This window comes from Eriocheir sinensis, unplaced genomic scaffold (assembly GCF_024679095.1).
Source record: "Eriocheir sinensis breed Jianghai 21 unplaced genomic scaffold, ASM2467909v1 Scaffold3, whole genome shotgun sequence".
Lineage (NCBI taxonomy): Eukaryota > Metazoa > Arthropoda > Malacostraca > Decapoda > Varunidae > Eriocheir > Eriocheir sinensis.
The window spans coordinates 2,149,481-2,211,957 of NW_026111609.1; the positions used below are offsets into that span (position 1 = coordinate 2,149,481).

At 47.3% G+C, this 62,477-nt stretch overlaps 1 protein-coding gene across 1 annotated transcript; it reads right to left on the reverse strand.

Moving 5' to 3' along the window:
- Window positions 1–25,016: 25,016 nt before the first annotated feature.
- On the reverse strand, window positions 25,017–50,620 carry LOC126991549 (proteoglycan 4-like). The gene is made up of 5 exons (XM_050850286.1): window positions 50,352–50,620; window positions 27,687–28,131; window positions 26,393–27,062; window positions 25,709–25,876; window positions 25,017–25,327 (listed from the first exon to the last, which is right to left on the reverse strand). Exons 1-5 carry the CDS (start codon window positions 50,618–50,620, stop codon window positions 25,017–25,019), a joined length of 1,863 nt encoding a protein of 620 aa, XP_050706243.1.
- Between the last annotated feature and the right edge of the window lie 11,857 nt (window positions 50,621–62,477).

Here is a 62,477-nt window from a genome sequence, read left to right on the forward strand (position 1 = left end):
AGAGGCGTGGATGCCCCTCCGTAATCACGAGTCCATGGAGACGCCCTTCTTATGAGGCGAGCTAGGGAAGACTTGCTCATCAGGCCGGCCGGTCAGCTGCAATACAAAGTAAAGCCAGCGCAGAGTAAATAATTATAAGAAATACTAAGCTTTGCAAATTCCTGTCCATTAAGGTATGTCCATAAGATACACCTCTACTTAGAGCAAGAGAATTTCGATAAACAAGTTTTGGATCACTTACTTAATTGACCGACGCGTCCTTGACATCTTAAGTATAAACGTGAACGGGCTCAGTCCGAATGCTTACTTGACCGACGCGTCCTTCCCAGCAAACAAGCACCGTTAGCAGAAGGGCGGCCACCGTCGGCAAAATTTGTGACGTCAATTCGACGGAGGGCCTCCGTACTCCCAGCAAATATAACCGTCGGCAGAAGGGCGGCCACCGTCATCAAAATTTCTGACGTCAAATCGACGGATGGCCTCCGTACTCCAACGACTTTAAGTATCATCTCCTGCAGTGACATGCTGTAAATGCGTATGTAAAAGACGTTGTTTATGAATGTGACTCAATGGTATGTATGTGATGGATAATGAATCGATCAGTCTTTCCAGAAACTGCAAACGACCATGGGCATATAGTATATACACTTATGTGCACACACACACACACACACAGACACACAAACACTCACGCGCATAACACAATTAACATTCACTAGTGACGTTAATCCTTCTTCGATTTTTTTTTTTTTTTTTTTTTTGTAATACAATCATTTTGTGAACATTATTAATAAATATAAATTAAAATTAATTTATATACTACCTGGAGTTCTATACCCATAATGTAATGCGAAAAAAAAGTCGGGCAATCATGATGTGTTCGCTGGCAAGGCGTACAACACAAGAGGTGGAACCGTTCACCCCCCCCTCTCCACCTACTGCGCATGTGACGTCACGATCTGGAAAAGAGAGAGAGGGGTAGGCAGGGGGTGAAAGAAAATGGTACGGTAATGGTATTCTAATGTAATTTAGAAGTCGCGCCTGATACGTACGTTGGTGACCCTCCCCATCCCATTACCAAATGTCTGTCACTTTATTTCAGGAACATACTATGTCTTACAGTCTACGTATCTGTTCAAAATTTCCACGCTGCTTGGTAACCATATAACCAGATAGGTGGGCTGACTAGCTGCTGGCAAATAGTCTCCCTTATATCTCATGCATGGGTGGTTGTCTGTTGGTCTGGGACATGACATAGGGAGCTTCCATGTAGGAGCAGGCGTTGGACTATGTGTGTGTGTGTGTGTGTGTGTGTGTGTGTCCTCTATGCATATCTGCATGCATCTTTACCAAACCTGCCATGTGTGTGTGTGTGTGTGTGTGTGTGTGTGTGTGTGTGTGTGTGTAAGTAAGTAAGTAAGTAAGTAAGTAAACATTTATTGCCATAAGAATATACAATGCCAAACACACACATATATATATATATATATATATATATATATATATATATATATATATATATATATATATATATATATATATATATATATATATATATTTCAACAGTGACATAACTCAAAATTGAAGATTTTGAGTTAGTTATACCACTAATTTGTCATTTTCTATATTTATTTGTGGTAAGAACGCCATAACTCTAGTATCAAAATTGCCCACTAGATGTCGCTCAAGGCATAGTGACTCATTTTCATTCAGACGAATCGTTTGGTTGTCATAGTGTTTTATTTCAGTTACGTCTTGACTCTTGTAGAGGAAGCATCGTTTTAGTTCCTGCTACAGTGACATATTTCTTGTTATGACAGTATTCTGACAAGGTTAGTAATTGTTTGTTATCGTAGCGTTTTGTTGAACAGTGAATTATTTAGACTTAATGCGATATTGAAACAATATGTATTCAATTTCTTGCCTACATATATTAAAATATGACATTGTTGAAACTAAATGGTGTATGGACAATCAAAATATTTTGTTTTGTGTCATTCTTACAACCAAACAAGCAGTCACTTGACTGTATGGAATTAGATCTAAGTAAAATTATGACATTATTGAAACAAAACTGTTCAGAATTGCATATTTCAGTCATGATACATCTTTTATTATGTCGTTCTTGCAACAAAGTATGTTACTAGGATATGTTTAAAGCTACATTTAAGACATTTACTCTGAGCATGATGTTTGAGTATTAGCCTTACAAATCAATACTATTGATCTTATTACAGGTAAATATGACTAGTCGAGGAAAACAACTCGTACAATTATCATTGAAATCGGTAGAAAACACAAAACAGGCATCATCCCAGGAGCCTGAAGTGACTGAAACTTTCTCTGAGTCAGGTAAGCTGGTGAAGGATTAAGATTTGTCTAATATTTCATATAATTAAATCAACGATGATAAAAATATTTATCTTCAAATTATCTCCTACGTAATGCATTATAGCCTAATTATAGCCTAATTGACATCATTACTGTAGAGAATACCAATGGTATTTTTTTTTCTAAGAAGTCTCCCCAAAAATATTTTATAAATTCATACATGTTGCATAATAATGTATCTTACATTGTTGCAGGAAAGAATGTCGAAGTCCTAGGAAACCAAAACGAGACACCACCAAGTTCTTCCCAGAACACCAAGAGTGTAGGCCTAGAGATGTCGACAATGCAGTGCAGAAATTCTACATCAAGCAATAGTTCTTCATCAAGCAATAGCTCTTCATCAAGCAGCAGCACCTCATCATCCTCGTCAAAGAGCAGTTCATCATCAACTCATGCAGCAACACCAGAAGATGTGCTAGACTCTGATGATTCAGTTGCAGATAAGACCTACGAACCAAATTATGATGAAGATTCAGAAGGAGTTGGTAGTAATGACGATGACTCTTCTCTGACTCCAAATGTTGATACTGCTACACTTGGAAATAAGGGCACCAAAGAATTAGAGAGCCCAGCTAAAAAAGGTTCGAAAAGGAAGAAACTACCTGAAAAGTGGGGCGAAATCTCCAGAAAAACTAAGAAATGAAGGAAAACGGTATGTAATGCACACCAAAGACAGGAAAGAAAGGGAAGAAAGAAAAGTAAAGCCGCCTTGCAGGGAAAAATGCAGGTTGAAGTGCTCAATGAAATTTACTGAGGAACAAAGAATGTCCATATTTGCATCGTACTGGGAATTGGGTGATATTGACAGACAAAGACAGTTTATTGCCAATTCAATTGATGAAATTGTACCAAGGTACAGATATGTTCGTGTAGGAGGTACAAGAAAACAAAGAAAACCAAACAATGCTTTTTATTTCAAATTGAATGAAGGAAGAGTTAGGGTGTGCAAATTGTTTTTTTTATAAACACATTAGATATTAATGACCGCCCTATCAGCACAGTCCTGGAAAAGAAGAACAAAGTTTGTGAAAACTTGATTGAAAATGATCTCAGAGGTAAGCACAGTAATCACCACACTGTTGATCAAAGTATCAAGGACGGAATGAGGGCTCATATTGATTCCATTCCAAAAATTGAGAGTCATTACCTCAGGGCTAATACATCAAGAGTTTTCATTGACGGAAGCAAGACTGTTGCTGATATCCATAGAGATTATGTTTCAAAATGCAAAGAGAATAATGCAGCGTTTGGGAACTACTCTATGTTCTACAAGGTGTTCACTGAAGATTACAATATTTCTTTTTCGCCTGAAAAAGATCAATGTGACACCTGCGCAACCTTTGAAAATGCAAGTGAAACTGAAAAAGATAATCTGCAACAGAAGTATGATCAGCACCAAGTTGAAAAAGAATTGTCAAGATCTGAAAAAGCTAGTGATAAAGTATCATCAAATGCTGCTGTAGCAGTTTATGATTTGCAGGCTGTATTCCAACTGCCCAAAGGAGATGTATCCCTGTTTTACTACAAATCCAAGTTAAATGTTTTGAATTTTACAATTTATGACTTGAAATCTAACACTTGTGAGTGTTATGTCTGGGATGAATCCAACGGGCATCGTGGAGTCAATGAACTTGGTTCTTGCGTTCTTGACTATATCCATAAAGTTTGTGAAACTGGTAAGAAGGATATTATCTTTTATTCAGACAATTGCGGTGGTCAGCAGAAAAACAGGTTTATGTTAGCTCTCTACTTATATGCTGTAAATATTCTGGACCTTGATTCCATTACTCACAAGTTTCTCATTAAAGGACATTCCCAGAATGAGGGCGATTCAGCTCACTCATTGATTGAAAGGCAAGTCAAGCGACTCCTTAAGAGTGGACCAATCTATGTTCCAGAAACATTTCTAACTGCTATTCGAATGGCAAAAAAGAAAGGAGAGCCTTTTAGGGTGAAAGAATGTGATCATGAATTCTTCATGAACATTAAAGTTTTGGCTAACGAGATTGGTCCAATGATGAACATGAAAGAGCTGAAAATTTCTGAAGTGAAAGTATTGAAAGTTACTAAAGAATCTCCAAATTCAGTATTCTACAAACATTCTTATAATGAAAATTTCAAGGAAGCAACTGTTCTCAAGAAAAGAATATCAAAAGGAACCTTCACAATTCCACCATGTTTTGGTCACAAACCAGGTATTACTTCCAAGAAGAAAGAAGATCTTCTTGATTTGTGCAAAAGAAGCCTCATTCCTAATCCTTATAAGAAGTTTTATGAGAATCTGTAATTTTCAGATAATCCTCAAGAGAACATGAATTTATCTTTTTATTTTGTTCATTTAGTAGAAATGGAATGCCTCAAATACAGGGGTACAAGCACTTTCTTATTTAATTTATTTTATTCACACAGTTTATAGTTTGTCATAAAAGAATGCCTTAGATGCAGGGGTACAACAGCTTTGTTATGTTTTATTTTCTTCAAAACAGTTTAAAATTGTTAAGTAAAAAAGGAACGCCTTAAATACAGGGCTACAACAGCTTTGTCATTTATTTATTTTGCTCAAAACTGTTTATATTTAATTAGAAAGGAATGCCTTAAATACAGGGGTACAAAAGCTTTGTCATTTATTTTATTTTGCTCAAAAGAGTTTATATTTAGTTAAAAAGGAATGCCTTAAATACAGGGGTACAACAGCTGTTATTTATTTTATTTTGTGCACACAGTTCGTGAATATGTGATCTGTTACTTGTGTAATAACAGTTGTTTATTTCCTTTGTTTCTTTCTCGTTTTGTTGTAATGTAGTCCTAACTTCAGTTACAACAGTGGAAATTGCATATATTTTTTGCAATATTGTCATAATTCAAATTTTATTTTTTCAAATTGCCACAAAGTATGTTTGTAATAAATGTATTTTTTTATATTTTGATGTCATGCACTACATTGAATCCTGAAATAAAACTTCATTGCTAAATACTTCTTTTAAAACTTCCATGGAAGACTGTATTACATATTAAAAGTTTATTTTGCTTCTCCTGGAAAGTAGCCTTTTTTGAGTTATGTCATTGTTGAAATAAATGAGCGTATATGTATATATATATGTGTATATATATATATATATATATATATATATATATAAACATATATATATATATATATATATATATATATATATATGTATTTCGCATATGGTCCGTCGAGCAGAAGCTTCATAACGGGCATATTTCAATCGAATATTAGACAATGAAGAAATTTATATTAAATCAATTATCAGTTGCCAAAATTCTATTGTACAGAGTAGGAAGACGAATTGTTGGCATTGCTCCAGGCTTGAATCGTAGTTGCTTCGCAGGTACAGGCAGCCCAAGCAGTTCATATTTAAGGTTCGATGCGAAAGCAGTAGTCTCAAAATGACGACTGCATACTTGCCCATATTTTATGTCCTTCGCATTACAGAGCGCAAGCCACTTTTTTCTAAGGTCTTCATCCTTTGGGAGCCTATGAAATGGAAGAGAAGTCCCTCTTGAGTACACTGACGTGCACCCATTCACCATACAACTTGCTGGCATAGCAAGGTTATGAAGCGCGCTCGACCTGCACTCCCTGGCCTCCCGACCAGCACTGCTGCTGCCTGCACTGGCGGACCTATCCTTCCACCACCAAGTGACGTCACGGGCAGGTGCGCCGTTCCTGCCAACTGTTGCCTTCCGCCCCCCCATGATGGTTTCACCTCTTAGTAAGTGTGTCCATCTTGTTCGCTGGAACGCCGGCGGGCGGCACACGACACAAGTCAGTGTGCACTGTGGAGCCGGCGGTGGGTGTGAGTCGTGTGGTACGTGAACGTCTGGTCTTCCGTGCTATATTTTGAAATGCTTTTCTGTGCAATGTATGTTTGCTGAAGTTCTTACGTATTTTATGAAGTACTGTGGTAGTTAGTTGTAATAAGTGCATACGATTAGCTGTAACTGATGAAATGACTCATTCAGAACCCGATAGCCTAGCTACGTACTTTATTTTGTTTTCTCGTGATCTTTTTTTTAATTTTTTGTTTACTTAAATTATCTCATTCTTTTCCTAATACTGTAATATTATATGTGGCAGTGGCAGATTCGTTGTCATAATATTTATTAATATAGTACTACTGCATAGTGTAAGTGCATAATGTTTTTTTATTAGTTTCCAGAATGTGTCCGTAGTCATATGAGAGCGCATAGCCTACTACCTAGTGTAAGTGCATATAGCTTTTTTTATTAATTTCCAGAACGTGTCCGTGGGCATATGAGTAGACATAGCCTATTGCATGGTGTAAATGCACAATGTTTTTTTTATGAGTAGGCATAGCCTACTGCATAGTGTAAATGCATAATGCTTTTTTATGAGTACACATAGCCTACTGCATAGTGTAAATGCATAATGCTGTTTCATGAGTAGGCATAGCCTACTGGATAGTGTAAATGCATAATGCTTTTTTTATGAGTAGGCATAGCCTACTGCATAGTGTAAATGCATAATGCTTTTGTTATTGTTAATTTTCAGAACGTGTCCGTGGGCATAGGAGTACGCATTGCCTACTGCATAATGTATGTACATAATGATTTTTGTATTTTTTATTTATTTTGTATTAACTACATGACTTCACAACATACTTATGCCAGTAATTTACAGGATGGTAGCAGCTAACAGCGATAACAACGTGACAATTTTATACGGACTAATTAAGAATTTAGATTTTTTTTTTTTTTTTTTTTTTTTACTTAACGTAGCCTACCTACATGTAGCCTACTGTCAATGACTAGGATTTCTGTGTTCAAATTATGGGCCGGAGGACAAAACAAGTTCAGGTAGTGGAATAATTACGAATGAGCAGCAATTACATAACGGTTGTTGTATAGTTCATGCATCATTTGTGGGAAAGTTAACATTAATAATAGGAAAGATAATTGAGCCAGAATAATAAGGATATGGTAAACTAGAACGGATCTATATAGCTGATGTATCATCATATTTGATATAGATTTAAATGGTTTGACATATATGTATATTGCACGATGAATATATGTATGGGAACAATTTTAGTTGAAGTTGTAATGACAACTACCTCAAACTATTACAGGTGTCTATATTTTTTGTTAAGACCATTATATTTTACTGTTGTAATTTAATCATTCATAAATTCAAAGTGGACAATGAAGTTTCATTATATTAGGTGACTAGCTATTATACTCTTCAAGATTCTTACTTACTTTGATTTACATGTGACATGCAAAAATTTTTTTTTTTTTTTCACATGGTATAATTTATCATGCAAATCTATTTTTTTTATTGGTTTAGTAAAGTAACTTTAGTATACTATATTTAGAATAATAGTTATAATTCCAGTCGTTGCAAAACATTTATTTCTTATGTCTTTATGGCAGTGTGGCTTGTGGTAAAAGTAATGGGCGATGTGGGTGAGTGGGGGCTGGTGTTAGCATATTATATATGATCGGCATATAGGAGGCAAAGATCGGCATATGAGAGACATATGACCGGCATGGTACGTCGGGCCTCCGTTAAAACGATGAGCAAAAAGGACATCGGGCCGACGGAGTTTTGCACCGTAGGGCCGCCGCAACAACACACGTGGGATGCGGGAGCGCGGCGGGACTGTTCGCACTGGGACGTGCGACCGTGGTGGGGAGCGGCCGATGGCGAAGGTGATTGCTGTCTGACCCGGTGGTGAGCTCCGGGTGGCGGGAGCCTCGGGTGCGTCTGTGTCCATCACAGGTGAGGGAGGGGGGTAACGGTCGGCTTGGGCTCGGTGGGAAGAGAGGCGGGGCTCCGTATTTCTTGAGGCGCAGCCGGTGTTGGAGCTGTGTTTGCAGTTGTCGGAAAGTGCTCCGCCACGGTCGCCTTTGCAATTACCTCTATCGCTGCCTTGTCCGGCGTCAGCTGTAGTAGATTGGTGAGGGCCAAGGCAAAGCTTATTAGCATGCGCGTCCTTGGTGACGAGCACTGACCCTAGGGGTGGATCCTGCGGACGTTGCGGGGACTGACAGTTGCGCCGTCGGTGTTTGCGCTGTGCCTTGGGCGGGGGGGGGGGGCGGTGTGGGAGCACGGTGTTGCCGCTGCGAGGGGCCCGAGGTGGAGGCAGGAGGGGGTTGTGAGGCAAGTGTTGAGGTGGAGGGTTTGATGGCGTCCGCACGAGGTTGCAGAGCAGGTGGTGCCGCTGTGGTTGGGGTTGTGGCTCGGGTGGCGAGTGGCGGAAGGAGGCTGGGGAAGTGTTCCTCGGAGGCGAGCGTTGCTGGAGCAGGAGGGGCTTGCACGTCGCGGGGGCGGGAGAGGGAGCGGGACTGTCAGGTCCAAGCAGGGCGAGACGGGTTGTGGGCGGCCTGCCATTCCACCTGCCTCTGGATGCCTAGCTCGACTATAGTCCTCCGTGTGGGGCAGCGGCGGCTCCAGGCGTGGTGGTGCAGCTTGCAGGTCGGACAAGCTGCCTGCACCTCCTCGCCGCCCTTGTATTTTTCCAAGCAAACCTCTGTCATGTGCGGCCCGGAGCACATGCCGCGCACAGCGGGGCGGTTGCATCGGGAGGGGTGGTGCCCGAATTGTTGGCAGCGGTAGCATCTCAGAGGCTTCTTGTTGAAGGGGCGGGTGTAGAATACCCCCCAGCTCCCCAGGTCGAAGGAGCCCGGGAGTGGCCCCTTCAGGGTGATCATCACCTGTCTGGTGGCGAGCCCGTCCCGCGTCAGGCACCTGTCTGTAGAGAGGACGTCTGGGTGGCGAAGGAGGGCTTTCAGGGGCATTGCCACGGGATAGGAGGTCACCACGCCCTTGGTGGTGGCCTCGCCAACCTGTCGCAGGGTGACAAGCTTGCCCTGAACCGAGGTAACGGCCAGGAGGGAGTGGAGCACGGCTTCCTTGCCAGAACAGCGGGTGGGGATGGGGACAGGGCGTTCGGTCCTGTATTGATTACGGGACGCCCTGCCCGCTGACGGTGGGTCCGGCGGCGCCTCGGCCGCTAGAGACAGCTCAGAACGCCGCCCTCCGCGTCATCGTTGGCGCCCCCATGTGGACGAAATGCGTGTGCCTCCGGGCGGAGGCACGCGTGTGCAGCGTCGCCGCGAGAGTCACCCAACTCTCAGTGGGGCATCTGGCGGCTCTGCTCAGATGCATGGGGGCGGAGCAGCTCCGCGCCTCCGTCGGGCAGGCCCTCCTGCAGGACCCTCTCCTGTTCCGCAAGAGAACGTGGGCGACTGTGGCGGCGGCCACGATTCGCAGTAGCGGACTCCCCCACGCCCTAGTGCCGGCTGTGGACGCCCCCCACCCCACCTACGTTGCCCGCCCCCGGTGGGAGCCGCCTGCATTAACAGCCACCATACGGCCGCTCGCCAAAAGGAAGGCCCTCCTCACCCCTCAGGAGCTGGCCAGAGAGGCAGACAGCAGAGAGCGGGAAGCAGCGCACCCTGAAGCCTCCGTATACTACACGGACGGCTCCGTCAACCACCAGACGGGGGCTGTCGGCGCTGCTTTTGTGTGCGGTGGGGTTACTGCTGTATTTCGTCTGCCAGACGGTTGTTCCTCCACCCAGGCTGAGCTGGCAGCCATTGGCGGGGCGCTGGATCATGCAGTGGAAGGGGGTCGGGGCCCTGTCTTGATCCACTGCGATTCAGTCCCTGCCATCCGCTCTCTGCTACATGACCCCCCGCGCGACAACGTGTCCCTCCTCACCTCCATCCTTGCGAGGCTGGCAGAGTTGAGAGGAGCGGGGCGCCCAGTAAAAGTTAACTGGTTGCTCAGCCACTCGGGCGTGGCGGGCAACGAGGCGGCGGACGGCGCTGCTGCTGAGGCAACGCTCCTGCCTGCTGTCACGCGGCCTGTTGTGGTGAGCCTTGCCCAAGTGAAGAGGGACATGGCCGCACGATTTGCTACTGGGGTCGTCAGGGAGCTGGAGGAGGCCCTGGCTGCGGGCTCGCCGTCCGCGTACTGGTACTCAGCGGCCACTAACACCGGCGCCCGCCAGCTACCGCCAAATCTGCCGAGACGGGAGGCATCCAACATCCGCCGCCTCCGTCTCGGCTACAAATGTGCGTCGGTCCTTCACCATGATGACCCTGCCCCTGTCGTGTGCCCTTACTGCGAGGAGGAGGTCCTCCAGCCGCTCCTCCACTACCTCCTCGAGTGCGGTGCGACGCGTAACCTGCTTCCCAACCGGAAGGGGCTCTCAGCGCCAGCCTTGGTGGGGGCCCTGGACGACAGGGCGCTTACTGCCCTAGTGCGGGCATATGAGCCGCCCAGGTAGGCTCTCTGTTCTGTATATGTGGGCGTGTTAGAGTGCGTGTATGTATGTGTGGGTGTTTGTGAGTATGTGCGTGATTGGATTTTTAAGTCTGCTACAGGACGCCTGGTGCGCCTGTGCCCCAACCCACTTAGTGGGAAGGGGTGTTAACTATCTATATATGTGCGTACATCGGCGTGTGTGTGCGCGTGTGTATGTATTTATGTACATGCACACGTGCGCGCGGCGTGCCGTGTATGCACATATATAGCCTCAGCCATGACTGCGACGGGCCGTCGTAGTCGACAAAGGCCCGTTCCCCTTCTTAGGGGTTAATCTTAAAAGGTAAGGTAAGGTTCATTCGCTCGCAGTCTGGGAACGAAGAAGCAGACATGCCCCCCAACGCATCAGGAAAGGCCGCCAAGAAGGCTGGCAAGGTCCAGAAGGCCATCGCCAAGGGTGACAAGAAGAAGAAGCGCAGGAAGGAGAGCTACTCCATCTACATCTACAAGGTGCTCAAGCAGGTCCACCCCGACACCGGCGTCTCCTCCAAGGCCATGTCCATCATGAACTCCTTCGTGAACGACATCTTCGAGCGCATCGCCGCCGAGGCCTCTCGCCTGGCCCATTACAACAAGCGCTCCACCATCACCAGTCGGGAGATCCAGACGGCCGTCCGTCTCCTCCTGCCCGGTGAGCTGGCCAAGCACGCCGTGTCCGAAGGCACCAAGGCCGTCACCAAGTACACCTCCTCCAAATAAGCAACCCACCAACTTGCTTGCACTGGAAAAGAACCGGCTCCATCGGAGCCACAAACTATTTCCCGAAAGAGAACGAAGACGGTTAGTCTCTCTCTCTCTCTCTCTCTCTCTCTCTCTCTCTCTCTCTCTCTCTCTCTCTCTCTCTCTCTCTCTCTCTCTCTCTCTCTCGCTCGCTCGCTCACTCACTCACTCACTCACTCACTGAGCTGACCCACCAAGGGATGCACGGCATCAATAAGCGGACCGAGTCCCGCCAGTGGTCGCCAAACAGCGACCAAGGCTTGAAATCGCCAATGCTTCTCTCGGTCGTTTGTTGTCAGCTGCAGGGGATCATGATGAGCGATATATGCCTACATAGCAGCCGTCATCAGCAGTTAGTGATTCCGCCCCTCCGTTTATATTTATTTACTTGTTCTGGTAATTCCTGTCTTCCTGCCTGCATGTAGTCCCCACATATTCCCTACTCGTGCACCCGCCAGTTGAAATAAGTTAAGAGAGAAATCAAACAAACAAACAAACTAAGTAACTAACTAACTAACTAACTAACTAACTAACTAACAAAGAATCTAGTTAGGGAGCTAGCTCGTTTGTGTTTGTTTGTTTGTTGCAAGCTAACTTGTTAGTTAGTTTTGCAGTGGGAGTTTTGATCTTAGTTTGTTGAGGTTTGTAATGCGTGTTGGCTTTCCTTTTTTTTTTTTTTTTGGGGGGGGGGGTTGCGTGGGCTGGTGTATTGCGATTTCTTTTTACATATTGTGGTGCTGGAAGTATCCCCCGGCGACCATAGGCCTCTGGAAGGCTCCCGGAGAAACGAGCAAGGGGGGGGGGAGCAAGGCGAGCCGTCCGCGCGGCCAGGCGCCAGGCGGGAAGTTTTGCCAACTCGCATATATTTTTGCTACATGTTCTTGTATGATCAAAAATATACTGTAACATTCTAGACTGTACTGTTCTGGATATATATAGGAGAAGAGGGCGAGAGAGTGCTAGTCCCAGTCATAGTAAGCTAGTGGTAAGTGAAGAGTCAGAGTGAAGTGTACTACTAAGGAAGAACATTAAACTACAGAAAATGTGCAAAGTGTTTACATATCTCCCTCCCACGGAGTCTCCTGACGGCGACACGGAACGCAAGTAACACGTCCGGCATAACATTGGCGTCAGGACTGTAGCCATTTGTTTTTTCGCCATGGAGACTCGTTCCCAAGCTGCCCAGATGGACGACATGTTGATTGAACTTTTGGAAGCCTTGAGACTACAGGGGGAGAAACAAGAAAGAGCACTCCAAGAACTCAAAGAACAACAAGAAAAAGCACACCAAGAACTCAAAGAACAACAAGAAAGAGCACAGCAACAACAAGAAGGAACACTCCAAGAACTCAAAGAACAACAAGAAAGAGCACAGCAACAACAAGAAGGAACACTCCAAGAACTTAAAGAACAGCTAGAAGATCGCTTCACGGGATTACAGATACAGCTAAAAGCAGTACAAGATGGAAGTGAATCAGTGGGAAGAGAAATGACTGATGTGACCACGAACTTGGGACAACGCCTGATAGAAGTGGAGAAAGAACACACGAATCTTCAACAAGAGATGGAGGTGGTACGGAGACGACACACAAAGAAATAATAGAAGTAAGTGACAGAGTGAAGGCTCTTGAAGACTGCTTGGCTGGACACGGACAGCCAGTGCCTGCAGGGGCTAGTTGTACCAAGATGCTTCTCCTACGCAAATCCGGGGTAGTTTGAGCCCTCTTACGCCTGATTTTACCCCCGCGAGAAGTTCCACCAGCCCCATGAGTCTGCTGGGACCACCTGTCAGAAGGAAGCCTCAGGAGTTTCATGGCAAGATCTCCTGGGAGGCTTACCGCGCTCAGTTTGAGCTGTTGGCAGCTCGGAACGGATGGGATGACCAAGAGTGCGCGGTACAGCTGGCCACTAGCCTCAAAGGGGCGGCGCTATAGGTCCTTGCTCAGCTCGACAATGCGACAAAGGGCAGCTACAGCGGGCTGGCACAGGCGCTGGAGCAACGATATGGGACCAAGCACCAGAACGAGCTCTTCAGGGTTAGGTTCAGAACCCGCAACAGGAGGCGCGGCGAGTCTCTTCAGGAACTCGCTCAGGACCTTGAGAGCATGGCGCACAAGGCATACCCAGGTACCACCCCTGACTTGCTGACGGTTTTGCTGCGTGATCAATTCATCGATGCCCTGGACAGCCCTCAGCTGAAGATACAAGTGAACCAAGCTAAGCCAACATCAATGCAGGAAGCTCTGGCACGTGCCATGGAGTTTGAGTCCTTTGTTAGGTCTAGCTTGTCAAGCTTCAGGGACGACTCGACTTCTGGCTTTAGGGCACGAAAGGGCGCTGTCAGCGACACAGACAGGTTCCAAGGAACGTGCTGGTACTGCGAGAAGGTTGGGCACAAGGAGAACGAATGCTATAAGAGGAAGAAGGAATATGAAGGTGGCGCTAAGAAGAAGCCCAGGGAAGGACCCAAGTGCTGGACCTGTGGAGAAAAGAGGCACTGGAAGAATGAGTGTCGGAAAAATGTGCCTCCGACGAGGGACCACCACTCGGGAAACTAAGAAGGACTGGTTCACGGCGTCAACGACCAGTCTGTCCTGTACATACCCCGAATATATTAGTGCGCAGGAGAACCACCATGACAAGCTGCCAAGTGGAGGGCAAGGTTGACGGAGTGTTGTGGCCTGTGGTCGTCGACACAGGCTCGGAACGCACATTGGTGCGGCCTGACGTGGTGAGTCATCGTCGGCTTCCTAAGACACCGCATCGACTGTGCGGAGTCACAGGACACTACGCAGAGCTCAGAGGCCCAGTGGACGTAAAGTTTGAGCTCGGAGGGAAGGAAGAGTTCCTCTCTGTGTACGTGGCCGACATGGATGACCCCTGCATCCTAGGTATGGATTATCTTGTCTCCCACAGGTGCGAGCTGGACTTCCGAGCTAAGCAGCTGACTGTAGGAGGAAGGAGGGTGCCACTGACGACTGTGAACAAGGAAGACCTGCCAGTGACGGTCAAGCGCACCACCATTATTCCTCCGAGGTCGGAGATGCTGTTACCCTGTCAAATTACGGGTGTCCCCCCGGCTAGCCTGTGTGTGGTAGAGAGTGGAAGTCGATGCCCGGTAGAAAACGGGATGATTGTAGGCAGTACTTTGGTAGACCCTGCTGCAGCGGAAGTGCCTGTCGTCGTGGCCAATGTCTCCTTCAGCCCAAAGAAAATAAAACAAGGGACCATGGTGGGGTTGTGCCAAGAGATCGACCAGAAACCAAGAACCTGTGTCTGCAGGAGAACCCTGACGAAGCCCCAGGAGGATCTGCCTGGGTACCTGCGCGACCTGTTTGACAGGAGCTCCAAGTGTCTAGAGGAACCCCAAGTGGAACAGCTCAGGGAGCTTCTCGTGAGGAATGCAGATGTGTTTTCCACAGGAGACCTGGACTTGGGGTGTACGGACCTGGTAGAGCACCACATCGAAACAGGTAGCCACCGCCCAGTGAAGCAAGCTCCTCGAAGGATGGCACCAGTCCGTCGCAAGGAGATGGATGAGGTGATGGATGATCTCCGGCAATAGGGGTTAATCGAGCGGTCCAGCAGCCCGTGGGCGTCTGCTGTAGTGCTCGTTAAGAAAAAGGACTGTTCCCTCAGGTGCTGTGTGGACTACCGAGCCCTCAACGATCTCACCATCAAGGATTCATACCCACTCCCACGGATCGACGACACGCTCGACGCCTTGGTGGGTTCCAAGTGGTTTTCAACACTGGATATGAAGTCTGGATATCACCAAGTCAAAATGGCGGAGCAGGACAAAGAGAAAACAGCCTTCTCCTACGGTCAAGGCCTGTGGCAGTTTAAGGTCATGCCCTTTGGCCTGTGCAACGCGCCGGCCACGTTCCAGCGGCTGATGGAGAGGGTGCTGGAGGGACTTCACTGGAAGACGGCACTCATCTACCTCGACGACGTGATTGTCTTTGGCCAGACCTTCGAGCAGGAGATGGAAAGGCTATCAGAGGTTTTCGCCCGGTTTAGAGCTGCACACCTTAAGCTCAGCCCGAAGAAATGTTGTCTGTTCCAAAAGGAGGTCCAATACTTGGGACACATCGAGAGCGAGGCTGGAGTACGCACTGATCCTGAGAAGGTGGCTGCGGTAAGGGACTGGCCGACACCCACCAACGTGAAGGAGCTGCGGAGCTTCCTCGGGTTGTGCTCATATTACCGCAGGTTTGTGAAAGGCTTCGCTACGATTGCTGCACCACTGCACCTCCTGACGAAGAAGGGGCGCAAGTTTGAGTGGACAGCGGAAACTCAGGCTGCCTTTGAGAAGCTCAAGGAGGCCCTCATCAGCTCGCCCGTACTCACCTACCCAGACCCCTCTAAGCCTTTTATACTGGATTGTGATGCCAGTGATGAGGGGATTGGTGGAGTGCTGTCCAAGGCATGTGCCGACATGGAACGGGTTGTGGCCTACTTCAGCAAGAAGCTCACCGCAGCCGAGAAAAATTATTGCGTGACCCGGAAAGAACTCCTGGCAGTAGTCAAGAGCCTTGACTTTTTCCATGCTTACCTGTACGGTGCAACTTTCACCATCCGCACGGATCACGCTGCATTGCGGTGGTTGAAGTCACTGAAAAACCCTGAGGGCCAGCTTGCTCGCTGGATAGGTAAACTAGAGCAACATCACTACACTATTGTGCATCGATCTGGGCTAACACACGGTAACGCGGACAGCTTGAGCCGGCGCCCCTGCCTATCTGAGTGTCAACATTGCCTTCAGAGGGAAAGCGTCCAGAATATGTGCCGCCGCACTACAGTGGAACAGACAGCGGAGGTACCATGGGAAGACTTGGGAAAACTGCAGCGGGAGGACCGAGATTTGAGACCAATTATGGAGTGGCTGAGTCAATCGTCAACGCGACCTGGGTGGGAAGTAATCTCGAGAGAAAGCCCTACCACCAAGAATTACTGGACTCAGTGGGACACTCTTCGGATGGACAACGGGGTGTTGCAGCGACGCTGGGTCTCTCATGATGGTCTTGACCACTACTGGTCCACGGTGCTACCTGTGAAGTCCCGGGAAGGCGTCTTGAAAGAAATGCACGACAGCATCACCAGCGGACACCTTGGGGTAAAGAAGACACTGAGTCGCCTGCGCCAAAGGTTCTATTGGGTTGGCATGAGGAAGGACGTGGAAGAATGGTGTCACGCGTGTGAGGTGTGCTGTGCAAAGAAGGGCCCCAAGAAGAGTCACCGTACCCCATTGCAACTATACCAGGTTGGAGCCCCCATGGAACGGATGGCAGTGGATATTGCAGGACCCTTGCCTCTGACGACGAACGGAAATAGGTACATCTGCGTCACAATGGATTACTTCACCAAGTGGCAGGAAGCCTACGTCATCCCTGACCAGGAAGCCACTACCATCGCCAAGGTTTAGGTGGAGGAGTTCTTCTGTCGCTTCGGTGTGCCTAACGAGCTCCATTCCGACCAGGGAAGGAATTTTGAGTCAACAGCCCTTGCTGAGTGCTGCAAGCTCCTGCGTATCAAGAAGACCCGGACCACCCCTCTACACCCACAGTCAGATGGAATGGTGGAGAGATTTAATTGAAGGTTGGGCCAGGAGTTGGCCAAGCAGTGCAACAATGATCAGTCTTTATGGGATTAGAAGCTGCCTGGGCTTCTCATGGCCTACAGGTCTGCCGCCCACGAGACTACGGGGTATTCACCGGCAAAGCTGATGTTTGAACGTGAGCTGCGATTGCCGGTGGACCTATTGACAGGAAGGCCTCCTGGGGAAAGCCTTCCAAGGGACGCCTCCAGTTTTGCCCGTCAACTAAAGGGACGGCTGGAAGAGGTGCACCATCAAGTCCGAGGTGCCTTGAAGTTCTCCAGGGAGGCCATGAAGCGCGGTTACAATATGAGGGCAAGCCACGTTGACTTCAAGGAAGGAGACCAAGTCTGGCTTTACAACCCGCAGAGGAAGAAAGGACAGTCTCCGAAGTTACAGAGCCCCTGGGAAGGCCCTTACACTGTGCTAGAACGCCTCTCCGACGTGACTTACCGAATCCGGAGAACGGAAAAGACCAAGCTGAAAGTTGTCCACGTCAACCGCCTATGGAGGTACCACGGTCCGGGAAACTACACCTGGAACAACTACAGACACCCAGCAGCCGATGAAAACGCAAGGGACGTCCAGAACCGAGAGGAGGTCGACGACGACATAAGCCTTGTGGTGCTTTCAGCCGAGGGAGATAAACCACCGGCTTCGGCAGTTGTTCCTGGGACACCCCATGAAGCGGACGACGACGAGGCGCACCAGGAGACAGACGTGCAGGAGGCACCGAGCAGAAGACAGAGACGACGCAGGCGTCCACAGCGATACGACAATTATTATGTTTTTGATTAATTCTCTTACGTTTGTATATAGCTAAGTGTGATCGGGACGATCACAATTAAGAGGGGGATAGTGTTGTGCTGGAAGTTTCCCTGGCGACCATAGGCCTCTAGAAGGCTCCCGGAGAAACGAGCAAGGGGCGGGGAGGAAGGCGAGCCGTCCGCTTAAGGGCGCGGCCAGGCGCCAGGCGGGATGTGTTGCCCACTCGCATATATTTTTGCTACATGTTCTTGAATGATAAAAAATATACTGTAACATTCTAGACTGTACTGTTCTGGATATATATAGGAGAAGAGGGCGAGAGAGTGCTAGTCCCAGTCATAGTAAGCTAGTGGTAAGTGAAGAGTCAGAGTGAAGTGTACTACTAAGGAAGAACATTAAACTACAGAAACTGTGCAAAGTGTTTACATATCTCCCTCCCACGGAGTCTCCTGACGGCGACACGGAACGCAAGTAACACGTCCGGCATAACAATATGTTAGATGACTTTCTCTTTTTAGTGAATCTGAAAGTCCTTTAGCGAAAATAATCACTTGGATTATAGTGTCTTTCCTGCAATATTTGCCTGTGCAATGGAATAAGTATTATTCCATCTATCACTGAAATAGCTGGATGTTAATACAAAAATATTGCCATACTCAAATCCTAATACCTCCCCATTTTTATTTATTATTTTTTTTTTTAATGCAAGACCATAGGTAATAGTAGCTGTATCTACAAAACGATTGGTAATAGGATTATCTGTTACTCAAGCAAATGGTACAAATAAATAATTCTCCTTGAACAAGTTTGTTTTTACATCCTGTGCATATGGAATAAAAAATGAAATCTAATAGCCCTTTTATCAACCCTTTCATAGTTACTGAAATATTATAATACCTACAAACAGAACATATATATTTTCATTATTGTATGTGAGAGGTATAGAGGGAATTAATTGCTTGTGAAGGCTTTTATTCTAAGAATTTACCTCAAAAAAGTCAAAAAATTTCAGAGTTAAAAGCGTAATGATTACCGAAGTAGAAAAATCATATAAGATTTAAATTCATAACTCCCGTAACACCTATGTGTGAATATACCGCTCCTGTATGGTTTATGGTAGCAAAAGACTTCAAAGATATAATCAAGAGAGAATCATACAATGTAATAAACTCTACCCACATACTGGCCAAAGAATATGCTAAAGATATTTCTCAAGGAAAAAAAAAATCACTCCTTGGCAATGGCTTTTAGTTACAGCAGAAGAGCAACTACTATGTGTTTCAGGCGCTATGAAACACAGTTTTTCGAATATAACATTTTAACAAAGCGTCGGACAAGGATGGTATTTTGAAAGACGATGATTAAGACCCCAACCTAATTGGCAAAAATAGGCTTAGGTGCCAAATGTGAATGATTACGGTACTTGTAAGAGTAACTTCAAGGTAAACTTCACTAAAATATACAGGCACAGGTAGCGAGGCTACGTGCCGTCATCATGTACGCACCGCCTCTCGTTGAAGGCGTGACGTCAATGTGACGTTTTACTATGAAGTAGCAGTAATCACTGACTCAACTGGTAGTTCTCTCTGTCATCTCTCTCTCTCTCTCTCTCTCTCTCTCTCTCTCTCTCTCTCTCTCTACTCAACAAGAGTAGAAATTCAATGTTTTGGAGCCTTCTGATTAATGTAAAATCACTTAGGTTTAAGAATCTATGTAAATCTCTCTCTCTCTCTCTCTCTCTCTCTCTCTCTCTCTCACACACACACACACACACACACACACACATACACACACACACACACACTAGTTCAGCCCTATACATAGGGATGATGCTCATTTGAAATTATTATATATTTGCGAAAAAGTTTTACTCGCAGGAAATTACTTATCCTTTTGCATGGAAAATACGGTCTTTGGTACAACATGCTGTAAGTATATAACATAGTGCAGTGGCTGAACTATTTTTACTGTGTGTGTGTGTGTGTGTGTGTGTGAGAGAGAGAGAGAGAATTGCCGGTTGAGATGATGACTACTACGTCATAGTTACACGTCACATGGACGTCACGAACGAGAGGCACCTAGCCTCGCTACCCGTGCCTGTATAATTTAGTGCAGTTTACCTTAAAGTTTCTCCTACAAGTGCCGTAATGATCCACATTTGGCACCTAAGCCTATTTTTGCCAATTCGGTCAGGGTCTTAATCATCGTCTTCCAAAATACCATCCTTGTCCGATGCTTTGTTAAAATGTTATATTCGAAAAACTGTTTCATAGCGCCTGAAACACATAGTAGTGGGGTTCCCCGTCCGCTAGGGGAACCTATGGCGTAGCTATTTGCGTGGGTCTCCTTAAACTTTTTTTTTTTTTTTGTTGTTGTTGTTGTTGTGTGTGTGTGTGTGTGTGTGTGTGTGTGTGTGTGTGTGTGTGTGTGTGTTATTCTAATTATAATTATAATTCTAATTCTTATTAGCTAGAGCGAGGTGAGACTCCTGTATCGCAGTGTCTGTGCTGGCTGGCCCTGGTGCTTTTGCGCTTAGTTTAGCTTACCCTCCCAAACGTTTTCTTCTCCTCAGGGTCTACCTCGCCACCTAGCACCTGCGTGTGAGACAGGATGTTTAGGTTGGGTTAAACTATACCGTGATGATGGCTGTGTGTGCATGTGAAGGTGAAGGTGAAATTACAAACCGATGCATGCTTTCTCGGGTGAGGCAGGGGATCATACATCACGTCAGTGCCTGACTGACTGACGGATTCATTTTAATCATTCCGGACCTACTCCACAGGCCACAGCAGTGATGACGACGGGCGGGTCGGAGCCCACCCAGCTACTACCTACCTACTTCATATCGGCGGGGGCAGCGAAGCATCTGATCTGCACGACGGCCATCATCGTCTCAACGACCTGCAGCACCTACCTCCCGGCTCTGTTTTGCGTTTTTATTTATTTGTTATGTTATGTTTTGTGGGTTGTTGTTGTCGTTGTCAACAGAGGAGTCCCTTACCTGCCTTGAAGAAAACAAACAAACAAACAAACAAACAAACAAACAAACTAACTGTGTGAAGCCTGCCAGACTCGGGGGTTATTAATTGTTGTTGTCATGACTGAGGGTCTCCTTCCTAGTAATATCAGCAGGAATTGACCTAGGAATGGCAGTATGTACCTACGGGGGTGTCCAGAACTCTCTTTTTGGAAAAGGGTGTGGCTCCCAAGGGGAGCCGGATTAAACGGTACTGTTGTTGTCCCTGAAAGGCCGAGGGCGATTACTTCTTCTCGGTCTTCTGGGGCATGAGCACCGCCTGGATGTTAGGCAGCACACCTCCCTGGGCAATGGTGACGCCGGAGAGGAGCTTTTTCAGCTCCTCGTCGTTGCGGATGGCCAGCTGCAGGTGGCGGGGGATGATGCGGGTCTTCTTGTTGTCGCGGGCCGCGTTGCCGGCCAGCTCGAGCACCTCGGCGGCCAGGTACTCCATGACGGCCGCCAGGTACACGGGGGCGCAGGCGCCCACGCGCTCGGCATAGTTGCCCTTCCCCAGGAGACGGTGGATCCTGCCCACGGGGAACTGCAGGCCGGCACGGCCGGAGCGGGACTTTGACTTCCCCTTCACCTTTCCTCCCTTGCCGCGCCACTTTTTCGCCCAATATAGTTCAGCGCAGGATCGGAGGGCGGGGACGGTCGGGCGAGCCTGCCAATGGGAGCGCATGCCGCCTCGCGTCCATTACAACAAGCGCTCCACCATCTCCAGTCGGGAGATCCAGACGGCCGTCCGTCTCCTCCTGCCCGGTGAGCTGGCCAAGCACTCTGAGTCCGAAGGCACCAAGGCCGTCACCAAGTACACCTCCTCCAAAAAAGAAACCCACCAACTTGCTTGCACTGGAAAAGAACCGGCTCCATCGGAGCCACAAACTATTTCCCGAAAGAGAACGAAGACGGTTAGTCCCCCCCGCGCTCTCTCTCTCTCTCTCTCTCTCTCGCTCACTCACTCACTGAGCTGACACACCAAGGGATGCATGGTATCAATAAGCGGACCGAGTCCCGCCAGTGCTCGCCAAACAGCGACCAAGGCTTGAAATCGCCAATGCTTCTCTCGGTCGTTTGTTGTCAGCTGCAGGGGATCATGATGAGCGATATATGCCTACATAGCAGCCGTCATCAGCAGTTAGTGATTCCGCCCCTCCGTTTATATTTATTTACTTGTTCTGGTAATTCCTGTCCTCCTGCCTGCATGTAGTCCCCACATATTCCCTACTCATGCACCCGCCAGTTGAAATAAGTTAAGAGATAAATCAAAGCAAGCCCCCCCAATCAATTTATATGAGATTATGAAGAACAAGGATATGGGGGAAAGGAAACAACCAAGTTATCCTCATCCTCCCCCCCCCCCCCTGCCCGCCCCAGTGTCTGTCTAAACTCTCTCCCGGAAAGTGACTTTGGCCCTGAAAAGGGCCTAGATATAGTGTGAGCAGATTGTAGTATTCAGACGGGCAACGCCCGCCTAGGCACGCTCGCCGCGAATGCGACGGGCCAGCTGGATGTCCTTTGGCATGATGGTGACACGCTTGGCGTGGATGGCTCAGAGGTTGGTGTCCTCGAAGATCCCGACGAGGTAGGCCTCGGAGGCTTCCTGCAGAGCCATGATGGCAGAGGACTGGAAGCGGAGATCGGTCTTGAAATCCTGGGCGATCTCGCGCACCAGACGCTGGAAGGGCAGCTTCCTGATGAGGAGCTCGGTGCTCTTCTGGTAGCGGCGGATCTCACGGAGGGCCACGGTCCCGGGCCTGTAGCGGTTAGGCTTCTTGACTCCTCCGGTGGCCGGGGCCGACTTGCGAGCGGCCTTGGTGGCCAGCTGCTTGCGGGGCGCCTTGCCACCGGTGGATTTCCTGGCAGTCTGTGCTTGGTACGGTCCATGGCTACGGACGAACAGAACAGTTGAGTCTTTCTTCTTCTTCTTCTTTGATATTTACCATTTCGGTAACTGGATGGGCTGTGTTTAGAGCCCTGCAGAGGTGTGGGTCGCTGAGCTGTGCTCGCCGCCCTGAGCCATGTGGAGTCAACATGTCCGCATTTACGGAGTGTTGAATGCATCCCATAGCTGTGCGGGCGTGAGCTCAGGTCTTATCTGGGGGGTGGCGTATCTTCGCAGAGCTGAAGGAGTACGACGTCCGGGGTGCGTGCTATTATAGCTGCAGCTGCATTTTGCCTGGAGTGTTGGTCCCTCTCTGGTGCTATGCCATCTCTTAGGATGTTTGTGTCTTGGCAGTCGAGCAGGTAGTGCAACAGGGGTGTTGGTGATGGCGAATTGCAGTGCGGGCAAGGGTCGGGAGGGCTGTCTCGTACCATGTTTGGGGTGACTGGAATCCTAGCCTGAGGCGGTGAAGGTTCAGCCGTGCCAGCAGAGGAGTTTTCGACGGTATGTTGGGTGGGCGGAGTCCAGTCGCTCGGGCATACCACGTTGCGGAGGGTGACCCCGCGGCCAGTTCGTTTGCTAAATCACCGCGCCAAAGGTTGTTTGTGACGGCCCTGATTTTGAGGGTGGTGCTAGAGAGGCTGGGATGCACTTTTTTGTCGGTGTTTGCCTTGAGGGCTGCCTCCCGGGCGACAGCGTCGGCCCTTTCATTTCCTTGGATCCCGACATGGCTGAGGATCCAGTGTAAGGTGATTTTCCTCCCCTCGAACGCATAGAGGTTGCCAGGCTGTGGATTTCCGTGATCAGTTTGACGTTGTCTTGGGGTTCGGGGTTGCGGAGCGTCTGGAGCGCCGCAAGCGAGTCTGAGAGGATCAGGGTGCTTGGGGTGTGTATGTGCTGGCAGTGCTGAAGGGCCTCAAGGATGGCGACAAGCTCTGCCTGGAGGGATGAGGCTCCATCCGTTATCCTCGTCTGTGTTCTGTGTTCACCGATGACGTGCGCAGCTCCCGCCCTTCCTGTCTCGGGGTCGACGGAACCATCCGTGTAGACTGTTGTGGCATGGTCAGAGGAGAGGGGCCGGATGCGTTGAAGGGCCTCCTGCCTGAGGACAGACGGGTTTAGAATGGCCTTCGCGAGTGGAAGCCAGGAGCCAGTGATGGCGGGGAGTGGAGGGTCCCACGCGGGAGGGCGCTGGTGTCCTTGGTGCGGGAGGTCTCTGCCCTTCGTGCGGATAAGGTCGTGTATCCCTATTGTGAGGAGTGTTTCTCCGGCAGCCTGGACCCAGCTGGGACGGAGGTGGAGGCGTCGGTCCATGGCTGCGGCAGCAAGGACTCTTCGAGGGGCGGAGTATTCTTTCTCTGAGTGTGCCATTTTTGCGATTGACGAGGCGGTGAATTGGGTCACCCTGTGTCTGAGTGCTGGGGTGCGGAGCTCCGCTCGCAGGGTCACCGTCTTTGTCCAAGGGGGGGCGCCCAGAATAGCACGGAGGGCTGTGTTCTGCTTCGCTTCAAGCCTCGCCATCAGCTTCTCTGGAAGGGCTGCGAGGCATGGTGCGCAGTGGTCCAAGAGAGATCGTACTCCATGTGTGAAGAATAGTTTTCTGACCTTTGGGCTGGCCCCTCCTTTCAGGCCGCCAATGCTGCAGAGGACGGCTAGTCTGGTGTCCAGTCTCTCTCTTAGGTACTGGACCTGAGGGGCAAAGGTCAGTCTGGAATCTATCCAGACTCCGAGATATTGATAAGAGTTGGCCCACTCAATGGTCGTGCCTTCAATGATGAGGGGGTAGTCAGGTGGCGCAGCACCGAAGGCTATTGCTTTTGTTTTGTTTAGGTTTACCTTGAGGCCAAGCTCTTGGCATTTCCTGTATAGTTTTTTCTAGGTCCGCCCCCAAGCTGCGCCTGTTGCTGTTTAGGAGGGTGATTTCGTCAGCGTAGAGAAGTAGCTTGGATCCTCTGGATAGTTCAGTGGTGGTGAGTGCTTCAACTAGGATGTTAAAAAGGAAGGGGCTGAGCACGCTGCCCTGAGGGGTGCATCGCTCGTGCTGATGGTAAGGCGAGCGATGTCCTTGGAAAAGGACCCTCCCTTTTCTTTCCGTGAGGAAGTCTTGTGTCCATTGGAGGAGTTTCCCCCCAACCCCTTTGCCTGCGAGGAGAGCCAGTATGACCTGTTTGTCCGCTAGCTCGAAGGCTTTCTCCAGGTCTATGAAGACCGCCGATGTTTTGTGGGAGCTGGCCTGAGTGAGGAGGGTGATGAGGCATTGGGCGGTGCCTGATCCCTTTGTGTAAGCGGATATTGCCGGGTGTAGAGGGCCTATGACCCACTAGAGGCGGGAGAGGATGATCCGCTCCATAGTTTTTCCTATGCAGCTGAGTAGGGAGATTGGCCGGAAGCTGCCCGGGTCCTTAGGCTTGGGGATTGGGATAATGTCCGCCTCCTTCCATGAGTGGGGGAGTCGCTCTACGTCCAGTGAAGCGCTGAAGAGAGACAGGAGGGCAGCGTGCCCTGACAGGCCAGCTTGGCGTATCATGGTGTGCGTGATGCCGTCGGAGCCGGGGGATGTGTCGGCACCCGTCCGAAGCGCATTTTGGACTTCGTGCGCGCTCAGCGGTGTGTCAGTGGTGGCATTTCTGGCTGTTGCAGTATTGATGGCCGTTGTTCGCCTATCTCTTTCGGCCTCGAGTTTTCGGCGGGTCGCCCGAGGGAGGTTCGTTGTGCAAAGGATGCCGCAATTCGATCGGCCTCTGCCGCAGGGGTCGGGTGTGACGGGGTCTGGGATAGGGACTTCCCTTGACACGGCGGATATTTTCCCAGATCTTTTTGAGGGAAGTGTGGGCGTCAATGGAACTGCACCATTCCGTACACTTTTGTTCTCTTACCTCGAGCTTCACAGTACGGGTGTGGGTGATAACATCGATGAGGATGTTTTTGTTGGGTAGTGTAGGGTGTCTTCTGTCGATTTTTCTGGCCCTGTTGATGGTTTGATTTGCTTCCGCCACCCGGTCGTCCCAGAACCAGTAATCGCGGGCATTGAAGCGTCAGCTGCTGCCCGGAAAGCCGCGGTGACATGCGCTGCGTGGAGGTCGAGGTCAGGAGTGTCATGGTGTGCGGTGGTTTGTAGTGCCTCACGGAATATGGTCCAATCAGCTTTCTTTACATTCCAGCGTGCGGGTAGAGGTGGGGCTGGCGGTATGGGTGGAAGATGGAGGGTGCAGGTGGTGGCAAAGTGGTCACTGGCGAGCGTGGGGTGCACGGTGAAGTTAGCATTTGGCGTTAGGGGAGTGGAGATGAACATGAGATCAAGGATTCCGCCGTGGGTGTGTGTGGGTTCGGGGTCGTTGAGGAGGGTGACTCCTGGGTGGAGCGGGAGAATGGTGCCAAGATGTCGCCCTGCAGGGTTAGTAGGTGAGGTTGAGCCGAGTATGGGTTGGTGGCAGTTGAAGTCACCCGCTATGAGGGTGGGCTGTAATTCCGCTGAAGTGAGTAATTCACCCAGGTAGAGGTGTGATTGTGGTGGATTGAAGGTTGGAATAGAGGTCGAGAGGTGTGTCGCGGAGGAGGATTTGGACTGCCATTATATCGACCCGTTCTCCGCATTGGGCTGGGTCCTCGATTCGCTGGGAGGGGATGGCGTGTCTGACGAGGACGCAGGAGCCGCGGGATCCTCCTCTGACTCGCGGGTTATTGTACGCTGTGTACCCTCTGAGTTGGACAGATTTTGTGGCTGGAGTGAGGGTTTCTTGGAGGAGGAAGACGTCGACGCCTTCCCCTCGAGCTGCCTCCTGAAGGAGGTAGATTTTTCCTCGGGCGCCTTGCATGTTCCATTGGACGAGTCTGATGGCTTCTGGTGGGGGGGTGATGGGCGTGTTGACACCTGGGGTTCGTCGGTTGTGGTGGCCTGTGGGGGAGTTGTCACGGTTGGGGTGGGGGCTACGGCCGGTGTGGTCGGATCGTTCGTTGTAGCTGGTTCGGGTCGAGGGGTGGGAGGGGCCATTTCCCGGGTGAGGGACGTGTTGGGGTCGGCCGGTGTTGGGGGTTGCTGGAACGACTTTGTTACGAGCGTATCGATGATGGGGTCCAGCGTTGTCTCCGGTACGTCTCGCTCGAGGAGCTGGACGATCGTCACGACCAGGCCCTTGAGAAGGCCTTTCAGTGCTGACTCCGTGATGGTGAGGGTCCCTTCTGGCAGTGGAGGCGTAGGGATCTGGGGCTGGGTGGCTGGCGGGTGGTGTTCCGGACGGTGGCGCTGTTGCATGTGTGGCGTGGGTTGTGGGGGCGGTGGGGCGTGCGGGGGGTGGGGGGTTGAGGGGCCGTGGAGTGCAGGGAAGTCCTCCTTACTCGGGGGTGTTTGCTGAGAAGGCTGTTTTCGCTGTTTCCCCCAGGCGAAGGTACCTGGAGGGGCATCGGAGTGCTTTTCCACCCAGGCGGCTTGGTGCTGGATGCCCTTTTGGACTAGACGGCGGCGCTCCGGGCACCTCTTGTTCCATGCATGGTGGGTGCCCTGGCAGTTGGGACATTTCGAAGAAATAGCTTCTTTCCTCTTGAACTTCTGGAGGCACTCGTCCGTGGGATGAAGGGCACTGCATATTCCGCACACTTGGTTCTTGAAGCATTTTCCCTGTGTGTGGCCAAATGAGTGGCATCTGTAGCATCTCGTTGGCTCTGGCGTGTATGGGCGCAGGAAGTACAGGCCCACTAGGCCCAAGTGGAGGCTGCTTGGTAGGGGGCCGTCGACCTCGATGAGGACCTGGGAGGTTCTCTGTCTGTCGTTGCGAGTGCAGCGTTCTGCAGTAACCACGTCGGGGTGATTGAGGAGGAAGGACAGGTCGTTCAGGTAGTATTTGAGGACTATCCCCTTCGTGTATCATGTGGGGGGGAGTACTTTTTGAAGGGACACAGGGATGCCCTTCACCTGTGTGATGGCAGCTAGGGAGTTCAGAGTGGCTGTGTCTTCCGGGTGTAGGTAAAAATCCCCTCTCGGACTCTGCCTCACTTTGCTGCAGCGAAGGGTGGGGTGCTCCGCTTGGATGTCCTGCAGGAGTCGGAAGGTACTGGAGAAGCCTGGGGTGGGTGATAGTTTGATGTAGGGTGAGGGCTGCGCGGGGGTCGAGTGGCTTGGCCGATGGTCGATCGGTGCAGGTGCAGGTGCAGGTGGTGTCGGAGGCTGGGCCGGCTGAGTGGGCGGGGTGCGGGTCCCGGGGGTAGGTCTCGCAGGGGGGGCAGGGGCGGCGGCGGCGGTCCGCTCCTTCCATCGGTCCTTCTTTTCAGTCCCCGGGTCCGGGTATGCGGTCCAGTCTTCGTCTCGCTGGGTTTCCGTGTCTATGGGGTCGACTTCGATCGCGTCAGTCAAATCTTCATCTGGTCTTTTGCTGGGGGGTGCCAAGGGGTCAAACTCGCTGTCGTCGAAGGTTCTCTTTCTGGGCTCGGCGCTAAGAGAACTTTGGATTCTCTGGAGTCTAGGGACCGGATTCTAGGTGAACGGAATTTTCCTGTTAGGGGCGGTACCCCCAGCATTGTCCCGGGCCATGTGGTGTGGAGTGAAGGTGCCCACCCAGCACCGAGAAGTCAGGCCGGCCTCAACGGCTCGACAGCCTGCCCCTGGTGCGACGCAAGAACAACCCTCCCGTGAAACCCTACCTGTGGCCCAAGGAGCTCCTAGGGACGCCCCCCACACCTCTTACCGGTGTGGAGTCGGGACGTCAGTCCTTGTCCGGGTCAAAGTCCTAAAGATGTCAGTTTATGGAGACTGACAGGTAGCTAAGGTGTTGCCTAAACCTGAACCCGCACCTGATGCTGGACCCGCACGCTCACGGGCTGCAACAGGGCATCGCAGGCTGTCCCTGCTTCAGGACTCCTGGGGGCTTCTTAGGTCCCCCAGGTCCCTCACCCAAGGACGGAAGAAAAGGAAGGAGTTAGAGTGGTAGGGAAAGCCTGTCTGAACCCTCGCCTTCAACAAGACGACAAGTAAACGTTCCGCAGGTCTAGGGGGTAGATTCCAAGAATCGGGACCAGTGGGGGAACGCTAATTGCCGCTTGAAGGGGCAAATCGAGACAGATGTGGAGGGTGAAAAGAACTCCGTAATAGGGAAGTCTCCCTAAGATGAAGTCAAATTCAAAGTCAGCTTGCGGTGTGGTGTGCAAGGCAGAGTCCAACGTGGAGTCAAGCGCTGCTGGCAGGCAGAGCGAAGTCTTGGGCTGGAGCTGGAGCTGGAGAGAGAAGGAGAAGAGAGGAGGAGGTCCTTCCGCGGCGGCTGCTGGCTGGCGAGTCGAGAGTCTGCCAGCTTCTTCTTCTTCTTCTTCTTCTTAGGATTTACCCCCTAAAAAGGGGGAACGGGCCTTTGTCCGTGGACGGCCCGTCGCAGAGGGGAACCCGCCGCTGGCGTGCGGCGGGTGTGGGGACCCCTCCGCCGCCGCTACAGCCACGGGTAGAAGCTGGCGAGCAGCGACGGAGTAACAGGCCCTCCGAGCAGGCGCTCAGGAGCAGCCCGTTGTGGTGGGCGAGCAATGCAAGCTCGTTGCGGGACGCCTCCGCCGCCGCCACAGCCACGGGTAACAGCCGGCGAGCAGCGACGGAGGCACGGGCTCTCTGGGCAGGCGCCCAGTAGACACCCGTAGCGTTGCACGGGCGAGCAGCCGACCGGTCGACTTGACTGCCGCGGTGGGGCCCTAAGCGAGGATAACCAGGCGGGTCAACCACGCCGCAGCAGAAGGACCCCCCAGCTGCTCGCCCGAGGAGTGCTGGCGTTCCACTGTGTCTGCCAGCCGTTTCTCGTTTTTATAGTTTTGGCGGCCGGGGGAGGAGCGGTGGTCTGCGTCCTGCGCGTGCGCCGTCTCCTAGTCCCGCGCTTGCCCGCCCCCGTCAGGCAGTGCATCTATCTAGCCCTATTGGAGGAATTTAGGGGTCTCTTGGAGCTGTCTGCATATGCTAGAGCCTAGTACAGTGTGAAGGCTCACCCAACGTCACTAGGCCGTCCGGAACTAGACGGCAGGAACCAGCCTATCACCCAAAGATCCACCACCGCAGCCGCTGGCTCTACATATATAGAGCGAACACTGCACCAACCCAACACTCACTCCACTGTTGAGCTACCCATTTGAACCATGACTGGCCGCGGCAAGGGAGGCAAGGGACTCGGAAAGGGAGGCGCCAAGCGTCACCGCAAGGTTCTTTGGGACAACATCCAGGGCATCACCAAGCCGGCCATCCGTCGTCTGGCGCGCCGTGGTCGGTGTGAAGCGCATCTAAGGTCTCATCTACGAAGAGACCCGTGGTGTGCTCAAGGTGTTCCTGGAGAGCGTCATCAGGGATGCCGTCACCTACACTGAGCACGCCAAGCGCAAGACCGTCACCGCCATGGACGTGGTGTACGCCCTCAAACGCCAGGGCCGCACCCTGTACGGCTTCGGTGGTTAATACCGCTGCCTGAGCGAGCCCGACCTAACCCCCCCACCCCGGACCTCTTTGAGGTCCACATTCTTATTCACTAAGAGAATAGTAGCACACTTTTTACTTCAGTTATATTTCCTTTCTTTCTCTCTTTCTTTCTTTCTGTTTCCTCCCTCCCTCCTGCCTAATGATGATGGTTCGCACCTCCACCCTCTGCTCCCCATCCACCTCATTTGACACTAGTAAGCTCCAGTTTGTCTCCTCCCTCCCATCTTTTCCCTCCCTCCTGCCTAATGATGGCTCAAACTCCGCCCACTGCTCCCCACCCACCTCATTTGACACTAGTAAGCTCCAGTATGTTTCCTCCCCCCCATCTTTTCCCTCCCTCCTGCCTAATGATGGTTCACACCTCCGCCCACTGCTCCCCATCCACCTCATTTGACACTAGTAAGCTCCAATTTGTTTGTTTCAGTTCTTACAGAAACATCATTTTGCCATAATTTCCCCTGTTCCTGTCAATTCTTTGTAAAAACAGTAACAGGATATCTATGAAAAGAGAGAGAGAGAGAGAGAGAGAGAGAGAGAGAGAGAGAGAGAGAGAGAGAGAGAGAGAGAACTATATTGGAAAATATATAGACAAAACAAAGAGACGTCTTGACGGGAAGAGGAAAAGAAAGAGAGGAAGGATGACATAGAATGGTTAAAAAGGAAAACAATAATGAGAAAGACGGCAAATATATAGACAGAGAGAAAAAGAAGCCTCCCCTTCTTGATCCATTCCTACTATTGTCTCTTGGAATGTTCAGGAGTGTATAGGAAAGCAAGGGTAGGGTTAGAGGGGGAGGGACAGGCTCAGAGCGAACTTGAAGGGACAGGCTGAGGAATCTCCTCCTCCTCCTCCTCCTCCTCCTCCTTCTTCTTCTTCTTCTTTTTCTTCTTCTTCTTCTTCTTCTTCTTGTTTTTCGTTGTCGTCCTCCTCATAACGTTGCGCCCTCTCTTACTGGACCCGCTTTTCAGATACGCTGAACCAGCCCCACCGCCGAGTAGCCCGCCGGAACCCTGGGCAAGCGTCTAGATGCCCAACAGTAGACAGGTGGATGACTAAAAAGCTGCAAATACGTTTCTATGAAAGTAGGTGTGCAGGCATATAAATAGGTGTGCCTGCATGCATGCCTGCCTGCCTGCCAGCCAAAACAAGCAAACTGGCTAGCTAACAGACAAACACAAAACTAGCTAGATACCAAACTAAAAGACAAACTAGCTAGCGAGCAAGCAAGCAAGCAAACAAACAAACAAACAAACTAACTCAGTTGAACGAACGAGATAGAAAAGGAAGAAACCGACCAACCAACAAACAAACAATCAAGCTAGCTGGCAACACACAAACAAGCTAGCTAGCAACAAACAAACAAACTTGTTAGGAAACAAACAAGCTAGCTAGCTAGCTAACTAATACACAAACAAACTAACTAGCTAGCTAGCAATCAAACAAACAAACTAGCTAGCTAGCAAACAAACAAGGTAGCTAGCTATCAAACAAACAAACAAGCTAGCTAGTAAACAAACAAACTCACTAGCTAGCTAGCAAACAAATCAACTAGCTAGCTAGCAAGCAAACAAATAAACAAACTAGCCAGCTAGCTAGCAAACAAACAAACAAACAAACAAACAAGCTAGCTAGCAAACAAACAAACAAACAAACAAGGTAGCTAGCTAGCAAGCAAGCAAACAAACAAACAAACAAACAAACAAGCTAGCAAGTAAACAAACAAATTCACTAGCTAGCAAGCAAACAAACAAACAAGGTAACTAGCTAGCAAATAAACAAACAAACAAACAAACAAAATAGCAAACCAACTAGCTAGCTAGCAAGCAAACAAATAAACAAACAAGCTAGCTAGGTAGCTAGCAAGCAAACAAAATAACTAGCTAGATAGCAAACAAACAAACTCACTAGCTATTTAGCTAGGTAGCTAACACACAAACAAACTCACTGGCAAGCAAACAAACAAACTAGCTAGCTAGCTAGCCTGCTAGCAAACAAACAAACAAACTAGCTAGCTAGCTAGCTAGCTAGCAAACAAACAAACAAGGTAGCTAGCTAGCAAACAAACAAACAAATAAGCTAGCTAGCAAACAAACTAACTAGCTAGGTAACTAGCAAGCAAACAAACAAACAAACAAACTCACTAGCTAGCTAGCAAGCAAACAAGCTAGCTAGCAAACAAACAAACTAACTAACTAACTAACTAACTAACTAACTAACTAACTAGCAAGCAAGCAAGCAAGCAAACAAACAAAATAACAAGCTAACTAGCAAACAAACAAACAAACAATCAAACAAACTAACTAACTAACTAACTAGCAACAAAGCTAGTTAGGGAGCTAGCTCGTTTGTGTTTGTTTGTTTGTTGCAAGCTAACTTTTTTAGTTAGTTTTGTTGTGGGAGTTTTGTTCTTAGTTTGTTGAGGTTTGTAATGCGTGTTGGCTTTTTTTTTTTTTTTGGGGGGGGGGTGGTTGTGATGGAGTATTGCGATTTCTTTTTACATAATTATGTTAGATGACTGTCTCTTTTTAGTGAATCTGAAAGTCCTTTAGCGAAAATAATCACTTGGATTATAGTGTCTTTCATGCAATATTTGCCTGTGCAATGGAATAAGTATTATTCCATCTATCACTAAAATAACTGGATGTTAATACAAAAATATTGCCATACTCAAATTCTAATACCTCCCAATTTTTTTAAATGTTTTTTTTAACGCAAGACCATAGGTAATAGTAGCTGTATCTACAAAACGATTGGTAATAGGATTATCTGTTACTCAAGCAAATGGTACAAATAAATAATTCTCCTTGAACAAGTTTGTTTTTACATCCTGTGCATATGGGAGGAAAAATGAAATCTAATAGCACTTTTATCAACTCTTTCATAGTTACTGAAATATTCTAATACCTACAAACAGAACATATATATTTTCATTATTGTATGTGAGAGGTATAGAGGGAGTTAATTGCTTGTTAAGGCTTTTATTCAAAGAATTTACCTCAAAAAAGTCTAAAAAGTTCAGAGTTAAAAGCGTAATGGTTACCGAAGTAGAAAAATCATATAAGATCTCTATTCATAACTCCCGTAACACCTATGTGTGAATATACTGCTCCTGTATGGTTTATGGTAGCAAAAAACCTTAAAGATATAATCAAGAGAGAATCATACAATGTAATAAACTCTACCCACATACTGGCCAAAGAATATGCTAAAGATATTTCTCAAGGAAAAAAAAAAATAACTCCTTAGCAATGGCTTTTAGTTACAGCAGAAGAGCAACTAGTGTGGTTCCCCGTCCGCTAGGGGAACCTACGGCGGACCTATGTGCGTGGGTCTCCTTAAACTCTTTTTTTTTTTTTTTTTTTTTGTGTGTGTGTGTGTGTGTGTGTGTGTGTGTGTGTGTGTGTGTGTGTGTGTGTGTGTGTGTGTTATTCTAAATCTAAATCTAATTATTATTATATAGCGCGAGGTGAGACTCCTGTATCTCAGTGTCTGTGCTGTCTGGCCCTGGTGGTTTTTCGCTGAGTTTAGCTTACCATCCCAAACGTTTTATTCTTCTCCTCAGGGTCTACCTCGCCACCTAGCACCTGCGTGTGAGACAGGATGTTTAGGTTGGGTTAAACTATACCGTGATGATGGCTGTGTGTGCATGTGAAGGTGAAGGTGAAGGTACAAACCGATGCATGCTTTCTCGGGTGAGGCAGGGGATCATACATCACGTCAGTGCCTGACTGACTGACGGATTCATTTTACTCATTCCGGACCTACTCCACAGGCCACAGCAGTGATGACGACGGGCGGGTCGGAGCCCACCCAGTTACTACCTACCTACATCATCTCGGCGGGGGCAGCGCCGCATCTGATCTGCACGGCCATCATCATCTCAATGACCTGCAGCACCTACCTCCTGGCTCTGTTTTGCGTTTTTTTTTTATTTGTTATGTTATGTTTTGTGGGTTGTTGTTGTCGTTGTCAACAGAGGAGTCTCTTACCTGCCATGAAAAAACAAACAAACAAACAAACAAACAACCAAACAAGCTAACTCTGGGAAGCCTGCCAGACTCAGGGGTTCTTAATTGTTGTTGTCATGACTGAGGGTCTTCTTCCTAATAATATCAGCAGGAATTGACCTAGGAATGGCACTATGTACTTGAGGGGGTGTCCAGAACTCTCTTTTTGGAAAAGGGTGTGGCTCCCAAAGGGAGCCGGATTAAACGGTACTGTTGTCGTCCCTGAAAGGCCGAGGGCGATTACTTCTTCTCGGTCTTCTTGGGCAGGAGCACCGCCTGGATGTTAGGCAGCACACCTCCCTGGGCAATGGTGACGCCGGAGAGGAGCTTGTTCAGCTCCTCGTCGTTGCGGATGGCCAGCTGCAGGTGGCGGGGGATGATGCGGGTCTTCTTGTTGTCGCGGGCCGCGTTGCCGGCCAGCTCGAGCACCTCGGCGGCCAGGTACTCCATGACGGCCGCCAGGTACACGGGGGCGCCGGCGCCCACGCGCTCGGCATAGTTGCCGTTCCTTAGGAGACGGTGGATCCTGCCCACGGGGAACTGCAGGCCGGCACGGCTGGAGCGGGACTTTGACTTCCCCTTCACCTTTTCTCCCTTGCCGCCTCCAGACATGTCGACAGTGAGTGGTGGGGGCGTGGACTTGCGCTTCTGCTGTGGGCTCGGAGCGAATACCCGCTCGTTCGTTCGTTCGTTAGGGATTAACCACATAAATAGGGGTAACGGGCCTTTGTCCATTGACGGCCCGTCGCAGGGGGAAACCCGCCGCTGGCGTGCGGCGGGTGTGGGGAAGCCTCCGCCGCCGCCACAGCCACGGGTAGAAGCCGGCGAGCAGCGACGGAGGCACGGGCCCTCCGATCAGGCACTCAGGAGCAGCCCGTAGCTGAGCCGTGCGAGCAACTCAGCAGTCTATAGGTTTCCCAGAGGCCGGGAGATTTGCTCGCTCGACGAGTGTTGGCGGTCCACTGATTTGGCGAAGGCTTATCGGGGGGCTTATCTCGGGGGCTCACATGTTGTGACGAGTCTCACAAGAGCCTCGTCACTGAGGGCAAAAATAAGCTGTGGTGCAGGCAGCCCTTCCGGGTTGCGGAGGAACACAAAGGAACACAAAGGAAGAACAAACAACAGCAGACCTGCTGGTCCTTACGAGGTTGTTTGTGACAAGCTACACTAACTATCTAATCAAAGGTGGAAGATGAAGGACAGCAAAGGCGAAGGCTCCTCCCCACCCCCCCATCCCTCCAGCCAAAGCTGGCAGGAAAGGAAAAAGAATCATGCGGCATGGAAAAACTGCATGGAATTTATGTAGGAAAGAGGAAAGAACTACCATTACTGCTACCACTAACCGGGCAATAAAAGCGGACAAGGACACCAGTATTCGAAAGAACTTAACGTTATTACGACAATGAGTAATATCTTAGTTGCTGGTTGGATTCAAAACACTGGTCTAATCTATTCTTGAAGGCCGTAACTGTTGTACTATCAACGACATCACAAGGTAGAGAGTTCCAAACATTAACAACTCGATTGAAGAAGAAGTGTTTAGCTTCGTGCGACGAGAATCTTTACCACTTATCTTCAAATTGTGATTTCTTCTTGTTCTATTTGATCGATCAATTGTAAAGTAATCTTCCGCATTAATATCACTGAATCCTTTGAACATTTTAAACACTTCTATTAGATCGCCTCGCATTCTTCGTTTTGATAGGCTGAATAAATTTACTTCTTTAAGCCTTTGTTCATATGACAAATTTCTCAACCTAGGAATAATCTTTGTTACTCTTCGTTGGACCCATTCCAACTTTTCTATGTCGTTTATGTAGTAGGGAGAACAAAACTGTACACAGTACTCTAGACGGGGTCGAACCAACGAATTATACAGTTTAATATTACTTTTTCCGATTTATTATTAAAGACTCGTCCGATGAAGCCAACCAATTTGTTTGCAGTTTTAACTACCTCTGAACAATGCTGACCGGGCTTTAAATCGCTTGATATAGTGATTCCAAGATCCTTTTCTTTACTTACTGCAGAAAGTTGTTGGCCATTCATTACGTACCGAACGCGATTGTTATTTTTTCCGATGTGCAACACTTTACATTTCTCAACGTTAAATTTCATTTGCCATTGATTGGCCCAACGTGCAAGTCGATCTATATCTGATTGTAAAGCTTCTTCGTCGAGTATCGCAGTTACTTTACTAGCAATTTTTGTGTCATCAGCAAATTTTGATACTTTGCAAATGAGCCCATCATCGATATCATTAACATAAATAATTAAGAAGAACATGGGGCCAAGCACTGATCCTTGAGGTACGCCGCTTTTGACATCGAGCCAGTTAGATGTAACACCGTTTAGAACTACTCTCTGTTTCCGCTCAGAGAGCCAGTCCGCAAGCCAATTGTGAATGTTACCCGAGATACCGTGCGCCAGTAGTTTGATGAGCAATCGTTGGTGGGGGACCTTATCAAATGCCTTTTGAAAATCCAGATATATGATATCTACTGATCTGCTTTCATCGAACACCTCAAAAATATAGTGAAAAAAATCAAGTAAGTTAGTCAAACACGAACGTTTACTACGGAAGCCATGTTGCAAATTATTTATTATATTATTTTCTTCGAAGAATTTCACCATATTGTCGCGAATGATAGTCTCCAATAACTTACAAACAATAGATGTCAGGCTAATTGGTCGATAGTTTCCTGGATGAGACTTATCCCCCTTTTTGAAAATTGGTGTGACATTTGCAAGTTTCCAATCCGACGGAACTTTTCCAGCTGTCAAAGATTTATTGAATATGATGGAGAGCGGTTTACAAATTTGATGTTTGATTTCTTTTAAGACCCTAGGGTAGTTTTGTCTGGACCAGGAGCTTTGCTTACTTTAATCTTTTCAATTGTGCGTAAAATGTCACTTTCTACGATGAGCACGCCACTTAACATCTTTTCGGTCCTTCTAACCTCCGGCGGTTGAGGTGATAAACAATCTTCGTCGGTAAATACGGATGCGAAAAAGTTATTTAGGATTGTAGCCATTTCATTTTCATCGTTCGTGTGGTTACCATTTTCATTAGCAAGCGGTCCGATACCACAAGTGAGTGACTTTTTATTATTTACATAGATGATAAATTCTTTAGGATTAGATTTACTTGTTTCCACTATATATTCTTCAAGATTTTTCTTGCTTCGTTTTATTAATTTCTTGGTTTCGCGGCGAATTCTGTCCAACTCTAGTTTGTCAGCCTCGCTCTGAGATGATATGTACCTACTGTATACGCGTTTTTTAAGAGATAGGCTATTTTGAATTTCGTTATTCCACCATTTGGGTTTCTTCTTAGAAGCTGAACGTCTGTTACGATAGGGTACGCATATGCTTATGGCATTGTTCAATATTGTGGTGAAGGCCCCCCAAGATTTATCAATATCTGTTTCCGCCGTGATTTCAGTCCAGTCAGAATTATTTAGAATTGATCGGAGTCTTACGAAATTCGCTCTCTGATAATCAGGCACCTTTTCTTTACTAGATGTTACTTTACTTTCTTTCATATTGATGCTGAATGTGATTGTTCGGTGATCGCTAGAACTAAAAACTGGACCAACATTTACTTCGTTAACTAGATCAGCTGTCGTTGAAAAGATAAGGTCAAGTATATTATTTTCCCGAGTCGGTTCTTGAACGTGTTGATGTCAATCACTTTCTAGTAAATTTGTGTACAGGTCGAGCCCTATATGACAGTTCAACGGTTCACCCCATCTTTTCACTGGCAAGTTAAAGTCCCCAACAATTTCTGCCTCACAACTGCTACTTGTTTCTAATAATAATTCACTTAATGCGTGGTCGATATCAAGAGTCTGCCTTGGCGGTCTGTAGATAAGTCCAATTACTATTTTACGAGATTTATTTTTAATTTCAATGAAGACCGTGTCTACATTGGTTATAATATATGTTTTGACGGATACTGGATGGAGAGAGTTGTGGATATAAAAGATAACACCTGCACCCTGTCTGTTCTCTCTTTCATGACTAAAAATGGTATAACCCGGTAATCTATATTCCGCAATGAAATCTCTATTTGAAGTGTCTATCCAAGATTCTGTGACTCCGATGATGTGGTAATGATTTGTAGCTGCGAGGACTTCTAAGTCTTCAAATTTGTTACGTAGGCTACGACCGTTTACATAACAAGCTTTAATGTGATTCGAGTCGGGTGTTTTGCGGGTTGAGTGCACCCTTACGGTGGAGCTGCTGGTGTTCTCGCCTCCGCGTTTTTTGGCTTTCGAAGAGCCACTTGGTCACAGAGCAGCCTCCCGAAACGGGCTCCTCCAACAGGGTTTAATTGAATGCCATCAGAAAGGAACAAGTCTGAGTCGTAGTAAAAATTGTTCCACAAGTTAGCGAACTGGACGTTTTCTTGTGAGCAAAGGGACTGAAGTCTGTTGTTTGTGCTGAAGGCCTTACTGTAAAAGCTAGATTCGGCACCGACCCTCGGGAGGATTCCTGAAATTATGATGTTACCGGCATCCGTTTTACGTTTATACTGCTTGATCATGCGGCGGTATTTCTCAAGCAGTTCCTCAGAGCGGGTTGTCTTTACGTCATTTGTCCCCGCGTGAATGACAAAGAGGGTGTTTCGGTCGGCATTTCTTGTGACATCATCGCACGCTGCGGTGATGTCGTCCAGTCTGGCACCTGGATAGCAGTAACGTTTTCTGCGGCCGTTTGATGAACGACCACAGAACTCAACCAGCTGGCCACGCACCATGAAGTCACCAACTAGGCGAGTCTCGAACTCATCCTCCATGGTGTCTGCCAGCACCTGGAACCTATTGAAGGTAGTGGGGGTCAGTAAATCCTTGGTTGCCTGCTTCGGTTTGGCTCCATTCCTTACAGGTTGGAACCCGACATCCTGTGAAGCAGGAAGAGAAGCGTTAAGTGGGGCAGGCTGGAAGTTGTCCTGTGAGGCAGGTTGGGAGTTAGCCTGTGAAGCAGGCTGGTGGTTAGCCTGTGAGGCAGGCTGGTGGTCAGCCTGTGAGGCAGGCTGGCGGTTGTTCTGTGAGGCTGGCCGGTGGTTAGCCTGTGAGGCAGGCTGGGGTTAGCCTGTGAGGCAGGCTGGGGTTAGCCTGTGAGGCAGGCTGGGGTTATCCTGTGGGGCAGGCTGGGAGTCAACCTGTGAGACATGTAACACGTCCTCCCGTGAAGCACGAGGGTCGTCTGGAGAGGGCACAATCTCAGTGGAGGGCCTTTCCACCATCGATGGTGGAGTCACTGCCACATTAGTTAAAACAAATTCCTGAAGGGCTACAAATTTCTTTTCAAGATCATTGTGCTTGACTTTCCATTCACTCACAGCCTTCTGAAGATGTAATCTTTGAACGCAGAGGCGGCAAGTTTTACTCAGCTGGAAGAACTGAGCTGCAAAACGTCCGGGACAGACGTCACACTTAAGGTTCGAAGGCATTGTTAGAAATTTAAGCGAGTTAACAGTTTGGACAAATATTAAAAGCGCTTTCGAAATAACTTTAATTGTGACCATAAATTGAATTGTATAAAAATTGTGCATGGAAAATAGATACTGCTGTGTTAGATGCCTCCAACACTGGGAGTTCGCTCCCACAGGGTCTTGAAAACGCCTCAAAGACCAATCGCTCGTCCTGAGCCTCGGTCACGAGATCGACTTTCACAACCCGGCGCTTTTCAGCTATTGTCCTCGACGTTTTGGCTCAAAGAACGGGGCCGGCGTAGTCACACAGAGCAGAGCTGGCAAAGGAGGAGAGGAACCAGCAATTCGTTCCCACTTTCCGAAACGTCTAACCCAACTCTGCGACCCTTTCGAGGCCTGGCCAGTGGCACCTGTCACCAGGTGTTCTCCACCAACTCTAGAGAGTATCAGACGCACTTCCTGAGAGACCAAAAGACTGAAATATTCCTTGAGTATAAGAAAAACCCTCAGAAACTCCACCTAGAAGCCGGGAGGTACAACCTCAAATGGCCCACGGAAGATATCTCTTTCAGGAGAAAACAAGAACCAGCTGTTATGCAGAATAGAGATGGGAGTACCGTCGATAGAGGGGAGGGACGGGGAGCTCACACCGACAACTGGTTTCCAGGGAGGCTTTTTAGTGTAGAGGTCGCCACACTCCTCTACACCGCAGGCCTAAATAATTAGGCACGGTCCAGCTGACTAGGACCCTGGAACTCCAGCCATTGTCTCATAAAGAGATCCTCTGCCTGCAGTCCAATCCACCACTGCTGCTGCCCAGAGGCTTCACCGTGACCCTGGCAATGGAGACAGATCAGGTATTACACCTTGTCCAAGGGTGACCTGAGACTATGCAGGGCAGGGACAAAACAAAGAGACGTCTTGACGGGAAGAGGAAAAGAAAGAGAGGAAGGATGACATAGAATGGTTAAAAAGGAAAACAATAATGAGAAAGACGGCAAATATATAGACAGAGAGAAAAAGAAGCCTCCCCTTCTTGATCCATTCCTACTATTGTCTCTTGGAATGTTCAGGAGTGTATAGGAAAGCAAGGGTAGGGTTAGAGGGGGAGGGACAGGCTCAGAGCGAACTTGAAGGGACAGGCTGAGGAAGTGGGAATCTCCCTCTTCCTCCTCCTCCTCCTCCTCCTCCTCCTCCTCCCTCTTCTTCTTCTTCTTTTTCTTCTTCTTCTTCTTCTTCTTCTTCTTGTTTTTCGTTGTCGTCCTCCTCATAACGTTGCGCCCTCTCTTACTGGACCCGCTTTTCAGATACGCTGAACCAGCCCCACCGCCGAGTAGCCCGCCGGAACCCTGGGCAAGCGTCTAGATGCCCAACAGTAGACAGGTGGATGACTAAAAAGCTGCAAATACGTTTCTATGAAAGTAGGTGTGCAGGCATATAAATAGGTGTGCCTGCATGCATGCCTGCCTGCCTGCCAGCCAAAACAAGCAAACTGGCTAGCTAACAGACAAACACAAAACTAGCTAGATACCAAACTAAAAGACAAACTAGCTAGCGAGCAAGCAAGCAAGCAAACAAACAAACAAACAAACTAACTCAGTTGAACGAACGAGATAGAAAAGGAAGAAACCGACCAACCAACAAACAAACAATCAAGCTAGCTGGCAACACACAAACAAGCTAGCTAGCAACAAACAAACAAACTTGTTAGGAAACAAACAAGCTAGCTAGCTAGCTAACTAATACACAAACAAACTAACTAGCTAGCTAGCAATCAAACAAACAAACTAGCTAGCTAGCAAACAAACAAGGTAGCTAGCTATCAAACAAACAAACAAGCTAGCTAGTAAACAAACAAACTCACTAGCTAGCTAGCAAACAAATCAACTAGCTAGCTAGCAAGCAAACAAATAAACAAACTAGCCAGCTAGCTAGCAAACAAACAAACAAACAAACAAACAAGCTAGCTAGCAAACAAACAAACAAACAAACAAACAAACAAGGTAGCTAGCTAGCAAGCAAGCAAACAAACAAACAAACAAACAAACAAGCTAGCAAGTAAACAAACAAATTCACTAGCTAGCAAGCAAACAAACAAACAAGGTAACTAGCTAGCAAATAAACAAACAAACAAACAAACAAAATAGCAAACCAACTAGCTAGCTAGCAAGCAAACAAATAAACAAACAAGCTAGCTAGGTAGCTAGCAAGCAAACAAAATTACTAGCTAGATAGCAAACAAACAAACTCACTAGCTATTTAGCTAGGTAGCTAACACACAAACAAACTCACTGGCAAGCAAACAAACAAACTAGCTAGCTAGCTAGCCTGCTAGCAAACAAACAAACAAACTAGCTAGCTAGCTAGCTAGCTAGCAAACAAACAAACAAGGTAGCTAGCTAGCAAGCAAACAAACAAACAAACAAGCTAGCTAGCAAACAAACTAACTAGCTAGGTAACTAGCAAGCAAACAAACAAACAAACAAACTCACTAGCTAGCTAGCAAGCAAACAAGCTAGCTAGCAAACAAACAAACTAACTAACTAACTAACTAACTAACTAACTAACTAGCAAGCAAGCAAGCAAGCAAACAAACAAAATAACAAGCTAACTAGCAAACAAACAAACAAACAATCAAACAAACTAACTAACTAACTAACTAGCAACAAAGCTAGTTAGGGAGCTAGCTCGTTTGTGTTTGTTTGTTTGTTGCAAGCTAACTTTTTTAGTTAGTTTTGTTGTGGGAGTTTTGTTCTTAGTTTGTTGAGGTTTGTAATGCGTGTTGGCTTTTTTTTTTTTTGGGGGGGGGGGTGCTTGGGATGGAGTATTGCGATTTCTTTTTACATAATTATGTTAGATGACTGTCTCTTTTTAGTGAATCTGAAAGTCCTTTAGCGAAAATAATCACTTGGATTATAGTGTCTTTCATGCAATATTTGCCTGTGCAATGGAATAAGTATTATTCCATCTATCACTAAAATAACTGGATGTTAATACAAAAATATTGCCATACTCAAATTCTAATACCTCCCAATTTTTTTAAATGTTTTTTTTAACGCAAGACCATAGGTAATAGTAGCTGTATCTACAAAACGATTGGTAATAGCATTATCTGTTACTCAAGCAAATGGTACAAATAAATAATTCTCCTTGAACAAGTTTGTTTTTACATCCTGTGCATATGGGAGGAAAAATGAAATCTAATAGCACTTTTATCAACTCTTTCATAGTTACTGAAATATTCTAATACCTACAAACAGAACATATATATTTTCATTATTGTATGTGAGAGGTATAGAGGGAGTTAATTGCTTGTTAAGGCTTTTATTCCAAGAATTTACCTCAAAAAAGTCTAAAAAGTTCAGAGTTAAAAGCGTAATGGTTACCGAAGTAGAAAAATCATATAAGATCTCTATTCATAACTCCCGTAACACCTATGTGTGAATATACTGCTCCTGTATGGTTTATGGTAGCAAAAAACCTTAAAGATATAATCAAGAGAGAATCATACAATGTAATAAACTCTACCCACATACTGGCCAAAGAATATGCTAAAGATATTTCTCAAGGAAAAAAAAAATAACTCCTTAGCAATGGCTTTTAGTTACAGCAGAAGAGCAACTAGTGTGGTTCCCCGTCCGCTAGGGGAACCTACGGCGGACCTATGTGCGTGGGTCTCCTTAAACTCTTTTTTTTTTTTTTTTTTTTTTTTTTTGTGTGTGTGTGTGTGTGTGTGTGTGTGTGTGTGTGTGTGTGTGTGTGTGTGTGTGTTATTCTAATTCTAATTCTAATTCTAATTCTTATTAGCTAGCGCGAGGTGAGACTCCTGTATCGCAGTGTCTGTGCTGGCTGGCCCTGGTGGTTTTTCGCTTAGTTTAGCTTACCATCCCAAACGTTTTATTCTTCTCCTCAGGGTCTACCTCGCCACCTAGCACCTGCGTGTGAGACAGGATGTTTAGGTTGGGTTAAACTATACCGTGATGATGGCTGTGTGTGCATGTGAAGGTGAAGGTGAAGGTACAAACCGATGCATGCTTTCTCGGGTGAGGCAGGGGATCATACATCACGTCAGTGCCTGACTGACTGACGGATTCATTTTACTCATTCCGGACCTACTCCACAGGCCACAGCAGTGATGACGACGGGCGGGTCGGAGCCCACCCAGTTACTACCTACCTACATCATCTCGGCGGGGGCAGCGCCGCATCTGATCTGCACGGCGGCCATCATCATCTCAATGACCTGCAGCACCTACCTCCTGGCTCTGTTTTGCGTTTTTTTTTTATTTGTTATGTTATGTTTTGTGGGTTGTTGTTGTCGTTGTCAACAGAGGAGTCTCTTACCTGCCATGAAAAAACAAACAAACAAACAAACAAACAACCAAACAAACTAACTCTGGGAAGCCTGCCAGACTCAGGGGTTCTTAATTGTTGTTGTCATGACTGAGGGTCTTCTTCCTAATAATATCAGCAGGAATTGACCTAGGAATGGCACTATGTACTTGAGGGGGTGTCCAGAACTCTCTTTTTGGAAAAGGGTGTGGCTCCCAAAGGGAGCCGGATTAAACGGTACTGTTGTCGTCCCTGAAAGGCCGAGGGCGATTACTTCTTCTCGGTCTTCTTGGGCAGGAGCACCGCCTGGATGTTAGGCAGCACACCTCCCTGGGCAATGGTGACGCCGGAGAGGAGCTTGTTCAGCTCCTCGTCGTTGCGGATGGCCAGCTGCAGGTGGCGGGGGATGATGCGGGTCTTCTTGTTGTCGCGGGCCGCGTTGCCGGCCAGCTCGAGCACCTCGGCGGCCAGGTACTCCATGACGGCCGCCAGGTACACGGGGGCGCCGGCGCCCACGCGCTCGGCATAGTTGCCGTTCCTTAGGAGACGGTGGATCCTGCCCACGGGGAACTGCAGGCCGGCACGGCTGGAGCGGGACTTTGACTTCCCCTTCACCTTTTCTCCCTTGCCGCCTCCAGACATGTCGACAGTGAGTGGTGGGGGCGTGGACTTGCGCTTCTGCTGTGGGCTCGGAGAGCGAATACCCGCCGCTCGTTCGTTCGTTCGTTAGGGATTTACCCCCTAAATAGGGGTAACGGGCCTTTGTCCATTGACGGCCCGTCGCAGGGGGAAACCCGCCGCTGGCGTGCGGCGGGTGTGGGGAAGCCTCCGCCGCCGCCACAGCCACGGGTAGAAGCCGGCGAGCAGCGACGGAGGCACGGGCCCTCCGATCAGGCACTCAGGAGCAGCCCGTAGCTGAGCCGTGCGAGCAACTCAGCAGTCTATAGGTTTCCCAGAGGCCGGGAGATTTGCTCGCTCGACGAGTGTTGGCGGTCCACTGATTTGGCGAAGGCTTATCGGGGGGCTTATCTCGGGGGCTCACATGTTGTGACGAGTCTCACGAGAGCCTCGTCACTGAGGGCAAAAATAAGCTGTGGTGCAGGCAGCCCTTCCGGGTTGCGGAGGAACACAAAGGAACACAAAGGAAGAACAAACAACAGCAGACCTGCTGGTCCTTACGAGGTTGTTTGTGACAAGCTACACTAACTATCTAATCAAAGGTGGAAGATGAAGGACAGCAAAGGCGAAGGCTCCTCCCCACCCCCCCATCCCTCCAGCCAAAGCTGGCAGGAAAGGAAAAAGAATCATGCGGCATGGAAAAACTGCATGGAATTTATGTAGGAAAGAGGAAAGAACTACCATTACTGCTACCACTAACCGGGCAATAAAAGCGGACAAGGACACCAGTATTCGAAAGAACTTAACGTTATTACGACAATGAGTAATATCTTAGTTGCTGGTTGGATTCAAAACACTGGTCTAATCTATTCTTGAAGGCCGTAACTGTTGTACTATCAACGACATCACAAGGTAGAGAGTTCCAAACATTAACAACTCGATTGAAGAAGAAGTGTTTAGCTTCGTGCGACGAGAATCTTTTACCACTTATCTTCAAATTGTGATTTCTTCTTGTTCTATTTGATCGATCAATTGTAAAGTAATCTTCCGCATTAATATCACTGAATCCTTTGAACATTTTAAACACTTCTATTAGATCGCCTCGCATTCTTCGTTTTGATAGGCTGAATAAATTTACTTCTTTAAGCCTTTGTTCATATGACAAATTTCTCAACCTAGGAATAATCTTTGTTACTCTTCGTTGGACCCATTCCAACTTTTCTATGTCGTTTATGTAGTAGGGAGAACAAAACTGTACACAGTACTCTAGACGGGGTCGAACCAACGAATTATACAGTTTAATATTACTTTTTCCGATTTATTATTAAAGACTCGTCCGATGAAGCCAACCAATTTGTTTGCAGTTTTAACTACCTCTGAACAATGCTGACCGGGCTTTAAATCGCTTGATATAGTGATTCCAAGATCCTTTTCTTTACTTACTGCAGAAAGTTGTTGGCCATTCATTACGTACCGAACGCGATTGTTATTTTTTCCGATGTGCAACACTTTACATTTCTCAACGTTAAATTTCATTTGCCATTGATTGGCCCAACGTGCAAGTCGATCTATATCTGATTGTAAAGCTTCTTCGTCGAGTATCGCAGTTACTTTACTAGCAATTTTTGTGTCATCAGCAAATTTTGATACTTTGCAAATGAGCCCATCATCGATATCATTAACATAAATAATTAAGAAGAACATGGGGCCAAGCACTGATCCTTGAGGTACGCCGCTTTTGACATCGAGCCAGTTAGATGTAACACCGTTTAGAACTACTCTCTGTTTCCGCTCAGAGAGCCAGTCCGCAAGCCAATTGTGAATGTTACCTGAGATACCGTGCGCCAGTAGTTTGATGAGCAATCGTTGGTGGGGACCTTATCAAATGCCTTTTGAAAATCCAGATATATGATATCTACTGATCTGCTTTCATCGAACACCTCAAAATATAGTGAAAAAAATCAAGTAAGTTAGTCAAACACGAACGTTTACTACGGAAGCCATGTTGCAAATTATTTATTATATTATTTTCTTCGAAGAATTTCACCATATTGTCGCGAATGATAGTCTCCAATAACTTACAAACAATAGATGTCAGGCTAATTGGTCGATAGTTTCCTGGATGAGACTTATCCCCCTTTTTGAAAATTGGTGTGACATTTGCAAGTTTCCAATCCGACGGAACTTTTCCAGCTGTCAAAGATTTATTGAATATGATGGAGAGCGGTTTACAAATTTGATGTTTGATTTCTTTTAAGACCCTAGGGTAGTTTTGTCTGGACCAGGAGCTTTGCTTACTTTAATCTTTTCAATTGTGCGTAAAATGTCACTTTCTACGATGAGCACGCCACTTAACATCTTTTCGGTCCTTCTAACCTCCGGCGGTTGAGGTGATAAACAATCTTTGTCGCCAAATACGGATGCGAAAAATTATCTAGGATTGTAGCCATTTCATTTTCATCGTTCGTGTGGTTACCATTTTCATTAGCAAGCGGTCCGATACTACAAGTGAGTGACTTTTTATTATTTACATAGATGATTAATTCTTTAGGATTAGATTTACTTGTTTCCGCTATATATTCTTCAAGATTTTACTTGCTTCGTTTTATTAATTTCTTGGTTTCGCGGCGAATACTGTCCAACTCTCGTTTGTCAGCCTAGCTCTGAGATGATATGTACCTCATTTATACGCGTTTTTTATGAGATAGGCTATTTTGAATTTCGTTATTCCACCATTTGGGTTTCTTCTTAGAAGCTGAACGTCTGTTACGATAGGGTACGCATATGCTTATGGCATTGTTCAATATTGTGGTGAAGGCCCCCCAAGATTTATCAATATCTGTTTCCGCCGTGATTTCAGTCCAGTCAGAATTATTTAGAATTGATCGGAGTCTTACGAAATTCGCTCTCTGATAATCAGGCACCTTTTCTTTACTAGATGTTACTTTACTTTCTTTCATATTGATGCTGAATGTGATTGTTCGGTGATCGCTAGAACTAAAAACTGGACCAACATTTACTTCGTTAACTAGATCAGCTGTCGTTGAAAAGATAAGGTCAAGTATATTATTTTCCCGAGTCGGTTCTTGAACGTGTTGATGTCAATCACTTTCTAGTAAATTTGTGTACAGGTCGAGCCCTATATGACAGTTCAACGGTTCACCCCATCTTTTCACTGGCAAGTTAAAGTCCCCAACAATTTCTGCCTCACAACTGCTACTTGTTTCTAATAATAATTCACTTAATGCGTGGTCGATATCAAGAGTCTGCCTTGGCGGTCTGTAGATAAGTCCAATTACTATTTTACGAGATTTATTTTTAATTTCAATGAAGACCGTGTCTACATTGGTTATAATATATGTTTTGACGGATACTGGATGGAGAGAGTTGTGGATATAAAAGATAACACCTGCACCCTGTCTGTTCTCTCTTTCATGACTAAAAATGGTATAACCCGGTAATCTATATTCCGCAATGAAATCTCTATTTGAAGTGTCTATCCAAGATTCTGTGACTCCGATGATGTGGTAATGATTTGTAGCTGCGAGGACTTCTAAGTCTTCAAATTTGTTACGTAGGCTACGACCGTTTACATAACAAGCTTTAATGTGATTCGAGTCGGGTGTTTTGCGGGTTGAGTGCACCCTTACGGTGGAGCTGCTGGTGTTCTCGCCTCCGCGTTTTTTGGCTTTCGAAGAGCCACTTGGTCACAGAGCAGCCTCCCGAAACGGGCTCCTCCAACAGGGTTTAATTGAATGCCATCAGAAAGGAACAAGTCTGAGTCGTAGTAAAAATTGTTCCACAAGTTAGCGAACTGGACGTTTTCTTGTGAGCAAAGGGACTGAAGTCTGTTGTTTGTGCTGAAGGCCTTACTGTAAAAGCTAGATTCGGCACCGACCCTCGGGAGGATTCCTGAAATTATGATGTTACCGGCATCCGTTTTACGTTTATACTGCTTGATCATGCGGCGGTATTTCTCAAGCAGTTCCTCAGAGCGGGTTGTCTTTACGTCATTTGTCCCCGCGTGAATGACAAAGAGGGTGTTTCGGTCGGCATTTCTTGTGACATCATCGCACGCTGCGGTGATGTCGTCCAGTCTGGCACCTGGATAGCAGTAACGTTTTCTGCGGCCGTTTGATGAACGACCACAGAACTCAACCAGCTGGCCACGCACCATGAAGTCACCAACTAGGCGAGTCTCGAACTCATCCTCCATGGTGTCTGCCAGCACCTGGAACCTATTGAAGGTAGTGGGGGTCAGTAAATCCTTGGTTGCCTGCTTCGGTTTGGCTCCATTCCTTACAGGTTGGAACCCGACATCCTGTGAAGCAGGAAGAGAAGCGTTAAGTGGGGCAGGCTGGAAGTTGTCCTGTGAGGCAGGTTGGGAGTTAGCCTGTGAAGCAGGCTGGGGGTTAGCCTGTGAGGCAGGCTGGGGGTCAGCCTGTGAGGCAGGCTGGGGGTTGTTCTGTGAGGCAGGCCGGTGGTTAGCCTGTGAGGCAGGCTGGGGGTTAGCCTGTGAGGCAGGCTGGGGGTTAGCCTGTGAGGCAGGCTGGGGGTTATCCTGTGGGGCAGGCTGGGAGTCAACCTGTGAGACATGTAACACGTCCTCCCGTGAAGCACGAGGGTCGTCTGGAGAGGGCACAATCTCAGTGGAGGGCCTTTCCACCATCGATGGTGGAGTCACTGCCACATTAGTTAAAACAAATTCCTGAAGGGCTACAAATTTCTTTTCAAGATCATTGTGCTTGACTTTCCATTCACTCACAGCCTTCTGAAGATGTAATCTTTGAACGCAGAGGCGGCAAGTTTTACTCAGCTGGAAGAACTGAGCTGCAAAACGTCCGGGACAGACGTCACACTTAAGGTTCGAAGGCATTGTTAGAAATTTAAGCGAGTTAACAGTTTGGACAAATATTAAAAGCGCTTTCGAAATAACTTTAATTGTGACCATAAATTGAATTGTATAAAAATTGTGCATGGAAAATAGATACTGCTGTGTTAGATGCCTCCAACACTGGGAGTTCGCTCCCACAGGGTCTTGAAAACGCCTCAAAGACCAATCGCTCGTCCTGAGCCTCGGTCACGAGAGAGACTTTCACAACCCGGCGCTTTTCAGCTATTGTCCTCGAAGTTTTGTCCCATAGCACGGGGCCGGCGTAGTCACACAGAGCAGAGCTGGCAAGGGAGGAGAGGAACCAGCAATTCGTTCCCACTTTCCGAAACGTCTAACCCAACTCTGCGACCCTTTCGAGGCCTGGCCAGTGGCACCTGTCACCAGGTGTTCTCCACCAACTCTAGAGAGTATCAGACGCACTTCCTGAGAGACCAAAAGACTGAAATATTCCTTGAGTATAAGAAAAACCCTCAGAAACTCCACCTAGAAGCCGGGAGGTACAACCTCAAATGGCCCACGGAAGATATCTCTTTCAGGAGAAAACAAGAACCAGCTGTTATGCAGAATAGAGATGGGAGTACCGTCGATAGAGGGGAGGGACGGGGAGCTCACACCGACAACTGGTTTCCAGGGAGGCTTTTTAGTGTAGAGGTCGCCACACTCCTCTACACCGCAGGCCTAAATAATTAGGCACGGTCCAGCTGACTAGGACCCTGGAACTCCAGCCATTGTCTCATAAAGAGATCCTCTGCCTGCAGTCCAATCCACCACTGCTGCTGCCCAGAGGCTTCACCGTGACCCTGGCAATGGAGACAGATCAGGTATTACACCTTGTCCAAGGGTGACCTGAGACTATGCAGGGCAGGGACCTCTAGTTCCCTGAGGTGAAAACAATTCACCCGCATACCGGGAGATGGCGTGTACCCTCACACTCGAGGAGGTAGTGGAGTAGCGGCTGGACGACCTCCTCCTCGCAGTAAGGGCACTCAAACGGGACCGGGTCGTCGATGTCCAGGAGCGAGGCACACCGGTACCCGAGGCGCAGGCGGTGGAGGTTGGAGGCCACTCGCTTGGGCGCGCCTAATGGGAGCCGACGGCTGCCGGAGCCAGTCGCCGAGGCATACCAGTATGCAGACGGTGAGCCGGCCGCCAAGGCCTCTTCAAGGGCCCTGACGACACCCGCCAAGGTATGGGCCGCCATGTCCCGCTTGAGCCGTGACACGCTCGGGGAAACGGGGCATGCTATGCTGGGTAGCAGGGTGGCTTCGCTGGCAGCGCGGCCAGCAGCTCCGTTACCCACCACGCCTGCATGGCTGGGCAACCAGTTTAGGTGGACCTGACGGCCGGTTCTCCCCAGTTCCTGCAACCGGGCGTGGATGCCCGTGAGGAGGGAGACGTTGTCAGCCATCGGGTCCCGGTACAGCGATCGTATGGCCGGCACCGAGTCGCAGTGTACCAGGTCCGGGCCCTGCCCCACTCTAGTGCATGCCCCAGCGCCATGCTGATCGCCACCAGCTCCGCCTGGGTCGAGGAGGAGCCGTCAGGCAGCCGGTAGATGTCAGCATGGCCCGTCGTGACGAAAGCCGCTCCGACACCCCCAGTGAGGTGGTTGACGGAGCCATCTGTGTAATATGTGGCAGCGAGGGGCCGGGCCGCCTCCAACTCTCTGCTCAGGGCCTCCCGCGCGAGGCTTCGCGGTGTTAGCAGGTTCTTCCTCGCAGGCAGTGGCTTGATTGTGGCCGTGAAGGTGGCTGGTGCCCACGGGGGAGGTAAGGTGTAGCCAGGGTGGGGCAGGTTTGTGTTCATCAGGAAACACCGGTGTAGTGTCCGTCCGTGCCCCCCTATATTTGAGCGGTCCCCGATTTGTTTGTAAACAAAGCCTACCACGGAAATACACGGTGTAGTGTCCGTCCGTGCCCCCCTATATTTGAGAGGTCCCTGATTCGTTTGTAAACAAAGCCGACCACGGAAATACAGGGATGCACACTGTTTTTAATAAAAGTGAAGGGAGATGCATTTATTTAGCTGGTCGCCTGTCCGAGTGTCCCTACATGTTTTCTTAATTTATGTAACAGGGAAAACGCTACTACCAGTAAAGAAGATGAGTGGAGATATGTGTGCTTGGGTGGCTGCCTATCCTAGTGTCTCACATGTTTTCTCAATTTATATAATAGGAAAACATTACTTTCAGGAAAGGTAAGGCTGGTCGCTTATCCTAGAGTGTCGTACAAGTGTTGTACGTCTTTACTAATACAACAGGAAAACTTTACTCTTGGTAAAACGTAGGGTATAATTTAGCAATAGTGGGTCCCCCTATATTCCTTTCTCATCCACCTAGCCTTCACAGACTAATTATGTTCTCTTACCTGATGAACCCCCCATCGACCCCCAACCTAAGGTTTATTAAACAGACCCCATATAATCTAATGGAGGAGCTTCACTTCCCTTTCGACCCCCCCCCCCCTTCCATAGTATGTGTGAAACCATGTGTCTGCCTAACAAAGCTATAATAAATGAGTTAAGTAATGTGAGTTACTTGCATGTAAATATTATACGATTCCGTTAAGGGCTGTCCCTCTCTCATCCACCCCCCAGCCCCAACAAATTAATTATGTCCTCTTTCCTAGCACTCCCCCAATCGACTCCCCCCCATTAAGTTCATTAATTAAAGACCATGTAACTTCCTAATGATGGGGGGGGGGCTTTGACTGGATCACCTGAAGATCCGCCACCCCACAGGGACCACCTGAAGATCCGCCACCCCAAAGTGTCTCACCTGAAGATCCGCCACCCCAGATTGTCTCACCTGAAGATCCGCCACCCCAGATTGTCTCACCTGAAGATCCGCCACCCCCATATTCTTTCACTTGAAGATCAGCCTGACATTCAGGTGATAGGTTAGGTTAGGTTCAGTTAGGGTAGGATAGGTTAGGGTAGGTTACCTTAGGTCAATTTTGGTTTGGTTAGGTTAAGTAAGGTTAGGTTAAGTTAGGTTAAGTAAGGTTGGGTTAAGTTAGGTTAGGTTAAGTTAGGTTAGGTTAGGTTAGGTTAGGTTAGGTTATTACGATAAGTTCTCCACTCGTCACTGTGAATAATAGACTCTGGTCGAACCACTTTAGATACAATGGGAAGAAGAGTGGCAGCATCTATCAACTGAAGATCTGCCACCCCAGATTTTCTCACCTGAAGATCCGCCAACCCGAGCGCGGCGGGGGTGGCGGATCTTCAGGTGATCCCTTTGACCACCTCAATCCCCTCCCATAGGGTGTGACCGCCATATTACAAGACAAATTCTGGGGCCCTTTGAATGTCACTCACCCCTAAACATTATTTCAAGACTGCACACTCACCATCGCCCACAGCACTCATATTATTGGAGCATTTGAGGGCAGGCCATGAGGGAGGCCTCATCCACCAAGGTTTTCATTCTTCCCTTTGGGGATCTGAGGAAATCTGGGAACAGTAAAGCTGTGGGAACTGTGTCACAGTGTCCTTGTGCACCAGGCAAGCAGGTTCATACCCACCACTGGCTTAATAGCCAGACTCAGGGATGAGCACTCCACCAAGCACTGCCACTGTGTATGCTCCTTACTTTATCCTCTTCCAAGCATAAGCATTTATGGCCCATACTTCACATCTGTACGAAGCAGGAGCAACTATTCCCTCATACATTCTCATTTTGTCTATGACTCACCTCTCCCTTTATGAAGGCTCCAGAGTTAACATCAATAATTATACTATAACAAAACTTTAAGAACATAAGAACATAAGAACGTAAGGAGTCTGCAAGAGGCCGGTTGGCCTATACAAGGCAGCTCCTGTACACTCAACCCCACCTTACCTCACCATCCATGGCTTTATCTAACCTCTTCTTGAATGTATCTATGGTATTGGCACCCACAACATGGCTCCCAAGCCTGTTCCATTCGTCCACCACTCTATTAGTGAACCAATTCTTGCCTATGTCTTTGTTGAATCTGAATGTGTCTAACTTAAAACCATTGCCACGCGTCCTACCTGGCTCTTTCACTCTCAAAATTTTATTGACATCCCCTTTATTAAATCCCTTCATCCATTTATAAACTTCGATCAAGTCTCCTCGCACCCTTCGCCTTTCTAGAGAGTGTAGATTTAACTGCTTTAGCCTGTCTTCATAAGGCAAGTTCCTCACCCCCTGAATCATCTTCGTCATCCTCCTCTGTACAGATTCTAACATCTTGATATCCATTCTATAATAGGGGGACCAGAACTGAACTGCATAATCGAGATGAGGTCGAACTAGTGCTAAGTAAAGTTTGAGGATGACTTCAGCGCTCCTATTGCTCACGCTCCTTGAGATGAAACCAAGTACTCTGTTTGCCCGATTTTTAGCCAGAATGCATTGAGCCCTAGGACGGAGGCCAGCGCTCACTAGGACTCCTAAGTCTCTCTCCCGCCCAGACCTGCTTAGAGGAGTGTCATTTAAGGAGTAATTGTGTAAGGGGTTATTCCCACCTACACTCAAAATGCTACACTTCCCGACATTGAATTCCATCTGCCACTTCCTCGCCCAATCATATAGTCTGTCAAGCTCATCCTGGAGAACGGTAGCGTCGCTGTCTGATTGGATTACTCTACCGATCTTGGTATCATCTGCGAACTTACTGACATCGCTACTGATTCCTGTGTCCAAGTCATTGATGTAAATAATAAAAAGCAGAGGACCCAGCACCGACCCCTGTGGGACTCCACTCGTAACACTGCCCCATTCAGATTTACTACCATTGATTTGCACTCTCTGCTTCCTACCACTAAGCCACGCCCTGATCCAGCTCAAAACTTTCCCATCTACGCCGTGAGCCTGTAATTTTAGTAATAGCCGGTGATAAGGGACTTTGTCGAACGCTTTACTGAAATCTAGATATAATATGTCATAGTTTTCATCTCTGTCAACCGCCTCGATTACTTTAGTGTAGAAGGACAACAGGTTAGTAAGGAAAGACCTACCCTTTGTAAACCCATGTTGTGAGTCATGAATTAAATTATGCTTTTCTAGATGGTCCCGAATGCTCCTGGCTATAATCGACTCTAACATCTTTCCCACAACTGATGTTAAGCTAATTGGGCGATAGTTTGATGTGGCTGACTTGTCTCCGTTTTTGAAAATCGGCGTCACATTAGCTACTTTCCATTGATTGGGCACATACCCAGAATTTACCGACATTTTAAAGATATCGGCAAGAGGGCCACTAAGGACTTCCTTGCACTCTTTCAGAACCCTTGGGAATACTTCGTCTGGGCCCGGCGATTTGTTTTTCTTCAACCTACCAATCTCATCCTGGACTACTTGCCTAGTGATGATCACATCCCTCAACTTGTCGTTCTCGTCACCCTCATATATCTGAACTCTCTCCGGAATGGTTGTTAGATTTTCCTGCGTGAAAACTGAGAGGAAATAGTCATTCATCATTTGGCTCATATCTTCTCCATTCTCAACGAGCTCGCCCGTGTTTGTTTTCAACGGTCCAATTCTGTCCCTTGTTTTCGTCCTGTACAATTTGAAGAAGCCCTTGGGATCGCTCTTGGCCTCGTTGGCTACCCTAATCTCATAATTTCTTTTTGCAAGGCGGGTGTTCTTCTTCACCGACCTGGCTAGCTCAACATACCTACCCCTGAGGTGGATCTCTCCGTTCTTTATTTTCCTATAAATTCCTCTCTTCAAGCCTATTTCATGCTTGAGTCTGCGGGTCATCCATTTGGGGTCGTTATTTTCCTTCCTACGTGCTTGGTAAGGGATATGCTGTCTCTGACCCTCTGCAATTTCTCTAACTAAATTATTGTAGGTCATTTCTACATGGTTCCCCTGTCTTTCCGATTCCAGCCCTGAGATCTGGCCCTCATCCAGCCCTAAGGTTTCCCAATTTACCTCCTCAAGGTGTTTTCTGAGCCCCTCATAATCAGCTCTTCTAAAGTCGGGTACCAACACCGTGTTGAGTTCATGGGTCACCGCCCAGTCTAATTTAAACCTAATTTCCTTGTGATCACTGCCACCTAATTATCCCCCAACATCTAGCTCGCTGATCATATACTCGGTGTTAGTTAAGACCAAGTCCAGAATGTTGTTACCCCTGGTGGGCTCTGTTACTGTCTGCTTGAGAAAATTATCTTGTATTACTTTCAGAAAATCCTCAGACTCTAGATCACCCACCACGCCTTCCCAATCTATATTCCTATAGTTAAAATCCCCCATTATGCAGACATTTTTGCTCCTGCTGGCCCTGCCTACCTCTTGTAGTAATATATCAGTGTCCTGCCTGCTGAGGTTGGGTGGCCTGTAAAGAACCCCTAGAATTAGTTTGTCCTTCCCTTTGTGGACGTCCACCCAAACTGATTCTGAGTCGCCATTTGTTTGAATAGAGTTGTTAGCGGAACCTTTAAGTGTGTCTTTAACATAAAGTGCCACCCCCCCTCCCCTTCTTCCCTTTCTATCTTTGTGAAACATCTGGTAACCATCTATTTCATACTCAGACATGAAGTTTTTGTTGGCAGTATCTACCCATGTTTCCGTGATAGCTATAATGTCGAATATCTCGACACATGCTTTCCCCTTCAGTAGATCTATCTTGTTCCTGAGACTCCTACTGTTGGTGTAATAAGCCGTTAGCCCATCCTTTCTTTTATCCTTTCGATTTCTCCTGCGCCCCCTAGTCCCAGTCTGCGATGCACTGACAGGCCCTCCCCCCTCGCCTACTCTAAAAAATCCTGTAGGGTGCTAAGTGATCGCTCGAGGGAGTCTGCGAGAACCTCCACCCCCTGGAGTGACAGGTGCACGCCATCCTTGGCATACAAGGTGCCTTTATTGTAGAAGAGGTCCCAATTGTCAAGGAAAAGCCAACCATTTCGCTTACAGTGGGCCGCCAGCCTGCTGTTTACTGCTAAGGCTCTGGAAAGCCATCCTTCTCCCAACCCCCTCCTCGGCAAAACCCCACAAACAGCCGGCACCCCCCCGAAGTCCCTCACTTTAGCAAACGATTCCCTGAAGCGCCGAAATATCTCTTCGCTACCCACCTTACCGATGTCATTACCACCGTAACTGCAGAAGACGATTGGCTGTGTCCCCTCCCCTGCTAGAATTTCCTCCATTCTGTCAGATACGTGCTGGATGCCTGCCCCGGGTAAGCACACTCGAAGCCTATTTTCCTTATCCCTTGAACAAAAGTACCTGTCAATGAACCTGACTTGAGAGTCCCCAACCACCAGTACTTTCCTCTTATTAACTTTGTCAGTAGACGGAAGGGAAGCCGCTACAGGAGGAGGGAGGGGCGGCAGCAGGGGAGTGGGAGGAGGAGGAAGAGGAGGAAGAGGAGGAGGAGGAGGAGGAGGAGGAGGAGGAGGAGGAGGAGGAGGAGGAGGAGGACGATGAGTGGAAGAAGGAGAGAGGAAGGGGATGACGTCGAAGGGGAGGGGGAGGAGGAGGTGGCTGAGGTGGTGGCGGAGGTGGTGGGGAGGCAGGGGAGGAGAGGGAGGGATGCGGGGGAGGAGGTGGAGGCGGGGGAGGTAGTGGTAGCAGAGGAGGGGGGAGGTGATGTGGGGGAGGACAAGGAGAGAGAATGCGAGGAAGAGCAGGACGCGACGGACGGGAGGGAAGAGGTGGAGGAAAGGTGAGAGAGGGGTTATGAATGAGAGTCAGCGGCAGAAGGAAGGGAAGTATGGTGGGTGTGGAGTGGGGAGATGGCGGGTGAGGAGAGGGAGAGGAGGAGAGGATATAAGCGGTTCGAGGAGTGGCAGGGACGAGGTAGATGCAGGAGGAGGGGGAAGTGAAGGGAGAAGGCACTAGCGAGGAGGGGGAGGCAGGCAGGAGAAGGGAGGCTGCTGTATGGGGAGAAACAGGGTGGAAGGAAGGGGGTGAGGTACCCCCGCGAGTAGATGAGCAGGAACACCTGCTACACGCTGTGACTCGCTCCGCCAAATATTTCATGTCCCGCGTTAACGAGTGGATCGTGGATTCCAGGTGCTTGATTTTTCTTTCATCTTGCTCTGCCTTGATGCAGAAACGGCAAGTCTCGCTTGCCCCGTTACTTGTCCTAAAGTACTGTGGAGCTTGGCGAAGGCCACAGTTAGAACAACGTTTCAAATTTGAGGGCATATTGGCTGATCCTTCCGCGGAGCGTAGTGAGACAGAGGGTCCCGGGTGAAACAAAGGGTCCCCTGGGAATACGGCCGGCGAGCGGGGTGTCTGGTGGCCTGGAAATTTCCGTTTAACAAGGAAAATCACAGCCTGAAACAGCACCTAATATGAACACTTCCTGGAAAATGAATAGGAAAAAAAAAATACGTGTAGAACGTTTAGAAGGAGCTTGCGTGCACCACTGTGAGGTTGTGAGATGTATGGGGTTAGTACAGCGAAGGAAAGCAAGTGTGTTAGGGTGAGGGTGATGGAATGTAATGAATCAGAAATAACACTTAGCAGAGCAGAGTGTTGGGTAGTAGTAGTTGTTGCTGTTCCAGTGTTTCTCCCTCTAGCATAATAATGGCATCTCCTGCACCACTGCACCTCATCAATACTAATGGTCACATTCACCTTCATTTTCTCACAAACACACACACACACACACACACACACACGAGTCTCATAGAAGCAAGAATAACTGGTATAATATAATACAGGAGGAAGCGGTGGGCAAATGGATAAGATGGTGACCATGGGGATGGACTGGTCTGAACATGGATTTCATCCCCACCAGTGCCACCTTGAAATTCGTGTCATTTGCCGAGTGGCGTAAAAATTACTTACATGTTGCCCTGATACCCAAGCTGTAGTTGTAATGCAACAAATATGAGTTCTGGGGGGCAGCATAGGCCTCTACAGGTACTACTTAAAAAAAACCTAGCCCGCATTACAAATGGGCCTGCCCTGAACACAATCAAAGGGCAGACAAAGCCTACAGGTACACATAGGCTACAACAGAAAAGAAAACAGGCAAGGAAAATGAAAGACACATGGAAAAGGTGGAGTAGAATGAGGAACTAAAATAAATAGGACTTTTACAAACATGAGAGAAAATAGTACATTAGAATATGTAAAGAAGAAAGAAAGAAAAATGAAATGGACGTAATAAGGAAGTGCAAAGACGAACCAAAATTGTTCTACAGGCATGTTAATGGTAAATTAGGGAAACCTGAAGGTATAACAAAGCTGAGTGAAAGAAGAAATTTATGAAGATTTGAAGATGGCGGAGGAAATGAACAAGTGTTGAAGAGATGTGACAAATTTAGGATAGCTTCATTCCTGTATATTACAACTAGATAAATAAATAAATAGAAAAACACACAAAAATAAATAAATAACTGCAATGTGTTTCCCTTCATCCAATTTGCATTTTACTCTATTAGAAAACACTCCAATGATGCATTTCTCATCTAAGCTTTAATTGGTCATACTCTCCTGATCTTGACATCCATTTTTTTTTCTGGATATCAAGTGAGAGAACCAACACATGCAATCACAGGTAACTTTTTTATAGCACATGTACACTGTATGAGAGTAAGTAACTAAAATACTTTCCTTTAAAAAAAACATCAGGATCAAATCAGACTCCAATTTTTTTTAATAAATATATAAATAATGAGAAGTTACACAAAATATAAACTTCTTTTAATATGTATCAAAGCATGTAAATACACTGGTAATAATAGACTCCACTATCTGCTGTCAATGTAAAACAGTAAAAAATAATTTACAAAATACATACAAAATCCTTTTAATACAAAATGTATGCACAAATAAATGTTAAATATATAACAGTAAAGTACGTATAAATAAATAAATAAGATACAAACTACACTTTGGTATTCTCCTTTATAAATAAATATTATACATACAAATAATGTGAAAGTTTAGCTCTTCTGGACATGGTACTTGTGATGAGGAGGAAACTATGAGTAAATTTACAAGTGTAGCGATGAAGTGTGTGCAGGGGGTTGAGATTAATGTAATGCTGAAAGGCGAGTTACTTGGGGGAGGTGCCTTGCCATGGATGATGTGAAGAGGATTGAAAAAGAGAGTGTCTGAAGAGCAAACTGAAATGGTAAATTCTAATATCAAATGGAAAATACCTGTGGTGAGAACCTGAGGGCAGACATAACAGCACCCCTGTGCTGCACATTTTCAATAAGGTGGAACCCGTGGACCATGAAGGAGAGGGAGAGGTCTCCAACTACATCTATTTATTTCTGTGAATGTATAAATGTACCATTATAAAGTATATGTTTATTTAAGTCCTATTAAACATATGCCTAAGATGCGTAGTACATGCTTTCATATTAATCTTATTTGCTCGTTAATTGTAATCACACAAAATGCCTTTTAAGCAATTTATTTGCAGTGTACAGTACTCCTTCCCTCATCATGGTTAGTGCCTTCCAGACCCACCTGTGATAGGTGAAAATCCGTGAAGTAGAAATTACATATTTATTTATTTAAATATAATTTTTTTGCTATCCAGTGCAATATTCTATTTTCTGCAATCATTAATCTAGAAAGACGATGCAGATTCTATCCTAACCTCCACCTTATTACTCAACGTTACAACCCTCTTGGCATTTTTATTGAAAGAAGCAGCTGCCGTCGATCTTATGTTCTTCTCGTCCTTCTTAATATAACATACCGTAGATTCATTGAGGCCAAAGTGGCACCCTACAGCCATGTACGATCTCCATTCATTAAGCATGTCCAGAAGTTTCACCATTTTGATGATGGTTAGAGTCTTCCTTGATTGCTTGGATTCAGGTTCAGAAAACATAGAAACCCTTGCCTGCACCACTAATGGGCCTGCCCTAAACATAAGCCTACAGATGCACACGGGCTGCAGCATAAAAAAAACTTGGGTGGCATTGCAGGGAGGTAAATAAAGTTCAAACGTTAATGTAAAACACAGCACAACACCACATAGAGACACTCCACGCAGCAAGATGTAAAGCTAGCTGAAATGGATGGGTTGAGGTGCGGGATGTTTCTACATTGGGCAACAGCACTACAGATGCTGCTGTCACTGAGCCATGCAGCATCCAAGATACAGAATACCATGCTCTGAGCTGCCTCCCAACCATCAGCCAATAGCATGCTGAGTATGATCTCACTTGGGCAGAAGCAGCTGCAGTTTTATTCCGTTTCCCATATGCTAGCGTCTCATTTTGTTTTTAGTACAAGACCACTATGCTACTATAGTTTTATAAAAATTTTGATTTAATATTTTTTAATAATGTAGATATACAATTTTCTTTACTTTAACTTACTTTTTATAACTTTATATTCTAATGTTATTTTAACCATATTTTGCTTAAAAATAATTAGAATATTGAATGGTAAAAATTTTATATTTCTCAAAAATACTGCAATATAGCGAAAAGTCAACAATCTAAAATTAGATATGTATGATTTGAAAACCCACGATATAGTGAAGCCACAAAAAGTGAACCGTGACATAGTGAGGGAGCACTGTACTTTTTTTTTTTACCTTAAATACAGGACTGAAACAACTATATTCATGGTAGTTGCCTTTTCCATTCTTAAATATACTCAATATGATGGAAAAATACTACCAAACATGAACTCAATTGACTTCAATTTGAATGAAACTGGGTTAATATTTTATGTGACAGTTTATAGGCATAAACAAGTTACCTGCAACGGCTGCAGTGGAAAGATGTATCGCCAGCTACTGGTGATGCCACTCCCTGGCAGCTGAGGTGATACCATTCATAGCAGGTATCACAGGCAATCATCGGTAGCTGAGGATCGTTCGGCAGCCGGCAGACACAATGGACGGGTTCCACCTCTTTAAGGACTGTCCCCTTGCTTTTTCTGTGGGGAGCTGTTACTGGAGGAGGGGACATCTTACCAGCTTTCAGGCATCCTACCAGCCAGGCATAAAGACCATTCTGGTCCCAAGCACACTCTTCAGGCTTCCACTGTGCACAAAGTGCATAAGCATTAGCGATAGCATACAAGCCACATGCTTCGCCGCCCCTCTGTTGTTGCACATCAAGCCATTCCAAAGTTATGGCATCACTAGAGGTGTGAAGCATCCACCCAAGCTGTCCAATGAATTTTTGGCGGTGGGGTCCAGTGAAATTACCAAACAATGAATCATAGATCTTAATTTTACTTTTAGCTGAACAATGAACATTACTAACTGATAGCCAATGATTTCCTTTTACATTAAGAATTTGGACAAATTTACGAGTGGGGGTTCCAACATTATTGTGCCCCACTGCCTCAAACACTGCACAGCTCTGTAGGCCATCAACCTCGGGAAACTGATGTTTGAGGAGTGCCTGGCAATGATTCATGTGGTCATCGTCAAGCCAACCTTTCTTCTCCAGAACTTGAATCATTGCCTCTAATTGCCTGTTCTGTAGGCTGGCTGGCACAGGGGGGAGACATATGGCTGTTCTCTTAGCCTTTGGCTTGTGTCCTATCAAAATGATGTCTTCCTCCCTCTGTGGATGTCCTGAGTCTTGCTGGTGTGAGGCCCTAGCGTGGACAGGCGTGGCAATGGCGTGTTTCCTCTGGCAAGCTTGTTCATTCTGATACAGGTCAGGGTCTGTATCAGTGGAACTGTCATTTACTAGCTCTTCTGCATGCCTGTGAAGTGCGCCAAACTTCACAGGCTTCAGCTGCTCGTAAGCGACATTCTTTGCCAGAGGAACATCGTCATGTCCAGTCCTGGTGGCGGCCAGCTTCACAGTGTCCCTCTCCGTTATTTCCAGAATTCTGCAAAGTGAAATATTCATTACCTTAAGTTATTATATATATATATATATATATATATATATATATATATATATATATATATATATATATATATATATATATATATATATATATATATATATATATATATATATATATATATATATATATATATATATATATATATATATATATATATATATATATATATATATATATATATATATGTGTGTGTCTGTGTGTGTATTAAGTTCATCAGTTAAAGGGAGAACTGATAGCTCATTTTAAGAATCTTTGAAAGTTATACCATTTTTTTATTTTAAAA

Excerpts from the sequence above, each read along its gene's own strand:
- LOC126991549 (XM_050850286.1), bottom strand. The coding sequence starts at position 50,620 with ATGGCGGCCCATACCTTGGCGGGTGTCGTCAGGGCCCTTGAAGAGGCC. Across the intron at positions 28,132-50,351 it reads CTACTCCACTACCTCCTCGA|TTCTCTTAGCGCCGAGCCCA; the intron begins GTGTGAGGGTAC and ends GAGAATCCAAAG. Across the intron at positions 25,877-26,392 it reads AAATCTGTCCAACTCAGAGG|CCCCACCTCTACCCGCACGC; the intron begins GTACACAGCGTA and ends CCATACCGCCAG.